Raw genomic sequence first — 72089 nt, forward strand, 5'->3', positions numbered from 1 at the left:
TGATTTTTGTATGTTTATCTTGTATCCCGATACTCTGCTGAACTTTTCTATTAGTTTCAGTAGTTTTCTGGGTGATTCCTTAGGGTTTCCTGTATATAAGATCATGACATCTGCAAATAGAGACACTTTGAATTCTTCCTTGCCAATCGGAATGCCCTTTATTTCTTTATCTAGCCTAATTGCTCTGGCTAGGGCTTCCAGCACAATGTTGAATAAGAGTGGTGATAAAGGGCACCCTTGTCTGGTTCCCGATCTCAATTTGAATGTTTTCAGGCTCTCTCCATTTAAGATGATGTTGGCTGTTGGCTTTGTATAAATGGCGTTTATTATGTTGAGAAATTTTCCTTTTATTCCTATTTTGCTGAGAGTTTTTATCATGAATGAGTGTTCAATTTTGTCAAATGCCTTTTCTGCACCAATTGATAAAATCATGTGATTCTTGTCTTTTGTTTTATTTATGTGGTGGATTAGTTATTTTTCTAATGTTGAACCAGCCCTGCATACCTGGTATGAATCCCACTTGGTCATGATGAATTTTTTTTTTCATATGTTGTTGAATTCTATTGGCCAGAATTTTGTTGAGGATTTTTACATCTACATTCATGAGGGATATAGGTCTATAATTTTCTTTTCTTGTGGTGTCTTTACCTGGTTTTGGTTACAGGGATACACTGGCTTCATAGAATGAGTTTGGTAGTATTCTGTCCTTTTCTATGCTCTGAAATACCTTTAGTAGTAGTGGTGTTAACTCTTCTCTGAAAGTTTGGTAGAACTCTGCAGTGAAGCCATCCGGACCAGGGCTTTTTTTTGTTGGGAGTTTTTTGATTACCTTTTCAATGTCTTCTTTTGTTATGGGTCTATTTAGTTGTTCTACCTCTGTTTGTGTTAGTTTAGGTAGGTAGTGTGTTTCTAGGAATTCATCCATTTCTTCTAGGTTTTCAAATTTGTTTGAGTATAGTTTTTCATAGCAATCCGATATGATTCTTTTAATTTCAGTTGGGTCTGTTGTAATATCGCCCATCTCATTTCTTATTCAGGTTATTTGCTTCCTCTCCTCTTTTTCTTTTGTCAGTTTGGCCAATGGTTTATTAATTTTGTTGATTTTTTCAAAAAAAACAGCTGTTGGTCTTGTTAATTCTTTCAATTGTTTTCCTGTTTTCTATTTCATTCAGTTCAGCTCTAATTTTTATTATTTGTTTTCTTCTGGTGCCTGTGGGTTTCTTTTGTTGCTCTCTTTCTATTTGTTCAAGTTGTAGGGATAGTTATTTGATTTTGGCCCTTTCTTCTTTTTGGGTGTGTGCATTTATTGATATAAATAGGCCTCTGAGCACTGCTTTTGCTGCGTCCCAAAGGTTCTGATAGAAAACGTTTTCGTTCTCATTGGATCCTATGAATTTCTTTATTCCATCCTTAATGTCTTGTATAATCCAGTTTTTTTTAAGCAGGATATTGTTCAGTTTCCAAGTCTTTGATTTCTTTTCCTTGCTTTTCCTGTTAGTGATTTCCACTTCTATGGCCTTATGGTCAGAGAATATGCTTTGTAATATTTCAATGTTTTGGATTCTGCTAAGGCTTGCTTTATGACCTAATATGTGGTCTAGTCTCAAGAATGTTCCATGTGCACTAGAAAAGAAAGTATAGTTGGTTGCTGTTGGGTGGAGTGTTCTGTATATGTCTACGAGGTCAAATTGGTTGGTTGTGGCATTTAGATCTCGCATGTCTTTTTTGAGCTTCTTTCTGGATGTCCTGTCCTTCACCGGAAGTGATGTATTGAAGTCTCCTACTATTATTGTGGGGCTGTCTATCCACTTTTCAATGCTGATAGAGTTTGTTTTATGTATCTTGCAGCCCTGTCATTGGGTGCATAAATATTTAATATGGTTATTTCTCCTTGGTGTAGAAAAACCCTTTAGTCATTATATAGTGTCCTTCCTTATCCTTTCTGATGGATTTAACTTCCAAGTCTACTTTGTCAGAAATCAGTATTGCCACTCCTGCTCTTTTTTGATTGTTGTTTGCTTGATAAATTTTTTTCCATCCTTTGAGTTTTAGTTTGTTTGTGTCTCTAAGTCTAAGGTGTGTCTCTTGTAGGCAGCATATAGATGGATCTTGTTTTTTAATCCATTCTGCCACTCCCTGTCTTTTTATTGGTGCATTTAGGCCATTTACATTCAGGATAATTATGGATAGGTATGACAGGTATTGATGTCTTTTTGTGTGTGTTGACAGCTTCTTTTTCCCACTTGATTTTATGTGCTGAGTAGATTTTCTCTATATATTGTCCTTTCCTCATATTTTTTGTTGTTGATTTTGTTTCTGCTGAGTCTGTATTTTTCCCTTGTATTTTATTTTGATGAGTAGAATAGTTTGTCTCCCTTGTGGTTACCTCATTATTTACCCCTATTTTCTAAATTTATAACTAACTTTTATTTTTTTCTATCGCTGTATATTCCTCTCCATATGGAAGGTATATGATCACATTTTTTAGTCCCTCTTTATTATTTTAATGTAGTCTTCTTTTATATGATAACATCTCTGTTACCCTGTGTTGGGCTTTTTTTTTTTTGGGTTTCCCTGTCTGGGCTGACATCTGGTTGCTCTACCCAGTATTCTAGTCTCGGGTCGATACCTGATACTATTGATTTTCTAACCAAAGAACTCCCTTTAGTATTTCTTGTAGTTTTGGTTTGGTTTTTACAAATTCCTTCAACTTGTGTTTATCTGGAAATGTCTTAATTTCACCTTCATATTTAAGAGACAGTTTTGATGGATATATGATTCTTGGCAGGCAATTTTATTGCTTCAATTTTTTAAATATGTCATCCCATTTCCTTCTTGCCTGCATGGTTTCTGCTGAGTATTCCGAGCTTATTCTTATTGGCTCTCCCTCGTAGGTGACTTTTCTTTTATCCCTCACTGCTCTTATAATTGTTTTTTATCTTTGGTTTTGGCAAGGTTGATTATAATATGTCTTGGTGACTTTCTTTTAAGATCTACCTTATGTGGAGTTCAATGAGCATCTTGGATAGATATCTTCTCATCTTTCACAATATCAAGGAAGTTTTCTGCCAACAAATCCTCAACAATTTTCTCTGTATTTTCTGTTATCCCTCCCCGCTCTGGTACTCCAATCACTTGTAGGTTATTTCTCTTGATAGAGTCCCACATGATTCTTAAGGTTTCTTCATTTTTTTTAATTCTTTTATCTGATTTTTTTTCAAATATAGTAGTGCCAAGTGATTTATCTTGCCAAGTGATTTATCTTTGAGTTCAGAAATTCTAGCTTCTACTTGCTCAATTCTGCTCCTCTGACTTTCTATTGAGTTATCTAATTCTGTAATTTTATTGTTAATCTTCTGAATTTCTGATTGCTGTCTGCCTATGGATTTTTCCAGCTTATTAAACTTTTCATTATGTTCCTGAATAATCTTTCTGATTTCTTCAGTTGCTTTATCTGTGTGTTCCTTGGCTTGTTCTGTGTATTGCCTCATTTCCTTCCTGATGTCTTGAAGAGTTCTATATATTAAACTTTTGTATTCTGCATCTGGTAATTCCAGGAATGCACTTTCACCTAAAAGATCCCTGGATTCTTTGTTTTGAGAGCCTGTTGAGGTGATCATGGCCTGTTTCTTTATGTGACTTGATATTGACTGTTGTCTCCAAGCCATCTATAAGTTATTGTATTAGTTTATGCTTGCTTACTGTGTCATAGCTGCTTGCTTTGTTTTGTTTTGGTATACCCCTATGGGTTGCTTGAGTGAGCTAGCTTGATTATTTTCACCTTTGGAGCTCTGGTGTCCTGTCCCCAGCTGGCTAGAGCTGTTATCAGGTATATCAGTCCAGGAGTCCATTCACTTGTCTTGTATGATTTCAGCTCAGGTTTCCAGGTAGCTGATATCAAGTGTGTGGTACAGGCTCTGTCCTAAGAGGGGCAGGGGTGATTGGCATATACCGGTATCTGATTGCAGCAGGGGGTCATGCTCTGAACAAGGCAGGGGGCTGAGAACCGAACCCAAATGTCTCTGAGGAAAACACGTCTCTGTTCCCTAGAGTGTGCTGGTGGGTGGGCTCTGCAGAGGGACCATAGACACCCAAAGTTTTTGTTGTAAGGACTGGGAGGTACCAGTTATTCCTGGACCCCTGTCATGGGTGGCTGGGCGACCCAAATGGAGCCACCAGTCCTCAGGTCCCTGTTGTGGGTAGGTGAGGACCTTGTTTAACAGGGAAAGCAATGTCAAACATCAAACATCTACCTCTCCTCTGCACAGCTGAAATGGTTAGAGTTTGCCAACAAGGGCCTATTCTCCCGAAATAGGCCCACACAGGTCCATGCAGAAGGGAAAGGTGCTCAGGGTCCACGGACAGTTTATGCCTGGACAGGAGCCGCTTCTGTCCTGAGCTCCTCCTGTTAATGGAGCTAGCAAATTATCTTTTCCCCCCAGCTGCAAATGTTTTCCTTCTCCAAAGCAGGAGATGGCTCCAGGTGCTCGCCAGGGCCTATCTCAGGCCCAGGGATTCAGCTGCTGAAGCCGGCTTGGGGGTGTGGGGGCGGGGGCGCAGTAAAATAGTAAAATATATGCAAGTACTTAGCTTTTGCCGAGAGTGCCGTTCTCCTCAGGTTCCGGAGGTGTGAGAGGGCCGTGTGGCTGCCTGCTCCTCCCTGAGGGAACTGCAGCCCAACGCTAGGACCAACCCGTCGCTGCCGCTGCCACCGCAGCTGCTCCAGGAATGGTGCCTGAGGGCTCCTCGAGATTCAGGTACGGTAACCCCTCTCCGCTTCTGAATGGTCTCTTCCTTCCCTTTCCCCTCAGTTCCTTGTCTAAGCTTGCCTTTGATGCTCAGGGCTCCCAGCTTGTCACAAATATACTCGTTTCACTTGTTTTTTGGGTCTTTGTTGTAAAGAGGGCTCGACAGAAGCATCTGTCTATTCCGCCATCTTGGCTCCGCCTCTGCATCTATGTTTTGATCACTGTGGTTTCTTTTACCAGAAATGCCCTCCTACTACTTGGCAACTGTCCATTTATTCTTCAAGAAAAGATGTGTGTTTCCTCCTATTGTGTAAAACCTCACATAGCACACACACTTCCCTCATTGCCCGTAGCAATCTCCACTCTCACTTAATTCTATCATAACCTACTGCAGTTCTTTACGGAGATTTGTTTTCTCCCAATAAACTACACCCTTAATGTGGCAGGTTCAATGCCTCAGTTTTGCCTCTTGTTCACAGCACCTGGCAGAATATCTAGACCATAGTAAATGCCAGACAAATATTCTGGTTTGGGGAGGAATTAGGAGTATTGGGAGAATTTGTTTTGCATCTTGACTGCCAGCCTCTGCTGTTGTGTGTGACCTCAAACAGTGTATGTGGAACTATTTCTATGCCTCGGCTAACTCACTGGTAATAATAATCTCCTTTCCTTCACAAGATTATTGTGCAGCTTAAAATGAAATGACAATTTTAAAGCCCTTTTTTTTCTGGCAGAGTGCCTGCTGCATACTAAGTTGTCAATAAATATTATTATGATAAATAATGGAGAAACTGGACAAGTTGTTTTGGACACATTAGGCAATATGTCACTTCAAAATTGAGTAATGAGAGTATGAGGATTGTGAGTGAACATGTTTGTTGCAAAATCTGTCTATAGAGATATTCAGGATAGGTGAAGTCCACATCTAAAGAATATAGTTATAGCTCAATGGATACTCAAAGATCATTCTTCTCTGAAGTTTGGTATAGGGGAAAGGCCATGAATTTTAAACATATTGTCGTGGGTTCAAATTTTGACTGCCCTTATTTCTGAGTTACTTAGGCAAGTTAAGTAACTGCTCTAGATCTATTCTCTAGTCTATAATGGAACTGAAATGTATGCTTCATGGAATTATTTGACAATTAAATAAAGTTCCAGGAAGGCATGTGCACAGAGTACATTCTCAATATATCATAATTATGATCATTATTTTTTTAAGTCATTCTCTTCCGTGGAGCAAAATTCTCCTAAATAAAGCCAACACATTCTTTTTTAATTGCATTTTCAGACACTTTCAAAGTTATCAACCCCTGAGGTGCTTAAAGAATCGAATACACTGGGGAGCCAGAGAAGGTATGTTTCCTGCACCACAGTGTTGGGCTTCATTGCTAATGACTGTGAGAGTTGCCAGTTAAGTGTCCCAATCCTGGGTGGAGAAGTTGAATGTTTCTATGCTCATAGTCAGGGTTGGCTATAAATGTAAGAGATACCGGAATCTACCAGCAAATGGTTGGCATTTTAATAAGAACACTCCGGTTGCCCTGTTGAGAACAGGCTCAAGAAGAGTGCTTGGAAACATTTTCCGATTCCACCTGTATGAGGTACCCACCTGTGACAATGCCTACATCTCTTAGCATATCCTGTAGGTTTTAAGTTAAAGTATTATAACCAAAAAGAGAGAGACCCAGGGAGCCCACTAGCATTTACTAACCTAAAATCAAATATGAGTGGGGGTGACTGAGTGGTTAAGTGCCAGGTCTCTGGAGTAAGACAGCACCACTTATTAATTGTACTAATAACTTCTTCTTAAACCTCAATTCGTCTGTGAAATGATTGCTATTAATCTGTAAACCTGTACATGATGTATGTTGTGAGGAATAAATATGATGTTTGTGAAGCACTAAGCACTGTGCTTGACTCAGAATACAGCATTCACAAATTTTATATCTTATTTTTATGAATTATCAAATTCTGAGATCATTGTGAGAATCAGAAAATAGTAACTCAGAAGGGATTAAGACTGAGACTGGCTCCAGGCATTTTTGACTTTTTCCCACAAGAAAACTGAGTTCTTATGGATCCCATATTTTCAAAGACTTTGTCCAACTCTAAAATTGTTCTCATTTTGCCTTAAGTGATTTATTTAAAACAAGCAGTCCACAGAATCTCATAACAAACCTACAAATTAACCTGAGATAAACATCAAACAAGGACCAGCTGGTGGATTCAAACTGTCAACTTTTTGGTTAGCAGCCAAGCTCTTAACCAGTGCACCACCAGGGCTCTGATACATGTACCTAGAATAGGTAAATGTATAGAGACCAGAGTGTAAGAGTGGTTTCCAGGGGTGAGAGCGAGAAGCAAAGGGGAAATCATTGCTTAGGAAGCATTGAGTTTCTGTTTGTGGTGAGGGAAAATTTGACAATGGATGTTGGTGATCATTACATGACATGACTGATATAACTGGTGTCACTAAATCATACACATGAAAATGTTGAATTAGCAAATGTATTGTCTACATTTTTACAACAGTTTTTTTTAAAAAAGTGGAAAAAAGCAGATGGGAAAGAGCATATTTTAGTGAAGAAGAAAGAAAATAGGTTGAATAAATAAATAAATATATATTTTTTTAATAGATGTAATATGGAACAATGAACTGTGCTAGGGAGAATAATAAAATAGGAAAGAGGTCTAAGAAATGTCTGGGAGGTAGACTGCAATATGATAGTCAGGGGACACCTGAAAAATGTGAGGGAGCTAGCTATGAAGATACCTAGGGCAGGGGGAGAAGACTTCCAGCCACAGGAAACAACAACTACAAAGACCCAGAACATGAGCCATTTATTCCAGGAATAAGAAGGAGAGTAGCTGGCTGGACTGGAGGAAAACAGTGAAGGGAAGATTAGTAGGAGCCAGGAACGAAGAAGTAATGAGGGACAGATCACACAGAGCGTGTCCACCTTTGTAAGGACTTTGAATTTTACTCTAAGTTGAGAAGTCACTGGAAAGTTTGAAGCAAAGGAATAAAATGATCTAACTGGCATTTGAATGGAAACACTCTGGCTGCTCTGTTGAGAGCAGAGTCAAGTGGGTTAAGAATGGAAGCAGGAAGAGCATTAGGAGGCTTCTCCAATAATACAAGTTGGAGATAATAATGGCTTAGTCTAGGCGTGGGGCGGGGCGGGGGAAAGGAGCTGAGAAAAACTGCTGAATATATATAGAGAGGGAGAGAGTGGGAGAGAGAAGGGCGGAGAGGGAGAGGGGGAGATGGGGAGACAGGGAGAGGGGGAGAGTGGGAAGAGAAGAGCTAAGAAGTGTTTACTGATTTTTCAGATATGGTGTGAAAAATGGAGTGAAGTCAAGAATGATATTAAATGATTTCCCCTAACTTGGAATAATGCCATTTACTGCGGTGGGGAAGGCTGAGAGAGAAAAGGGTTTGGGAAGGATTGTCCAGATCTGGGTTTTGCTTGAGACGCCCTGTAGACATCCAGTAAGAGACATTAAGTAGGCATTTGGATCTGTGAGTCTGGAATTCGGGAAGAGAAATGGTCAGGAGATATACAGTGGCGTCACTAGGGGGGTGACGGTGACACTGCCAGAGGGTGACCCCAAAATGACTGTCTATAAAATTTTTGTGCAGACTCTGGAGCGGGCCCTTCTCACGCCCTGCCCCAGCCGGCTGTGGGGGCAGCATGCCCGCGCGCGCCACTTGAGGACGCCGCGCCCTCAACCCGCCACGGTCGCCCCTGCATGCGCACTTGCGCTCTTCTTGACCCTGGCTGTCGGCGCTGACACGGGACCGGGCAAGAAGTCGCGCAACGTTCAGAGACCGGCAGGTAAGGACCCTACAGGACAGTGAGCCAGGCCCGGCAGGCAGCGGCGTCGGGGTGGGACCTGCGCCTGGGCGAACCTGGGTGCTGGGCGCTCTCCTCGGGCTGGAACGGGGGACGGCGGAATCGTGGCGGAAGGTGGGACGGCGGTCTGTGGGGCGCCTGATGCTACAGGGCCGCTACCCAAGTGCGAGGACGCCACGGGGAGCCAGTCCCTGTCCCCCGCGGTTCCCCCAGAGGAGTCACCGCGTGCCCCCGGTCGCCGTCGTGAGGGAGCGGGAGCAGAGTTTCCATGAGTCCCGTCGTTGCTCTGTGGTTTCAGTGCCGACAGAAAGTTCCTATTGTTGGCAGCCCTTACCCCACTCTGTCCCCTGCCAAGACCGGGGGCTCGCTGTAGGGCCGGCCCCCATTGGCTGCAGAGCCCCTGGCCGCCTGGACTCCGAGTGCGCGTTGGCGGCGACCAACCGTGCGGTCAGCAGTGGCTGCTCGGTCCTGCCTGGCCCGGCGCAAGGACCCCCGGCTCGGGTCGGGTGGGCAGCGACGGGAGCAGGAGCCACACTGGCCAGATCAGTGCGCGTGGATGGAGGACGCAGAGGGGGGCTGCTGGCGCTGGGTTCCAGCGCTCTACTGGGCTCGGCAGCGATTCCTGTGGCAGGGTCTGGGGCGGGCGGGGCTTCCTGCTCCTGATTGTGTGGCCTGGTACTGCAGAAGGTACATGTGGGCCGGGGGAGAAGGAGAGTGACACCAACCGTAGTGGAGCCACTGAATATAAAATTAAAGTTCATTCACTTATAGGAAAGTATAAGTCATCAGACCAGACAGGATCATTAGGGAGTGATTGTGAATGGAAAAGAAAAGACCTCCAAAGGTTAATTCTGGGGGCACTCAAAAATTCAAAGGTAGGGCAATAACATCAAGAACAAACAACCAGAGAAGTAGAAGGAAAGTAGAAGGAAAACCAGACAGGTATGGGAATCAAGTGAAAAGAGTTGTTGGGGGCTGGCAGGAGTGATAAGCTTACATGCTGCAGGTGAGGACTGAGCATTGGCTGTAGTCATTTGTGTTCCTTGGACCTTGGTAACTGCATCTTGAGAGGAGTGCCAAAATTATATATATATATATATATATATACTGCTGTCCAGTTGATTCCGATTCATAGCCACCCTGTAGGACAGAGTTGAACTGCCCCATGTGGTTTCCAAGGAGCACCTGTTAAACTCGAACTGCTAACCTTTTAGTTAGCAGCCGTAACTCTTAACCACTGTGCCACCAGGGTTTCCTTTAGTGGAGGAGTAGAAACAAAAAAACCTAATTAGAACAATCTTCTATTGTTCTATATTTTACTCCTAAAGACATCAATTTATTAACACTAATATTGAAAGTCTAATGTGGACTGTTTTCCTAGGTTCCAAAAGGATGGTTATGCTTACCATAACAATCATATTGACCGGGATTTTTCTTTATTTAACTACAAGAAGACTTAGGTTGGTAGGAAGTTAGTACTACTGGAATTGTCCCTTCATGAACTATAGAAGTACAGTTGCTACATATATTCCTGTGTTGTTTTTCACCCATTTGTAGCTAAGACACCACTTGATTGAAGTATTTATTGTTCTGTGTGCAGAGAATCCTGAATGGGATGGACAGATTTCTGTATCATCAGATGGATGGCGAGTCTTATAGTCTCATAAAAAAAAAAAATAGTCTAAGATAATTAGTTTTTTTTTTGCTTCATTATTATTAAGAGAAAAATCCTAATAATAAAAAATTTAAATAATGTATGTGATTTTAGTACTAGACAATGAGTTTTATTAAAATTTCTCCCTTAAATTATTGTTTATATTATGTGGGTATCATACCATATGCATAATATGGAGCCCTGGTGGTGCAGTGGATAAGAGTTTGGCTGCTAACCAAAAGGTTGACAGTTTGAATCCACCAGCCACTTTTTGGAAACCCTATGGGGCAGTTCTTTTTTTTTTTTATGGGGCAGTTCTACTCTTTTCTAGAGGGTTGCTATGAATGCAGTTAATCCTATGCCCTTTATCATCCCGTTATTGTATATGATCCTTCTGTATATATATTTTTACTAAAAAATTTGTATGTTACCGTGTGCTCTAACATTTTTTTCCTTGTATTTTCCTACTTTCTTATACCTATAGATATCATTATGAGATATTATATTATGGTCATACAGAGTTCCAATATATGCAAGCACCATATGAAAAATATCTGATTTTTTAAAAAATATATTTTTCAAAAAGGTATTAAGTCTAGTATTTCAGATGCAAACAAGTCACGATTTAAGCCAAGAAACCACACAATTATGAGGATGACAGCACAAGAAGATAGCAATTATAGGTCTGTCTTTCATTTAGTTGAACAGTCATTCCTAATGGGGAAAAATAATTCACTGACTTCAGAAATTTGGAAATTGAATACATAATTGCAAAATCAGTGATTGTTGCAAATTGAAAAAAATCTTTCTAAAATGAGCACCTACAGTCACTGGTTGAATACTAGACTCATAGATTATGTAGTATATTTCCTATGTACTCAGCAAGTAATTCAAGCTGAACCATTATTTTCTTTCTTCTTAGCTGAGATTATAGCCATGGAGAGGGGCAATCACACTGTAACTGAGTTCATCCTGGTGGGCTTCACGACAGACCCTGTGATACAGTTGATCCTATTTGTGGTGTTCCTCGGAGTGTACTCTGTGACTGTGGTGGGAAATACCATACTCATGGCATTGATCTGTAATGACTCCCGGCTCCACACACCCATGTATTTTTTCATTGGTAATCTCTCATTCTTGGATCTCTGGTATTCTACTGTCTACACCCCGAAGATCCTAGTGACCTGCATCTCTGAGGACAAAAGCATCTCTTTTGCTGGCTGCCTAGCTCGGTTCTTCTTCTCTGCTGGGCTGGCATTTAGTGAGTGTTACTTGTTGGCCACCATGGCTTATGACCGCTATGTGGCCATCTCAAAACCACTGCTTTATTCTCAGGCAATGTCCATAACGCTGTGCGCATCTTTAGTAGCGGCCTCATATCTTGGTGGATTTGTTAACTCTTCCATCATCACCAAAAGAACTTTTTCCTTGAACTTCTGTGATGACAATGTCATTGATGACTTTTTCTGTGATTTACTTCCCCTGGTGAAGCTGGCTTGTGGCAGAAAAGATGGCTACCAGACTCTACTGTATTTTCTCCTGGCCTCCAGTGTCATCATCCCCATTGTGCTCATACTTGCCTCCTACCTCTTCATCATTACCACCATTTTGAGGATCCGCTCCACCCAGGGCCGCCTCAAAGCCTTCTCTACCTGCTCCTCCCACTTGATTTCTGTCACCTTATACTACAGCTCCATTCTCTACATCTACTGTCGCTCTGGATCTAGCTATTCCATGGATAGGGACAAAATAGTTTCTACCTTTCACACTGTGGTCTTCCCCACGTTGAATCCTATGATCTACAGCCTGAGGAATAAGGATGTGAAAGAAGCACTGAATAAACTCTTTAAATAAATCCGGATTCTCTTTCTGAGGTGATGCAAAGAAAATTTTTCATCAGGTTATTTGTGTCTCAAGCAGAGCTGCCATTGTGCTCCATCAGGATGAAAAAAAAAAAAAAAAAAACATATTCAAGTTAAAGACTTTTTCCAACCTTTACATGATACAGTTCAAGGGATCTAAGATAAGAAAATTAGGGCAATTTAGGAAATAACATTTGAAGATAAAGCCTAAATTTTGATTGAATTCCATTGGTTAGGAACAACCAAAACCATGGATTAGAAGCAAGCAAAAAACTAAAATTCAAAAACTCTCCTCTTCCTTCATAAAGAAAAGTAACAGAACACCCATTCCCGTTAGCATAGGAAGATTTTTGGGAGACTGATCCATATAGAATAGTATCTACTTAATTATATCCTAGATCTAGGAACAAATAAGCTGATTAATTTTTAATATTTTCCAGTGACTAGTAATTAGATGACTCTCGTCACTTTTTATTTCCTTAACAGAATTACTTAAACATTTTTATATCATTTTTTCCCAGAAGCATTAGGATAAAGACCCAGCAGCACTCATGAATCACCTCAGTGTAAACTAGGCTCTGCAAGCTTGATCTCACCATGACCCTGCTTTTCTCTTTCACGAGGAAAAGTCAGTCAAGACCCCACTGTTATGTTTGTGAATCACCATAGCTCTCAGGGACCCTTTTACTAAGATTTGTACTAATCAAATTGTGACATTATTAACATCAAAATACAATTATTATAATGAAAAATAATTACTATAATGAAGTAAAACAACCTGATAAATGAAAGTCTATGAGTGCACATTACTCAAAAGAAGTCTGTATACAGAATACATAAAATAGTGATAGAAGAAAAGAGTAAATATGATACCTTACATTTAATTTTGATTTTTTTTTTTAAGTAATGCAATGTTAATATATGTTTATAAAGCATGAATATGTCCTTGTTTCTATTGGAGTAAGCAGTAAGAAGAAAATACAAGAAACTGCCGCTTAACCAAATAGTTCCAGAAAAAAGTAGAAGCTCTGTGCAGAACAGGAGAAATGTCAACACTAGCAATCATACATATTAATCACCAATGTAGGTAGAAAAGATATAATTAGTACCAGTTGTCACACACAACCGAAATGAAACAGAATCCAAGAGTGCAATCCCAAAATGCTTTACTTCAACGATGTTCTCAAAAAGATACCTATTTCTGCAAACACAGCCCCATATTTTCTAAGAGATAAGATCTCTGTATTTGCCACTAAAGATAATAAAATTCCTATAAAATACACATTATTTTAAAAGAACATTACAAATCAAACTGTTATGTTACAGTGGAAGAAAATTGGTTATTTAATGCCAACCAATTGAAACTAGTAAATATATCATTCTAGAGGGAAGCACCAGAAAACTAAGTATGTTCATATTATTGTGTGTTTGGAGAGGCTATCTCCACTGCATAATCGTGTTTAAATAGTATTACTAAAATCCAAGGAAGAAAATAATCTAAGGATAGTAATAACCTTAGGAAGACAAAGACATTTAACCTAAAAATTTAATTAAACACATGCACTTGATGTTTTAGAATATGTTTTAGAATGCATTTAAATGTAAATTTAGCAAAAAATTTTTAACCACTATGTTGGGAATGTTTCACCTGTCGTTTGTGTTTTGAAGTGTGCAAAAAATCTGTCAGACTAATTTGTAAATTTAGTATAAATTCCTAAAGGAATTTGATTACTCAAATTATAAGTGATGATGTATAAATTCTCAGCAGCAAATGTTTTCCATGTGTGTCTATTAGATATGCGTTAAGTAAATTAAACTTGAAACACAGTACAACTGTGTGTTGGGAATCCCCAAGACAACAGTCAGCCTTGGTGTTTCACTGGAAGAATTCACAGGGCTCAACATATAGTCAAACTCACAGCAATTATTTATTTCAGCAAAAGGATAACAAGCACGATCAGTAAAGGGAAAAGGCACATGGAATGGGCCCAGGAGAAACCAGTTGCAAGCTTCCAAGAGTCTTCTCCTAGTGGAGTCACACAGGATGCACCAATTCTCTAAGAAATGTCTTGTGCTTGTGAAACATGTGAAATGTTGCCAACACAGCCTCTGCTTAGCATGTCCCAAAAATTCAGACTCTCAGAAAGCAAATGTTCAGCTATGACCACGTTATATGAAAACCTTAGACAAATTGAATGATTCTTATTAGTTCAGTGAATGGTGGGAGCCCTTTCAAAATCCAGTTTCCCAGACACCTATCAAAAGCAACCTTGTAAGCAGACCTTTCAAAGGATAACTGGTATACTATGTTAACTCTTCCCTACACAAATTATTTATGGGTGTTCTCTTTATGCAAAAAAAAAAAAAAAACCTAAACTTAAATGTCCTGTAAAGCAAATGAACAACTCTTAGTGTCTTTCACAGAATAAAACTTGAGCAGAGGCCTTCCTGAATAACAGGCCATGTGGTATTCCCAAAGTCATGTTGTATAAGTTCCTATATTAACAGTCAACTTTGTGTCTAGTAAAAGGCCGTACAGTAGCAAGAATCTATATAGTTGAGATGGTTGAAACTCTAACCACTACTCTACCTATTACTATGATTACAAATAGAAACTACTCTTTCCCTGTCTTCTTCCATGATACTGATCCATTTACTGGCCCAAAATCTCAGCTGAACAGGAATATTTACTGGTAAGGTGTTTCAAATATTCATTGTTGTGAGATCTGAGACTTTAGTCTCCTGTCTTTATTGGCTGGCCACACTTTTTCTTCAAAAGCAAGTGCTAAATGAGCACCAAAAGATAAACAGCTAAATCCACTGCCTTCCAAAGATAGTTCTTTCTTACTCCATTTTGTAGCACAGAAAATTTCCCTCTGGAAATTGGGGTCAATCACCCAGTCCAGTAGAGTGGCCAATGTTATATCACTGAATGAGGAGCCCAAGACATCCAAGGGGAAGACTTCTTTTTCAGTTGATGAGAACAATGAGAATGTTCCTTTGGGGAAGCATTCTTCCTTGGGCACACAGACTTTCAAATCCATTGCATCTCAGGGACAAGAAATAATAGTCTAGTGGGTCATTTTGGCAATAGTAAAACAGACTGTGTTAGTTTGACTCTTCTGAGGAGAAAACATCAAGACGGAACCAAATGTACCGGAATTTTATTAAAGGAAATAAACCTGTACAACAGAAAATAGAGAGGGAGTTAGAAAAGGCAAGGAAATAACATCAGATCATGATACAAATCTGACATCAAGGGAAGAGGAGAGGTAAGGAAGGATGTGTGAAAGAACCTAGACCATGTGCAGTCTAATGGACTCAACTGAAAGTAGGAAGCCCCACAATGAGATGGATCGACATAGTGGCTTCAGCAATGGGCTCAAACATACCTACAATTGTGAGGATGGCACAGGAGGGAGCAACATCTCATTCTGTTATACATTGTTGTCGTTTTTAGGTGCCATCAAGTTGGTTCTGACTCATAGCAACCCTATGTACAACAGAACAAAACACTGCCTGGTCCTGCACTGTCCTCACAATCGTTATGTTTGAACCCGTTGTCGTAAGCATTGTGCCAATCCATCTCATTGAGGGTCTCCCTCTTTTTCACTGACCCTTTACTTTACCAAGCATGATGTCCTTCTCCAGGAACTGATCCTTCCTGATAACATGTCCAAAGTATATGAGACATAGTCTCGCCATCCTTGCTTTTAAGGAGCATTCTGGTTGTACTTCTTCCAAGACAAATTTGTTCATTCACTTGGCAGTCCATGTATGTTCAGTATTCTTTGACAACACCACAATTCAAAGCAGTCATTTCTTCTTCAGTCTTTCTTATTCATTGTCCAATTTTTGCGTGCATATGACTTGATTAAAAACACCATGGCTTGGGTCAAGTGTCTTCTTCAACATTACATCTTTACTTTTTAACACTTTAAAGAGGTTTTTTGCAGCAGATTTGCCCAATGCAATGTCTTTTGATATCTTGATTGCTACTTCCATGGGCATTGATTCTATCATGATGTTTCTTATTGGTCCAGTTGTGAGGATTTTTTTTTTTTTTTTTATGTTGAGGTGTAGTCCATACTGAAGGCTGTGGTCTTTGATTTTCATCAGTAATTGCTTCAAGTCCTCTTCACTTTCAGGAAGCAAGATTGTGTCATCTGCATAATCCAGGTTGTTATTGTGTCTTCCTCCAATGTTGATACACCATTCTTCTTCATAGGGTCCAGTTTCTTGGGTTATTTGTTCAGCATATGGAATGAATAGGTATGGCGAAAGGATACAACCCTGGCACACAACTTTCTTGACTTTAAACCATGCAGTTCCCTGTCATGGGTTGAATGTGTCCCCCCAAAATACGTGTCAACTTGATTCCCAGTATTTTTTGGTTGTCTTCCATTTTGTGATTTTCCTAGGTGTTATAAACCATAATCTCTGCCTATTGTTAAAGAGGATTAGGATGGGTTATAACACCTTTGCTCAGGTCACATCCCTGATACAATGTAAATAGAGTTTCCCTTGGGGGTGGCCTGCACCACCTTTTATCTTACAAGAGATAAATGGAAAGGGAAGCTAGCAGAGATTTGGGGACTTCATACCACAAAAAAAGCAGTGACGAGAACAGAGCATGTCCTTTGAACCAGAGGTTGGTGTGTGGAGAAGTTCTTAGGTCAAGGGAAGATTAAGGACATGGACCCTCCTCCAGAGCTGACAGAGAAAGCCTTCTCCTGGAGCAGACTCCCTGAATTTGCATTTGCATTCTACTAGACTGTGAGATAATACATTTCTCTTTGTTAACACCATTCACTTATGGTATTACTGTTATAGCAGCACTAGAGGACTAGGACAATCCCCCTGTTCTTTCTGAATGACAACCTCTTGATCTGTGTACAGGTTCCTCATGAGCACAACTCAGTATTCTGGAATTCTCATTCTTTGAAATGTTATCCATAATTTGTTATGATTCCCATAGTCGAATTTCTTTGCATAGTCAAAAAACCACAGGTAAACAACTCTTTCGTATTCCCTGCTTTCAACCAGGATCCATCTGACATCAGCTATGATATCCCTGGTTCCGCGTCCTCTTTTGAATCCTGTTTGAATATCTGCAGTTCCCTGTTGATACACTACTGCAGCCACTTTTAAATGATCATAAGCAAAATTTTACCTGTGTGTGATATTAATGATATTGTTCGATAATTTCCACATTTAGATGGATCACCTTCCTTGGGAATAGGTGTAGATATGGATCTCTTCCAGTCAGTTGGCCAGGTACCTGTCTTCCAAATTTCTTGATGTAGATGAGTGAGCACTTCCAGCTTTGCATACATTTGTTGAAACATCTCAATTGATATTCCGTCAATTCCTGGAGCCTCATTTTTCTCCAATGACTTCAGTGCAGCTTAGACTTCTTCTTTCAATGCCATTGGTTCCTGATCATATGCTGCCTCCTGAAATGGTTGTATGTTGACCAATTCTTTTCGGTATGGTGACTCTGGGTGTCCCTTCCTTCTTCTTTTGATGCCTCTGGTGTCATTTAAAATTTCCCCCGTGGAATCCTTCAATATTGCAACTAGAGGCTTGTATTTTTCTTCAGTTCTTTCAGCTTGAGAAATGCCAGGCATGTTCTTCCCTTTAGGTTTTCTACCTCCACGTCTTTGCACATGTCATTGTAATAATTTACTGGCTTCTTGAGCTGCCCTTTGAAATCTCCTGTTCAGTTCTTTTACTTCATCATTTATTCATTTTCTTTAGCTAGTCAAGGTTCAGGAGTAAGTTTTACAGTCTCTTATGACATTCATGTTGATCTTTTTCTTCTTTTCTGTCTTTTTAATGACTTCTTGTTTTCTTCATGTATAATGTTCTTGATACCATCTGCAACTCATCTGGTGTGCAGTATTAGTATTCAACACGTCATATCTATTCTTGAGATGGTCTCTAAATTCAGGTGGAATATACTCATGCTCATGGTTTGGCTCTTGTGGGCTTATTCTAATTTTCTTCAGTTTCGACTTGGACTTGCATAAGAGCAATTGATGGCCTGTTCCACAGAGGGCCCCTGGCCTTGTTCTGACTGACGAATTGAGCATTTCCATTGTCACTTTCCACAAATGTGGTGAATTCTATTCCTGTATATTCTATCTGGCGAGGTCCATGTGTACGTTCACCATTTATGTTGGTGAAAAAAGGTATTTGCAATGAAGAGGTTGTTGATCTTGCAAAATTCTGTCATGCTATCTCCAGCATCCAGCATCAGTTCCATCACCAGAGCCTTATTTTCCAACTACCAAACCTTTTCCTTTGTTTCCAGCTTTCTCATTCCAATCACCAGTAATTATTGATACATCCTGATTGTGCATTCCATCAATTTCACACTGCAGAAATTGGTAAAATTCTTCAATTTCTTCATCTATGGAATTAGTGGTTAGTACATAAATTTGAATAATAGTCATATTAACTGGTCTTTCTTGTAGGTATATGGTTATTATCCTATTACTGACAGCATAGTACTTTGGGATAGATTTTGTAATGTTCTTTTTAATAAGCTGGAAAAATCCATACACAGAGAGCAATCAGAAATTCAGAAGATTAACAATAAAATTACAGAATTAGATAACTCAATAGAAAGTCAGAGGAGTAGCATTGAGCAAGTAGAAGATAGAATTTCTGAACTCAAAGATAAATCACTTGGCACTAATATATTTGAAGAAAAATCAGATAAAAGAATTTTAAAAAATGAAGAAACCTTAAGAGTCATGTGGGACTCTATCAAGAGAAATAACTACGAGTAATTGGAGTACCAGAATAGGGAGGGCTAACAGAAAATACAGAGAAAATTGTTGAAGATTCATTGGCAGAAAACTTCCCTGATATTGTGAAAGATGAGAAGATATTTATCCAAGATGCTCATCAAACTCCACATAAGGTAGATCTTAAAAGAAAGTCACCAAGACATATTAAAATCAAGCTTGCCAAAACCAAAGATAGACAATTATAAGAGCAGCGAGGGATAAAAGAAAAGTCACCTACAAAGGAAAGCTGATAAGAATAAGCTCAGACTACTTGGCAGAAACCATGCAGGCAAGAAGGCAATGGGATGACATATTTAAAAAATTGAAGGAAAAAAATTGCCTGCCAAGAATCATATATCCATCAAAACTGTCTCTTAAATATGAAGGTGAAATTAAGACATTTCCAGATAAATACAAGTTGAGGGAATTCATAAAAAGCAAGCCAAAACTACAAGAAATACTAAAGGGAATTCTTTGGTTAGAAAATCAATAATATCTGGTATCAACCCAAGACTAGAACACTGGGCAGAGCAACCAGAGGTCAACCCAGAGAGGGAAATCCAAATAAACAAAGCAAGACTAAAAAAAAAAAAAAATCCCAACATGGGGTAACAGCAATGTTATTATACAAAAGAAGACAACATTAAAATAATGAAGAGGGACTAAGAAATGTAATCATACACCTTCCATATGGAGAAGAAGATACGGCGATACAAAGAAATAAAAGTTAGTTTTAAATTCAGAAAAATAGGGGTAAATAGTAAGGTAACCACAAAGGAGACAAACTATCCTACTCATCAAAATAAAATACAAGGGAAAAATACAGACTCAGCAGAAAGAAAATCAACAACAAATATGAGGAAAGGACGATATATATGAAGAAAATCTACTCAGCACATAAAATCAAGTGGCAAAAAGAAACTGTCAACACACAAAAAAAGACATCAAAATGATAGCACTAAATCATACCTATCCATAATTACCCTGAATGTAAATGGACTAACTGCACCAATAACGAGACAGAGAGTGGCACAATGGATTAAAAAACAAGATCCATCTATGTGCTGCCTACAAGAGACACACCTTAGACTTAGAGACACAAACAAACTAAAAGTCAAAGGATGGAAAAAAATTCATCAAGCAAACAACAATCAAAAAAGAGCAGGAGTAACAATATTAATTTCTGACAAAGTAGACTTGAAAGTTAAATCCATCAGAAAGGATAAGGAAGGATACTATATAATGACTAAAGGGACAATACACCAAGAAGATATAACCATATTAAATATACACCCAATGGCAGGGCAGCAAGATACATAAAACAAACTCTATCAGCATTGAAAAGTGAGATAGACAGCTCTACAATAATAGTAGGAGTCTTCAACACACCACTTTCGGCGAAGGACAGGACATCCAGAAAGAAGCTCAATAAAGACACGGAAGATCTAAATGCCACAGTCAACCAACTTGACCTAGTACACATATACAGAACACTCCACCAAACAGAACCCAACTATACTTTCTTTTCTAGTGCACATGGAGCATTCTCTAGAATAGAACACATATTAGGTCATAAAGCAAGCCTTACAAGAATCCAAAACATTGAAATACTACAAAGCATCTTCTCTGACCATAAGGGCATAAAAGTGGAAATCACTAACAGGAAAAGCATGGAAAAGAAACCAAACACTTGGAAACTGAACAATACCTGCTCAAAAAACACTGGATTATAGAAGACATTAAGGATGGAATACAGAAAGTCACAGAATCCAATGAGAACGAAAACACTTCCTATCAGAACTTTTGGGACACAGCAAAAACGGTGCTCAGAGGCCAATTTATATCACTAAATGCACACAACCAAAAAGAAGGAAGGGCCAAAATCAAAGAACTATCTCTACAACTTGAACAAATAGAAAGAGAGCAACAAAAGAAACCCACAGGCACCAGAAGAAAACAAATAATAAAAATGTGAGCTGAACTGAATGAAATAGAAAACAGAAAAACAATTGAAAGAATTAACAAGACCAAAAACTGGTTTCTTGAAAAACTCAACAAAATTGATAAACCACTGGCCAAACTGGCAAAAGAAAAAGAGAGGAAAAACAGACCCAACTGGAATTAAAAGAATCATATCAGATTACTATGAAGAACTATACTCAAACAAATTTGAAAACCTAGAAGAAATGGATGAATTCCTAGAAACACACTACCTACCTAAACTAACACAATCAGAAGTAGAACAACTAAATAGACCCATAACAAAAGAAGACATTGAAAAGGTAATCAAAAAACTCCCAACAAAAAAAAAAGCACTGGTCCGGATGGCTTCACTGCAGAGTTCTACCAAACTTTCAGAGAAGAGTTAACCCCACTACTACTAAAGGTATTTCAGAGCATAGAAAAGGATGGAATACTACCAAACTCATTCTATGGAGCCACCATATCCCTGATACCAAAACCAGGTAAAGACACCACAAGAAAAGAAAATTATAGACCTATATCCCTCATGAATGTAGATGCAAAAATCCTCAACAAAATCCTAGCCAATAAGATTCAACACCATATCAAAAACATAAGTCACCATGACCAAGTGGGGTTCATACCAGGTATGCAGGGATGGTTCAACATTAGAAAATTAATGTAATCCACGACATAAATAAAACAAAAGACAAGAATCACATGATTTTATCAATCGATGCAGAAAAGGCATTTGACAAAGTTCAACACTCATTCATGACAAAAACTCTCAGCAAAATAGCAATAGAAGGAAAATGTCTCAACATGATAAAGAGCATTTATACAAAGCCAACAGCCAACATCACCCTAAGTGGAGAGAGCCTGAAAACATTCCCACTGACATCGGGAACCAGACAAGGATGCCTTTTATCACCACTCTTATTCAACATTGTGCTGGAAGTCCTAGCCAGAGCAATTAGGCTAGATAAAGAAATAAAGGGCATCCAGATTGGCAAGGAAGAAGTCAAAGTATCTCTATTTGCAGATGACATGATCTTATACACAGAAAACCATAAGGAATCCTCAAGAAAACTACTGAAACTAATAGAAGAGTTGAGCAGAGTATCGGGATACAAGATAAACATACAAAAATCAGTTGAATTCCTCTACGGCAACAAAAAGGACATCGAAGAGGAAATCACCAAATCAATGCCATTTAGAGGAGCCCCCAAGAAGATAAAATACTTAGGAATAAATCTTACCAGAGATGTAAAAGACTTATACAAAGAAAACTACAGTACATTTCTGCAAGAAACCAAAAGAGACTTATATAAGTGGAAGAACATACCTTGCTCATGGATAGGGAGACTTAACATTATAAAAATGTCTGTTCTACCAGAAGCGGTCTATACATTTAATGCAATTCCAATCCAAATCCCAAGGACATTCTTTAATGAGATGGAGAAAGAAATCACCAATTTCACATGGAAGGGAAAGAGGTCCTGGATAAATAAGACATTACTGAAAAAGAAGAACAAAGTGGGAGGCCTTACTCTACCTGATTTTAGAACCTATTATACCGCCACAGTAGTCAAAACAGCCTGGTACTGGTGCAACGACAGATACATGGACCAATGGAACAGAATTGAGAATCCAGACATAAATCCATCCACATATGAGCAGGTGATATTTGACAAAGACCCCAAAACAGTTAAATGGGGAAAAGATAGTCTTTTTAACAAATGGTGTGGCATACCTGGATATCCATCTGCAAAAAAATGAAACAAGACCCATCCCTCACTCCATGCACAAAAACAAACTCAAAATGGATCAAAGACCTAAATATAAAATCTGAAACGATAAAGATAATGGAAGAAAAAATAGGGACAACGTTAGGAACTCTAATACATGGCATAAAGAGTATATCAAACATTATTAAGGATGCAGAAGAAAAACTAGATAACTGGGAGCTCCTAAAAATCAAACACCTATGCTCATCCAAAGACTTCACCAAAAGAGTCAAAACACTACATACAGACTGGGAAAAAGTTTTTAGCTATGACATGTCTGATCGGTGCCTGATCTCTAAAATCTACATAATACTGCAAAAACTCAACTGCAAAAAGGCAAATAACCCAATTAAAAAATGGGCAAAAGATATGAGTAGACAATTCACTAAAGAAGACACTCAGGTAGCTAACAGATATATGTGGAAATGTTCACGAGCATTAGCCATTAGAGAAATGCAGATCAAAACTACAATGAGATTTCACCTCGCTCCAGTAAGGCTAGCATTAATCCAAAAAACACAAAATAATAAAGTTGGAGAGGCTGTGGAGAGATTGGAACACTTCTACACTGCTGGTCGGAATGTCAAATGGTACAACCACTTTGGAAATCGATTTGGCACTTCCTTAAAAAGCTAGAAATAGAACTACTATACCACCCAGCAATCCCACTCCTTGAAATATATCCTAGAGAAATAAGAGCCTTTACACAAACAGATATATGCACACCCATGTTCACTGCAGCATTGTTTACAATAGCAAAAAGATGGAAACAACCAAGGTGCCCATCAACGGATGAATGGATAAATAAATTATGGTATATTCACACAATGGAATACTACACATCGATAAAGAACAGTGAGGAATCTGTGAAACATTTCATAACATGGAGGAACCTAGAAGACATTAAGCTGAGTGAAATTAGTAGCTAGAGGACAAATATTGTATAAGACCACTATTATAAGAACTTGAGAAATAGTTTAAACTGAGAAGAAAACATTCTTTTGTGGTTACAAGAGGTCGGAGGGAGGGAGGGGGGGAGAGGGGTATTTACTAATTAGATAGTAGATAAGAACTACTTTAGGCAAAGGGAAAGACAGCACACAATAAAGGGGAGGTCGGCACAATTGGACTAAACCAAAAGCAAAGAAGTTTCCTGAATAAACTGAATGCTTTGAAGGCCAGCGTAGCAGGGGCAGGGGTTTGGGGACCATGGTTTCAAGGGACATCTAAGTCAATTGGCATAATAAAATCTATTAAGAAAACATTCTGCATACAACTTTGAAGAGTGGCGTCTGGGGTCTTAATCGCTAGCAAGCAGCTATCTAAGATGCGTCAATGGGTCTCAACCCACCTGGATCAAAAGAGAATGAAGAACACCAAGGACACAAGGTGATTATGAGCCCAAGAGACAGAAAGAGCCACATGAACCAGAGACTACATCATCCTGAGACCGGAAGAACTAGATGGTGCCTGGTTACAAACGATGACTGCTCTGACAGGGAGCACAACAGAGAACCCCTGAGGGAGCAGGAGAACAGTGGGATGCAGACCCAAAATTCTCATAAGACCATACTTAATGGTCTGACTGAGACTAGAAGGACCCCGGTGGTCATGGCCCCCAGACCTTCTGTAGACCCAGGACCGGAATCCTTCCCGAAGCCAACTCTTCAGACAGGGATTGGGCTGGATAGTGGGTTGGAGAGGGATGCTGGTGAGGAGTGAGCTTCTTGGATCAGGTGGATACTTAACACTATGCTGGCATCTCTTACCTGGAGGGAAGGTGAGAGGGTGGAGGGGGTTAGAAGCTGGTGAAATGGGCACGAAAAGAAAGAGTGGAGGGAGAGAGCGGGGTGTCTCACTAGGGGGAGAGTAATTGGGAGTGTATAGCAAGGTGTATACGGTTTTTTGTGTGAGAGACTGACTTGTTTTGTAAACTTTCACTTAAAGCACAATAAAAATTATTTAAAAAAAAGACCCAACCCCCCCCCCCAAAAATATGAATTCCCCTCAACGTAAAGAAAACAAAAAGTCTCACAACTGGACCAATAAACAACATCGTGATAAATGGAGAAAAGACTGAAGTTGTCAAGGATTTCATTTAACTTGGATCCGCAATCAACATCCATGGAAGCAGCAGTGAAGAAATCAAAGGACGCTTTGCATTGGGCAAATCCGCTGCAAAAGATCTCCTTAAACTGTTATACAGCAAAGATACCACCTTGAGGACTAAGGTGCATGGGAAAGCTGGACAATGAATAATGAGGCCAGAAGAAGGATTGATGCCTTTCAGTTATGGTGCTGGTAGAGAATATTGAATATGGCATGAACTATCAGAAGAACAAATAAATATGTCTTGGAAGAATTCCAGCCCGATGCTTCTTAGGAGCAAGGATGGTGAGACTTCTTCTCACATAGTTTGGACATGTTATCAGGTGGGACCAGTCCCTAGAGAAGAAAATCATGCTAGATAAAGTAGAGGGTCAGCAAAATGGAAGTGACGCTCAACGAGATAGACTTACATAGTGGCTGCAACAATGGGGTCAAATATATCAACAGTTTTGTGGATGGCACAGGACCTGGCAGTTTTGTTCTTTGGTACATGTGTTTGCTATGAGTCAGAAACAACTCCACGGCATCTAGCAACAACAATAAGGTTAACTACTTATTTGTGCTGCAGATCTGCAACCTAAACAATCAGGAAGTGCCTTTAGTCCTCAATAACTTCCCTACCTCCCACAAGAGATGAAAGACTGCTTCAAAGCTGCAATTTAGGCATTCCGCTCACCTATTTGTCTCAGTTGGATAATCACAGCTTTCAACTTCAGCGGATGCCAAGTGCTAATACAATATTTATAATCTCTATTTCCAAGCCTCTTTGCTACAAAAAAAAAAAAAAAAAAATTTTTTTTTTGCTACAGCCAGTTTGTCTTTCAGTACATTGTTCTCCACCTGTCCTTCTTACCATGACACCATCATTGATTCTTTATGTAAATTTCATACCAGTAGATAGTATAGATTATCGATGTTCCATTTACCCCAGCAAAGGATTTATGTCTGTTTTTCAAATACTTGAGCAACTTGAAGAACCTAAATCCCTTTTAGATCATTGTTTCCTTGACCTACACTCAGACCAGTAAAAGTTAGGAAACTAGATCCCACTGCCGTCGAGTCGATTCCGACTCATAACGACCCTATAGGACAGAGTAGAACTGCCCATAGAGTTTCCAAGAAGCGCCTGGTGGATTTGAACTGCCGACCCCTTTGGTTGGCAGCTGTAGCACTTAACCACTACGCCACCAGGGTTTCCTTGGCCCACTTAAGTTAGGTAATTTCAGTCGAGTACAGTAAAGGAATTACAACAAAGGAATGTGTTTGGTATGGGAAAACCATGTGAATAGTAAAATAGAGCTAAATAGGTAACTTCTGAGAATTGTTACCACCCCAGCCCTGAAGAGACCAGGAAAGTGAGTGGTTAAAGGCACTGAACACTGGAGGAGCAATGCCTGGCTGGAGACGTGATGCAGCCAGCTTCCAGAAATCATTCACATAAGGACCCTGGGAAAAATTACTCTGAACTCACTCTCCTTGCTGCTAATGACACCATCAACTAAACCCCTAAGAAGACAGAGAGCAATGGATTCCACTGATGCAGCTCATACAGCTTAGCCTCCCAGAGCAAAGAAGAGGTTGGGGTGGAGAATGGATTTGGAGGGATGCATTGAAGGTATGACTGAAATACTGCTATTGTTGAGCAGATATATTTTAATACATAAGTGTGCACATATAAATACATGAAATAAAATAAAACGAAAAACCATTGCCATCAAGTCGAATTTGACTCATAGTGACTCTACACAATAGAGCAGAACTGTCCCATAGGGTTTCTGAGGCTGTAATCTTTAAGGAAGCCAACTGCCACATCTTTCTCCCTCAGAGCAGCTGGTGAGTTCGAACAGCTAACCTTTTAGTAGCAGCCAACTACTTAAGCACTGCATCACCAGGGTTGCTCACACATAAATAGCATATTTAATATATGTGTACACATGTTTATCTTCTTCACAATGCAAAATAGAAAGACAGTGAAAATGATGACTGATTACATTTTCACCAGGATATCACAGACTCCAGAAAATTTTCTCTCCATCTTATTAAATAATACCCAATTTGTCAACATTCAGTTCTGTTTAATTGCCTTGTTACTCATTTCTCAACTCATTAAATCCTGAGAGGGTATAGGAATCTACAACCCTGGGGATCCAGAAACTGATATAAAAGGTTCTGAGAGCGGCAGGTTTAGGCTCTGTCGGGATGGTGGCCTTACTGAGAAATTTGGGTGAGTTGCCTAATTCAGATGTTAGAGGTAGATGGAAGATTTTATTTTTTTCTCACAACCAGTCCAGTCGCCATTTGCACACTATGACATGATAATGACTAAGGAAAGGCGCTCTTAAAAAATCACAATCATCCAATTGTCATCTCTGAAACTGCTGAAAACACAAGAGATGTATTATTTCTTGCTGTTGGTGGCCTAAAAAGGGGAACTAGCATTACAGGGAAGGACAAGGGAGACAAAACTAAATTAACAAACAAGAAACCATTAGGACCCACTTGGTCAATAGCCCTTGTAAATATCTCAAGAGTAACTGGAGTGGCAGAATAAAGGAGGAAAGAGTAGGGGGCTGAGGGTCAAAAGAAAAGTTCAAATTTCCTTCAGTTTAGTGTATCTTTAAATATAGTGTATTTAAGAAGATTTCCAGGTAACACACATTTACTTTTAGAAGGAAAAATTTTGTTTTTACTAATTTGGGGTAGAAAGTGCTGTTTTAGCTTAGAATACAAATATAACCTCATCAGCAGAATAAACATGTAAGCTGGTTAGCACGCACTGTCAAGTTAGGCATAATCTTCTGGTTCTGATAACAGATTAATCAGTTCTTCCAACCAGGCCCTCACATGGTGTACATAGGTGGGTTTCAGGGGAAACACCAAGAAAATTTGGACTCTATTTTGTTTTTGTATGCCATGGTAAGTTATGACAGTTTTTGTTTTGTTGCATGTTGTTTTGTCTTTTCCGTTGTGAGGGCAATTATATGGCTTTCCTAGGAGTCTCAGTAAGGGTCAGAAACACAGTAGAAGAGAATTACCATCTCTGAAGGAATGGAGCTCAGAGCAGAGAACATGAACAGAAGGATGAAGGAAGCAAGGGCAGAGCACCACACTGGGCTCCATGATGGATGGTTCCATCATTGAGAGACTGTTGCTGTTCTTATTCGCCATGGAGCTGACTCCGATGTATGGTAACATTATATACAAGAGAACAAAATGTTACCCAGTCCTGCCTCATCCTCACAATCACCCACATGTTCAAGTCCATTGTGGGAGCTGTTGTACCAATCCATTTCACTGAGGGTCTTCTTCACCTTCATTGGCCTTCAACTTCACCAGACATGAAGTCCTATTGAGATCCATAAAGTTTTCATCAGCTAATTTTGGCCTTTCTTTCTAGTCTGTCTCAGTTGGAAACTCAGTTGATACCTGTCCACCATGGGTGATGCTGACGGTATTGAATTACCAGTAGCATAGTTTCTATCATTGTGGCAAAACTCAAGTCACCACAGTATGACCAACTTACAGAAGGCAAAAAGAGGACTGTGAGGCAAAGGGTGATTGTGAGAGAGTAGAGAATAGAAAGATGCAAGGTTAGACGAGGGAACATATATCAGGGGACATAGTAGAGGTATTGGATATAGATTCTACACGTGCAGTATTTGCCATGAAATACATGCCACTGCTTTACAACTGTGTAACATCATTACTTACATATGATAGATATTTTTTACATGTCAAACCATTTACTAAGCACTCTATATACAATATCCCTTTTCAGTATTCCTACAATCGTGAGAGGAACTTATTATTACTCCCATTAATACATAATAAAAATGTGGATTGGGGAAATTAAATAAGTTTTCCAAAGTCTTTCCAGTCGTCCTCGAGGTGGCTCAGAATCTTGGTGACCCCCATGGTTGTCAGAGTAGAACTGTGCTCAATAGAGTTTTTGTCTTAGTTATCTAGTGCTGCTATAACAGAAATACCACAAGTGCATAGCTTTAAAAAAGAGAAATTTATTCTCTCATTGTCTAGGAGGCTAGAAGTCTGAATTCAGGGTACCAGCACCAGGGGAAGGTTTTCTCTCTCTGTGGTGTCTAGGGGAAGGTCCTTGTCATTAATGTTCCCCTGGTTTAGGAGCTTTTCAGAGCAGAGACCCTGGGTTCAAAGGAAACTTCATCTAAAGAAAGAGCAGGTAGGCTGGATTTGACCCATAGCAGTAGTTTATTGATCCCTGGTATGGACGTCATACCATAACTGATAGCCTCTGGCAAGGCGAACAAGAGATAAATAGGCTGCAGAGGGCAGAGAGATGAAGGTCAAAGGGATGGTGAGCTACCACATGCCCTGCCCCCGTGGGTACCACTCTGTAGATTCCATCATGGGGGTGATCACATATCAAGTTTCAACAGGAAAGGGATCACAACACCGTACATCTGCCAAAACACTGAGAAGCATGGCCAGCCAAGTTGACACACAATCTTAACCATGACAGTGATCAATAGCTTGTTTTTCAGGAGTAGATCACTGGGCCTTTTTTCTAAGGCACTTCATGGTAAACTGAAACCTCAAATCTTTCAGTTAACAGAACATTCACCTTTTGCACAACCCATGGTTAGAGTGATTGAAATCATTGACAAGGATTCACACCTAGATCTAGTCACCACTCTTCTTGTTGAATGTTTAATATGGTGCAAATCTTTACATTTGTTAGATCCTAGATTATTCACAACATTGTAATGTAGGAAAGGCTGCTGAAATAATAAATAATAACAATGGTAATAACGTTAATATTATAACAGATATTCATTTCAGCATTTCTCAGAGGTGATCTACAAAAACCCTGCCTCAGAAACACTTGGGCTGCTTGAGAGAAAGCAGGTTCCTGGGTTTCACCCATAAGTTGCTAAATTGGCACCTCTGGGGTGGAGTCCAAGTGGTCTTATGTGCACTGAATTTGAGAAGCACTGTTTGCTTGAGTGTTTACCACCTTCCAGACACTGTGCTCAGCCCTTACAGGAGTTATCTCCTTTAATCCTGACAAGAACCCTGTTGGTGGTGGTTGCTGTCCAGATGATTACAACAATTGTGTTGTATACATTAATTACAACCCCATGGACAGATATATTATCTCAGCATTATAATATGAAAAAAATTGAGCCTTAACTATGTTGATTAGTATTTTCTCCAAGGTCTCACAGCCTTTAAGTCATGGAGACAGAACTTGAATCCATGTTATTTGCTTAAAAGTCAAATGTATTTTGAGCAGTCAGCTCTGATTTCTGAGACATGCTTCACCTCCATCATGACATATAATGACGATCTGATGCTAAGCTGAGAAACTCCTTCTTCACAAACCCACTCACTTGGGAAAATAAATGATCTGATAATTGGTCAGGCTGACTGTTTTTGTGGGCACATTTCATTGCTTCTTCCTGTATGTGTCCCCAAAGAACACAAATGTCAAGGATTACTGGTGCCAGGAACTGCATGACAGTACCATACAATTCTCTGATGGTTTTAGGGTAAAATGATATCATTATGAGACCACCCAGAAAAGAGATTCTGCTGACTGGATTCTCTTCAGAATGAGGGTGGTCCACTCATTCATTCATTCATTAATTCCTTCAGCAAATATTTACTGTGTATCTTTTATTTGCCAGACACTATTCTAGGCACTAGGGATATAGTAAAGAAGAAAACAAACAAAAATCCCTCGTCTCATGGAGTTTAAACCCTTGTTGTACCTTGGTAGTTGCTGTCGAGGTGATTCCAACTCATGGTTCCTGAGTGTTGCGCAGTAGAACTGCTCCATAGGGTTTTCCAGGCTGTTACCTTTCAGTAGCAGATTGGCAGTCCTGTCTTCTGAGGTGCCTCTGGGTATGTCTGAGCCACCAACCTTTCAGCTAATAATGGAGCACTAAACTATATCTGCCTCCCAGGAACTCCATTTACATCCTAGTGATCTCCTTACCCCAGTGACACAGAGGACCCAAGAAAACCTGGACGGAGCACTATATCACTATAGATAATTTGACCACTCAGTGATTTTCTCCAGTTATCTGCTATTCCTTCACATAATTCCTAGAAGCATGCTATGAAGAGTTACAAAGCGATTTGCAAATCTATGGAGAAGTTCTTAACAAAGTAGTAAAATCCTTATGGAAAATTTTTTAACTTTGCGTTCAGATTTTTGACTTTCATAAAGACTGGTGTCCCTCCAGGCTGTTTAGTATCTAAGAGGCGAAGATGAAAGATGTCCTACACCCATGGGCCCGTTCCATACAAATAAAACTGTCCCACTCCTTATACACAGTCTTGATGTAGTCAGATGAATTTGGTCATTTATCTCCCTCTGAAATTTCACCCTGGTTCCCCATCTAGTCCTAACTCTTGGAATGTACAACAGTTGTACCAAAGGCTCCTATAGATCAGCGAAGGGAAAAAATTTTCTATATTTGCAGAAGAGGAGAAGGTCATAATTTTGTAAACCCTGCAGACCATCCTTCTTCCTCTCATTGTGCATTTCAATCTGGGAAATGAGGGAAAGGAAGCTGTCCCTGGGTATTTAAGTTCAATTAACCCCTTTCCCAGTTTGTTTTCATCTTCTTTATTTTTTTAATAACATTTGACATTATCTGCAAAACATTTATCCTTTTTTTTTTGTAATTATTATCTGCCTCTTCCCATAGAACAAAAGCTCCATAACCATAAGCCACATCATGCCTAGAACAGCACCTGAGACTGAAAAATAATTATTTTAAAAAGAATTAATAGGCCTCTAGGAGCATTATGGCTGTACTGCTACAAATGCATTTTATTGAAATGAATGTATACAGACTCAGAGAACTCCCGTCACTTTCTCAAGTCAGGATTCCTGCTCAGATCTCCTCAGTCTAATAGCTAAAGTCCTACCACATCATATGTACCTGGTACACAGAATGTCTTCATGTAATATGAGCTGAGGGAATTAAACCCACATATATGTGAGGTGTCCTTTAGCCATGGAGACAGACAATCACACCGTGACTGAGTTCATCCTTGTGGGCTTCACAACAGTTCCTGTGCTGCAGTTGATCTTATTTGTGGTGTTCCTTTGTGTGTGCTCTGTGACCCTGGTGGGAAATACCATGTTAATAACACTGATCTCTAACGACTCCCAGCTCCACACACCCATGTATTTTTTCATTGGAAATCTGTTGTTCCTGGATCTCTGGTGTTCCTCTGTCTATACCCCAAAGATCCTAAAGACCTGCATCTCTGAGGACAAAAGCATCTCCTTTGCTGGCTGTGTAGCTCAGTTCTTCTTCTCTGCTGGGCTGGGATATAGTGAGTGTTACTTGTTGGCCGCCATGGCTTATGACCGCTATGTGGCTATCTCAAAACCACTGCTTTATTCTCAGGCAATGTTCATAAGGCTGTGCGCATTTTTAGTAGTAGCCTCATATCTTGGTGGATTTATTAACTCTTCTGTCATCACCAAAAGAACTTTTGCCTTGAACTTCTGTGGTGACAATGTCATTGATGACTTTTTCTGTGATTTACTTTCTCTGGTGAAGCTGGCTTGTGGCAGAAAAGATGGCTTCCAGACTCTACTGTATTTTCTCCTGGCCTCCAATGTCACCATCCCCATTGTGCTCATCCTCGCCTCCTACCTCTTCATCATTACCATCATTTTGAGGATCCGTTCCACCCAGGGCCGCCTCAAAGCCTTCTCTACCTGCTCCTCCCACTTGATTTCTGTCACCTTATGCTATGGCTCCATTCTCTACATCTACTGTCGCCCCCGATCTAGCTATTCCATGGATAGGGGCAAAATAGTTTCTACCTTTTACACTGTGGTCTTCCCCACATTGAATCCTATGATCTACAGCCTGAGGAATAAGGATGTGAAAGAAGCTCTGAGTAAACTTTTTAAATAAATCCAGATTCTGTCCTTCTAAGGTAGTGCAAAGAAAATTTTTGATCAGGTATTTTGTATCTCCAGCAGAGCTGCCATTGTGCTCCATCAGGATGAAAAAAAAACTTATATTCAAGTTAAAGAGTTTTTTCAACCTTGACACAACACAGTCCAATGGATCTAAGATAAGAAAATTAGGGCAATTTAGGAAATAACAGTTGAATATAAAGCCTAAGGATTTTGATTGAATTCCATTGGTTAGAAACAACCAAAACCATGGATTAGAAGCAACAAGAAAATAAAATTCAAAAACTGTTCTCTATCCTCATAAAGGAAAGTAACAGAATGCCCCATTCCTATTAGCATAGGAAGATTTTTGGGAGACTTATTCATATAGGATAATATCTACATAGTTATTTCCTAGATAGAGGAACAAATATGCTGATTAATTTTTAATATTTTCCTATGACTAGAAATTAGATGACACCCATCACTTTCTATTTCCTTAACAGAGTTACTTAAACATTTTTATATATATTTTTTTTTCCAAAACCATTAGCACAAAGACTGAGGAGCAAATATGAGTCAACTCAGTGTAAACTGGGTGATGGAGGCATGATCTCACCAATCTCCTTGTCTCCTGATTAAGGAAAAATCAGTCAAGACCCCATCGATACGATGTTTGTGAATCACCGTAATTCCCTAAGATCTTTTTGCTAAGATTTCTACAAATCAAATTGTGACATTATTAACATCAAAATACAATTATTATAATAAAAAATAATAACTATAATGAAGTAAAACAACCTGATAAATGAAAGTCTGTAAGTGCACACTACTCAAAGGAATAAAGTCTGTATGCAGAACACATGAAATAGTGATACAAGAAGAGAAAATATAATAACTTACATTTAATTTTGTTTTATTTTTTTTTTAAGTAAGACAATGTTAATATATGCGTATAAAGCCTAATTATGTCCTTGCTTCTGTTGGAGTAAGCAGTAAAGAAGAAAATACAAGGAACTGCCAGTTAATCAAATAGTTGAAGAAAAACCTAGAGGCTCCACGCAGAATAGGAGGGACTTGTCAACAGTGGCAATCATACACATTATTCAGGAATGTAGGTAGAAAGGATATAATTAGTACCAGTTGTCACACACAACCCAATTGGAACAGAATCTAACGGTGCAATGCTTTACTTAGACAGTGTTCTAAAAACGGTAGCTACTTCTGCCAACTCAGCCCCATATTTTCTAAGAGACAAGATTTTTGTGTTTTTGGCTAAAGATAATAAAATCCCTATAAAACACACAATATTTTAAAATAACATCGCAGATCAAATTGTTATGTTATAGTGGAAGAAAATTGGTTATTTAATGTCAACCAAATGAAGCTAGAAAATATATCATTCCAGAAGGAAACACCAGAAACACTATGTTCACATTATTGTGTGTTTGGAGAAGTTATCTCCACTGCATAATCGTGTTTAAATAATATTTCTACAACCCAAGGGAGAGAATAATGTAAGGATAGTAATAATCTGAGGAAAGCAAAGAATTCAACCTAAAAATTTAATTCAACAGATGCCCTTGATATTTTAGAATATGTTTAAATGTAAGTTTAGCAATAAATTTTTAATCACTGTGTTGGGAATGTTTCATCTGCTGTTTGTGTTTTGACATGTGCAGAAGAATTTGTCAGACTAACTTTAATTAATATAAATTCCTGAAGGAATTTGATTATTCAAATTATAAGTGATAATGTTTAAATTCTCAGCAGCAAATGTTTTCCATGTGTGTCTTTTAGATACATGAGTTAAGTAAATTAAGCAAGAAACGGTGCAACTGTGCACTGGGAATTCCCAAGACCACACTCAGGCTTGATGTTTCATTGGAAGAATTCACACGGCTCAACATAGAGTCAAACTCACAGCGATTATTTATTTCAGCAAAAGGAAAACAAGCACAATCAGCAAAGGGTAAAGGCACATGGGGTGGGCCCAGGGGAAAGCAGTTGCAAGCTTCTAAGAGCCTTCTCCTGTGGAGTCACACAGAATGCACCAATTCCCTGAATAATTCCTTGTGCTTGTGAAACACTTGAAATGTTGCCAAACACAGCCTTGGCTTAACATGTTCCAAAAATTCAGACTCTCAGACAGCAAGTGTTCAGCAATGACCACATTATATGAAGAGCTTAGAGAAATTAAAGGATTTTTATTAGCTAAGTGAATGGTGAGAGCTCTCTCAAAATCCAGATTCCCAGACACCTCCCAAAAGCCAACCTCATAAGCAGATCTTTCAAAGGATAACTGGTATACTATGTTAACTTCCCTGAGCAAATTATTTATGGATGTTCTTATGGAAAAAATTCTTTAAATGTTCTATACAGACAATGAACAAGTCTTAGTGTCTTTCACAAAATAAAACTGGAGGAGGGGCCTTCCTGGATAGCAGGCCGTGTGGTATTTCCAAAGTCATATTTGGAAAGTCATATTTGGCTCCTGTATTAACCATCAACTTTGTGTCTAGTAGAAGTCAGTAAAGTAGTAAGAATCTAAATAGTTGAGGTCGTTGAAACTCTAACCACTACTATAACTACCTATTACTATGATTACAAATACAAACAGCCCTCTCCCTGTCTTCTTACATAATTCTGATCCATTTAATCTCCCAAAATCTCAGTTCAACGGGAATATTTACTGGTAAACCCAAGAAAAAAAATTAAAAAACCACTGCTGTCGATTCGATCCCCACTCATAGCAACCCTTTAGGACAGAGTAGAACTGCACCATAGAGCTTCCAAGGAGCGCCTGGTGTATTCAAACTGCTGACCACATGGTTAGTAGACAAAAGCGCTTAACTAATATGCCACCAGGGTTTCCTATTTACTGGTAAGGTATCTCAAATTTTCACTGTAGTCAGATCTGAGACTTTAGTCTCTTGTCTTTATTAGCTGGCCACATTTTTTCTTCAAATGGAAGTGCTAAAGGAGCACTAAGAGAAAAACAGCTAAATCTCCTGCTTTCCAAAGATAATTCTTCCTTCCTCCGTTTTGTAGCACAGATAATTTTCCTCTGGAAATTGGGGTCTGTCTTCTTCCCGTTCAGTAGAGTGGCCAACGTTGTATCACTGAATGAGGAGCCCAAAACATCCCAGGGGAAGACTCCTATTTCCATTGATCAGAACAATGAGAATGTTCCTTTGGGGAAGCATTCCTCCTTGGGCACACAGACATACAAATCCATCTCGTCCCAAGGATAGGAAATAAATGTCTAGTGGGTCGTTTTGGGCAATAGTGAAACAGACGGTGTTAGTTTGACTCTTCTGAGGGAAAATATCAAGATGGAATCAAATATGCTAGGGTTTTATTAGGGGAAACACCTATAGATCACAAAATAGAGAGGGAGTCAGAAAAGGCAAGGAAATGACATCAGATCATGATACAAGTCTGACTTCAAGGGAAGAGGGGAAGTAAGGAAAGATGTGTAAAAGAATCCCAGACCCTGTGCAGTCTAATGGAAGTAGAGCAAGTTCAATAGGAAGTTCTTGAGCCAACCAAAGTCGTCTAGTTGTCTAACAAGGCCAGGCCTGCCTTAGTAGCCCTGCCATGTTAAGCTATTGTTTGGGAGTGGCCTTGGAGCATAGGTAGGAAATGGATTTCAGAGTTCAACAGCTAGGGCCCTCGATCGATTATACTCTGTACTCAAAGGACTGCAAGGTTTATTTCTTGGACACCAAAAGGGCCATAGCTGCTGCATTGCCTTAGTCCCTGTGTATATACATACTTGATAAAAGAAGGGTGATATGACATAATGGCTGCTGTTTTAAAGCATATCACATATCTTAGAGAACACTTTCTTAGATGAGAGGATGGTGAGACTTTGTCTCGTTTACTTTGGATGTTTTATCAGGAGGGACCAATCCTAGAGAAGGTAGAGTGTCAGCCGGAAATAGGAACCCCTGCAAGGAGATGGATTGGCATAGCATCTGCAACAATGAGTTCAAACATACCTATGATTGTGAGGATGGTACAGGAGGGAGCTACATTTCATTCTGTTATACACCTGTTGTTTTTAGGTGCCATCAGGTTGGTCCTGAGTCATATCAATCCTATGTACAGAGAACAAAACACCATCTGGTCCTGCACCGTCCTCACAATTGTTGTTATGTTTGAGCCCATTGTCATCGGTGCTGTGCCAATCCATCTTGTTGAGAGTCTCCCTCTTTTTTCACTGACCCTCTGCTTTACCAAGCTTGATGGCCTTCTCCAGGAACTGATCCCTCCTGAAAACATGTCTAAAGTATGAGAAACATAGTCTTGCAATCCTCGCTTCTAAGGAGAATTCTGGTTGTACTTCTTCCAAGATAGATTTGTTTGTTCTTTTGGCAGTCCTTGGTATATTCAGTATTCTTCACCAACACCACAATTCAAAGCCATCAATTCTTCTTCAGTCTTTCTTATTCATTGTCCAGCTTTTACATGCATATAAGTTGATTGAAAACACCACAGCTTGGGTCAGATGTCTTCACAGTGACATCTTTACTTTTCAATGCTTTAAAGAGGTCTTCTGCAGTAGATTTGCCCAATGCAATGTGTCTTTTGATGTCTTGGCTGCTGCTTTCAAGGGCGTTGATTCTATCATGTTTCTTGTTGTTCCAGTTGTGAGGGTTTTTGTTTTCCTTTTTTTTTTTTTATGTTGAAGTGTAATCCATACTGAAGGCTGTGGTCTTTGATTTTCATCAGTAAGCACTTAAAGTCCTCTTCACTTTCAGCTAGCAATGTGTCATCTGCATAATGCAGGTTGTTAATGCATCTTCCACCAATCTTGATACCTCAGTCTTCTTCACAGAGTCCAGTTTCTTCACTTTAAATCATGCAGTATCCCTGTCATGGACTGAATGTGCCCCCCCAAAATATGTGTCAACTTGGTTAGGCCATGATTCCCAGTACTGTATGGTTGTCCTCCATTTTGTGATTTTGTTGTATGCTACAAATCATAATCTCTGCCTGTGGTCGAAGAGCATTAGGGTGGGATGTAACACCCTTGTTCAGGTCACATCCCTGATACAATGTAAATGAAGTTCCCTGGGGGGTGGCCTCCACCACCTTTTATCTTACAAGAGATAAAAGGAAAGGGAAGCTAGCAGAGATTTGGGGACCTCATACCACCAAACAAGCAGTGAGAGGAGCAGAGCATATCCTTTGAACCTCAGGTTGCTCTGTGGAGAAGCTCTTAGGCCAAGGGAAGATTGACGACACCGAACTTCCTACAGAGCAGAGAGAAAGCCTTCCCCTGGAGCAGATGCCCTGAATTTGTACTTGTAGTCTCCTAGGCTGTGAGAGAATACATTTGTCTTTGTTAAAACCATTCACTTGTGGTTCTACTGTTATAGCAGTACCAGATGACTAAGACAGTCCCCTTGTGCATTTCAAATGACTGCCTCTTGACCTGTGTACAGGTTCCTCTTGAGCACAATTCAGTATTCTGGAATTTCCATTCTTCAAAATGTTGTCCGTAATTTGTAATGATCCACACAGTCGAATGCCTTTGCATAGTCAATAAAGCACAGGTAAACATCTTTCTGGTATTCTCTGCTTCCAGGCAAGATCCATCTGACATCAGCAATGATATCGCTGGTTCCACCTCCTCTTTTGAATCCCACTTGAAATTCCAGCAGCTCCCTGTCGATATACTGCTTCAGCCACTTTTGAATGATCTTCAGCAAAATTTTACTTGTGTATGATGGTAATGATAGTGTTCGATAATTTCCATGTTCAGATGGATCACCTTTCTTGGGAATAGGCATAGATATGGATTTCTTCCAGTCAGTTGGCCTGGTAGCTGTCTTTCAAATTTCTTGACGGAGATGGGTGAGCACTTCCAGCTCCATCCATTTGTTGAAACATCTCAATTGATATTCTGTCAATTTCTGGAGCCTTGTTTTTCTCCAATGCCTTCAGTGCAGCTTGGACTTCTTCCTTCAGTACCACTGGTTCCTGATCATATGCTACCTCCTGGAACAGTTGAATGTCTGCCAGTTCTTCTTGGTGTAATGACTCTGTGTTCTTTCCATCTGCTTTTGATGAGTCTTGTGTCATTTAGTATTTTCCCCATAGAATCCTTCAGTATTGCAACTACAGGCTTGAATTTTTCCTTCAGTTCTCTTGAAAATTTTCTTCAGTTCTGCTTGAGAAATGCCGAGCATGATCTTCCCTCTTGGTTTTCTACCTCCAGGTCTTTGCACATGTCATTATAATAATTTACTGTCTTCTCGAGCCACCCTTTGAAGTCTCCTGTTCATTTCTCTGACGTCATCATTTCTTCCTTTAGGTTTAGCTACTCAAGGTTCAAGAGCAAGTTTAGAATCTTTTCTAACATCCATTTTGATGTTTTCCTTCTTTCCTGTCTTTTAAATGACCTCTTGTTTTCTTCATGTACAATGTTTTGGTATCGTTCCGTAATTTGATCTTTAGTGTTAGTGTTCAGCACGTCAAATATATTCTTGAGATGGTCTCTAAATTCAGGTGGGGTACACTCACGGTCATGTTTTGGCACTTGTGGGCTTGTTCTAATTTTCTTTTCCAGCAAACTTGCATGTGAGCAATTGATGGTCTGTTCCACAGTGGGCTCCTGGCCTTGTTCTGAAAGATGATATTGAACTTTTCCATTATCACTTTCCACAGATGTAGTCAACTTGATTCTTGTATATTCTAACCGGCAAGGTACATGTGTAGAGTTGCCATTTATGTTGGTGAAAAAAGGTATTTGCAACGAAGAGGTTCTTGGTCTTGCACAATTCTGTCATGCTTTCTCCAGCATCGGTTCCATCACCAAGGCCATATATTCCAACTACCAATCCTTTTTCTTTGTTTCCAACTTTTGCATTCCAGTCACCAGTAATTATCAATGCATCCTGATTGTGTGCTCCATCAATTTTACACTGCAGGTGTTAGTAAAACTCTTCAGTTTCTTCATCTATGACCTTAGTGGTTGGTGCATAAATTTGAATAGTAGTCGTATTAACTGGTCTTCCTTGTAGGCCTATGGCAATTATCCTATTACTAACAGCATTTTTTTTTAACAGCATAGTATTTCAGGATAGATATTGAACTGTTCTTTTTATGATGAATGCAAGGCCATTCCTCTTCAAATTGTCATTCCCAGCATAGTAGACCATATGACTGTCCAATTCAACATTGCCAGTACCAGTCCGTTTCAGCTCACTAACGCCTAGGATATCGGTGTTTATGTATTCTATTTCTTTTTCTACAATTTCCAATTTTTGTAGATTCGTACTTCCTATATTCCAAGTTTGAATTATTAATGGATGATTGCAGCTTTTTCTTCTCATTTTGAGTCGCACCTTGTCCCCAAATGAAGGTCCCAAAGGCTTGACTCTATCCACAACATTAAGGTCAACTCTACTTTAAGGAGGCAGTTCTTTCCCAGTCATCTTTTTAGTGCCTTCCAACTTGGCAACGGGGGGGGGGGGGCAGGGGGGAGGAGGCTAATCATCCAGCTCTATATCATACAATACTCTGCTGCTATTCATAAGGTTTTCACTGCCTATTTCTTTTCAGAAGTGGATCGCCTGGTTCTTTTTCTTAACCTGTCTTAGCCTGGAAGCTCAGCTGAAGCCTGTCCACCATAGGTGACTCCACTGGCATCTGAATACCAGTGACATACCTTCTGGTATCATTGCAACACGCAAGCCCCCACAATATGAAAAACTGACAGAAACATGTTGACTGTTATATATACGGGGTCACTATAAGTTAGAGTTCTTGATGGCACCTAACAACAACAAGAACAATAATTTCTGTGGATAAGATATAATTGTTGCTCTTCTTTTGCTATTTAATGAATCCTTTGGCCATAAATAATGTTTGGTAGTATACCATGTTCATGAATAAGGCATTCTATAAAGATGCATCTAGAGATGCTGGCAGTGAATAGTTGGCAGGGAAATGAGTGTGTAAAGGAAAGTCATCCTAAAAACTGTAACTATTCCTAGGAGGTAAATCATCCCCCTGCCATTTTGGATTAGTAGGAATAGTCTAACCTAACTTACCTGCCACTCAGGTGACTCACTGATTCTACCCAAAAATGATATTATGTTAGAGGCCCTATGGTAGCCTATGTTGATAGTATTTTTGACACATAATAGAGTAGATAGCCAAATCAGACTTATCCTTCTCTGTCCAAATGCCATCCTACTTCTCAGGATCTCACTTCTTTCCAGTTAAGTTCAATTGCCTTTCCATTTAATGCCTACCAAGGTTAACTCAACCATTCATCTGTCTGATAGGCATATTGTGTTGCCTTGCTTGTTGCTACGATGCTGGAAACTATGTCAGTGGTATTTCAAATACCAGCAGGGTTACCCATGATGGATAGGTTTCAGGGGAGCTTCCAGGTTAAGAAATACTAGGAAAAAGAACCAGGCACTTTCTTCATAAAAAAAAAAAATGACCAATGAAAACCTCAGGAATAGCAGCAAAACATTGTCTGATACAGAACTGGAGGATGAGCCCCCTCCAGCTGAAGCGCACTCAAAAAAATTCCACTGGGGAAGACTTCATAGTAGAATTGACCTTAATAACATGGATGGAGTAACCTTTTGGGACTTTCATTTGCTGTTGTGGCATGACTCAAAATGAGAAGAAAGAACTGAAAAAATCCATTAAAAATAGGAACATGGACAATACAAAGTATGAATATAGGAAAAATGGGAGTCATCAAAAATCAAATGTCACACATGAGTATTGATATCCTAGGCATTACCGAGCTGAAATGGATTGGTGTTGGCCATTTTTTATCAGACAATCATAAGGTCTACTATGCCAGGAATGACAAATTGAAGAATAGTATCACATTCATCATCAAAGAGAACATTTCAAGAGATATCCTGAAGTATACTGCTGTCAGTGATAGGATAACATCCATAAGCCTACAATGAAGACCTGTTAATACCACCATTATTCAAATTTACCCACTAACCACAAATGCCAAAGATGAAGAAACTGAAGATTGTTACCAACTTTTGCTGTCTGAAATTGATCAAATATGCAATCAAGATGCATTGATATTTACTGGTGATTTGAAAGTGAAAACTGAAAAAAAAAGAAGGATCCATAGTTGGAAAATATGGCCTTCGTGATAGAAACAATGCTGGAGTTCACACGTCAGAATTTTGCAAGATGAAAAACCTATTTTTTGCAAATGCTTTTTTTCAACAACATTAATGGCAACTACACATGCCTCCCCAGATGAAAGACACAGGAATCAAAACAACTTCACCTGTGAAATGAGACTATGGAGGAGCTGAATGTCATCAGTCAGAAAAAGGCAAGGGGCCTTCTGTGGAACAGACCATCAATTGCTCATAAGCAAGATCAAGTTAAAGCTGAAGTAAACTAAAACAAGTCCATGAGAGCCAAAGCACAACTTTTAGTGTATACCACCTGCATTTAAAGACCATATCAAGAATAGATTTGACACACTGAATGCTAATGACTGAAGTTGGGCTGACATCAAGGACATCATTCATAAAGTATGAAAAAAGGTCTTTAAAAAGACAGGACAGAAAGAAAAGACTAAAATGGATGTCAGAAAAGACTCTGAACCTTGTTCTTGAACAGACAGAAGATAAAGCAAAGGGAAGAAATGATGTAGTAAAAGAGCTAAACAGATGATTTCAACGAGTGGCTCCAAAAGACAAAGTGAAGAATTATAACAAAACTTGCACAGACTCAGAGTAAGAAAATCAAAAAAGGGAAGAACACACTCAGCATTTCTCAAGCTGAAAGAACTGAAGAAAAAATTCAAGCCTCAAATTACAAAATTGAACAATTATATGGGCAAAATATGGAATGATGCAGGAAGAATCAGAAGATGGAAGGAAAACACAGAGTCACTGTACCAAAAAGAATTGGTCTATGTTTAGCCCATTTCAGGAAGCAGCATGTGATCAAGAACCAATACTATCGAAGGAAGAAGTTCAAGCTTCACTAAAGGCATTGGCCAAAACAAGGCTCCAAGTAATGACAGAATACCAATTGAGATGCTGCAACAGCTGAAGCACTGGATGCTCTCACTCATCTATGCTAAGAAATGTGAAAGAGAGCTACCTGGCCAACCAACAGGAATGGGTCCATATTTCTGTCCATTTCAAAGAAAGGTGATGCAACAGAATGTGAAAATTATCTAACAATATCATTAACATCACATGCAAGTGAAATTTTTCTGAAGATCATTTAAAAGCAGTTGCAACAGTAGATTGACAGGGAACTACTGCTAATTCAAGCCAGATTCAGATGATGATGTGATATTAGGGATATCATTGCTGATGTCAGATGGGTCTTGGTTGCAAGCAGAGAGTACCAGAAAGATGTTTACCAGTGTTTTTTTTTTTTTTTTTTACTATGTGTAGGCATTCAACTGTATGAATTATAACAAATTATGGATAACATTGCAAAGAATGGGAATCCCAGAACACTTAATTGTGCTAATGAAAGAATGTGTACATAGGAAAAAAGGCAGTTGTTCGAACAGAACAAGGGCATACCGGGTGGTTTAAAGTCAGGAAAGGTGTACATCAGTGTTCTTTCCTTTCATTATACTTGTTCAGTCTGTATGCTGAGCAAAGAAGCTGAGAAGGTGGACTACATGAAGAAGAACCCAGTATCAGGATTGGAGGAAGACTCAGAAACAGCCTGCAATATGCAGATGACAGAACCTTGCTTGCTGAAAATGAAGAAGACTTGAAATACTTACTAATGAAGATCAAAGACTACAGCTTCCAGTACAAATTCCCCTCAACATAAAGAAAACAAAAATTCTCACAACTGGACCAGTAAACAACATTGTGATAATTGGGGAAAAGATTGAAGTTGTCAAGGATTTCATTTAACTCGGATCCACAATCAACACCCATGGAAGCAGCGGTGAAGAAATCAAAGGATGTATTGCTTTGGGCAAGTCTGCTGCATAAGATCTCCTTAAAGTGTTAAAAAGAAAAATACCACCTTGAAGACTAAGGTGCATGTAAAAGCTGGACAATCAATAACGAGGCCAGAAGAAGAATTGGTGCCTTTAAATTATGGTGCTGGTGAAGAATACTGAATATATCATGAAGTATCAGAAGAAAGAATAAACCTATCTTGGAAGAATTCCAGCCAGATGCTTCTTAGGAGCAAGGATGGTGAGACTTCTTCTCACATACATTGTACATGTTATCAGGCGGGACCAGTCCCTGCAGAAGAAAATCATGCTAGGTAAAGTAGAGCATCAGCGAAACAGAAGCAGTGCTCCACAAGATGGACTGACACAGTGGCTGCAACAATGGGCTCAAACATAACACTTTCGGGGATGGCACAGGGCCCTGCAGTTTCTTTCTTTTGTACATGGATTTGCTATGGGTTGGAAACAACTCCATGGCATCTAACAACAGCAAGGCTAACTACTTATTTGTTCTGCAAATCTGCAGCTCAGACAATCAGGAAGTGCCTTTAGTCCTCAACAATAACTTCCCTACCTCCACAAGAGATGACAGTCTGCTTCAAAGGTGCAATTCAGGCATTCTGGCCACCTATTTGTTTATCTCAATTGGATAATCACAGCTTTCAACTTCAGCAGATGCCTGGTGCTAATACAATATTTATAATCTCTATTTCCAAGCCTCTTTGCCATAGCCAGTTTGTCTGTCAATACTTTGTTCTCCACCTATTCTTCTTACCAGGACATCATCATTGATTATTTACGTAAATTAGATGCTAGTAGATAGTGTAGATTACCAATGTTCCATTTACCCCAGCAAGGGATTTATCTGTCTGTTCTTCAAATACTTGAGCAACTTGAAGAACTTAAATTCCTTTTAAATGGTTGTTTCCTTGACCTATTCTCAGAGCAGTAAAACTTAGGAAACTAGATGGCCCGCTTAAATTAGGTAATTTGAGTCGAGTATAATAAAGGAATTACAACAAAGGAATGTGTTCGATGTGGGAAATCCCTAGGAATAGGGTAATAGCACTAAATAGGTAACTTCTGAGACTTGTTACCACTCCAGCCCTAAAGAGACCAGAAAAGTGAGTGGTTAAAAGCACTGAACTTTGGAGGAGCAATGCCTGGCTGGAGATACAATGCAGCCAGACTCTAGGAATTATTCACATAAGGAGCATGGGGAAAATTACCCTGAACTCACTCTCCTTGCTGCTAATGACACCATTGACTAGGCCCCTAAGAAGACAGAGAGCAAAGGATTCCATCGAAGCAATTCATACAGCTTAGCCACCTACATCAAAGAGGAGGCTGGGGTGGAGAATGGATTTGGAGGGATGCTTTGAAGGTATGACTGAAATACTGCTATTGATGAGCAGATATATTTTAATAGTAGATGTGTCCATATGAATACATGGAATAAAATAAAATGAAAAACCATTGTCATCAAGTTGATTCTGACTCTATACAACAGAGTAGAACTATCCCATAGGGTTTCTAAGGCTGTAATCTTCAAGGAAGCCAACTGCCACATCTTTCTCCCTCAGAGCAGCTGGTGAGTTCGAACAGCTAACCTTTTTAGTAGCAGCCAAGTACTTAAGCACTGCATCAGCAGGGTTGCTCACACATAAATAGTGTATTTAGTATATGTGTACACATATGTTTAGTTTGTCTTCTCCAGAATGCAAAATGGAACGACAATGAAAATGATGACTGATTACTTTTTCACCAGGATATCATGGCCTCCAAAAAATTTTCTCTCCATCTTATTAAATAATACCCAATTTGTCAACGTTCAGTTCTGTTTAATTGCCGTGTTACTCATTTCTCAATTCATTAAATCCTAAGGGGCTACAGGAATCTAAACCCTGGGGATCCAGAAACTGATATAAAAAATTCTGGGAGGAGCAGGTTTGAGCTATGTCGGGATGGTGGCCTTACTGAGAAATTTGGGTGAGTTGCCTAATTCAGATGTTAGAGGTAGCTGGAAGATTTTATTTTTTTCTCACAACCAGTCCAGTCGCCATTTGTACACTATGACATGATAATGGTTAAGGAAAGGCCCTCTTAAAAAGTCACAATTATCCAGTTGTCATCTCTGAAACTGCTGAAAGCACAAGAGATGTATTATTTCTTGCTGTTAGTGGCATAAAAAGGGGAACTAGCGTTACAGGGAAGGACAAGGGAGACAAAACTAAATTAAGAAACCATTAGGATCCACTTGGCCAATAGCGCTTATAAATATCTCAAGAGTAACTACAAAAAAACCAACTCACTGCCCTCCAGTCGAAACTAGAGTGGCACAATAAAGAAGGAGAGATTATGGGGCTGAGGGTCAAAAGAAAAGTTTAAATTTCTTTCACTTTGGTATTTCTTTAAATATAGCGTATTTAAGAAGACTTCCAGGTGACACAGGTTTACTTCCAGAAGGAAAAAAAAATTTAATACTTTTGGGTAGAAAATGCTGTTTTAGGTTTTATGAGCTGTGTTATAAGCTGTTTTAGCTTATAATACCAATATAACATTATTAGTAGAATAAACATGATAGCTGGTTAGCACACACTGTCCAGTAGGCATAATCTTCTGGTTCTGATAACAGATTACTCAGTTCTTCCAACCAGGCCCTCACACGGTGTACATAGGTGGGTTTCAGGGCAAACACCAAGAAAATTTGGACTCTATTTTGTTTTTGTATGCCATGGTAAGTTATGACAGTTTTTGTGTTTGTTGCGTGTTTTGTCTTTTCTGTTGTGAGGGCAATTATATGGCTTTCCTAGGAGTCTCAGGAAGGGTCTTTAAACACAGTAGAAGAGAATTACCATCTCTGAAGGAATGGAGCTCAAAGTAGAGAACACGAATTGAAGGACAAGGGAAGCAAAGGACAGAGCACCACACTGGGCTCCATGATAGATGGTTTGGTGATTGAGAGACTGTTGCTGCTCTCAGTCGCCATGGAGTCAACTCTGACTTATGGTAACATTATACACAACAGAACAAAATGTTACCCAGTCCTGCCTCATCCTCACAATCACCCACATGTTCGAGGCCATCATAACAGCTATTGTTCCAATCCATTTCACTGAGGGTCTTCCTCACCTTCACTGGCCTTTTACTTCAACCAAACATAAAGTTTTTACTGGCTAATTTTGGCCTTCTTCCAGTCTGTCTTAGTCTGGAAGCTCCACTGAAACCTGTCCACCATGGATAACCCTGATGGTACTGAATTACCAGTGGCATAGTTTCTAGCATCATGGCTACACTCAAGTCACCATAGTGTGACAAACTGACAGAAGGCACAAAGAGGACTGTGGGGCAATGGGTAATTGTGAGAGAGTAGAGAATAGAAAGATGCAAGGTTAGAAGAGAGAACATATATCAGGGGATATAGCAGAGGTGTTGGATACAGATTCTACCCCCGCAGTATTTGACATGAAAAACATGCCACTGCTTTACAACTGTGTGACATCATTACTTACGTATGATAGATATTTTTTACATGTCAAACCTTTTACTAAGCACTCTATTTACAGTATCCCTTTTGAGTTTTCCTACAATCGTAAGAGGAACTTATTATGACTCCCATTAATAGATAATAAAAATGAGGATTGGGGAAACTAGTTTTCCAAAGTTTCTGCCAGTAGCCCTTGAGTTGGCTCTGAATCTTGGCAACCCCTATGGTTGTCGGAGTAGAACTGTGCTCAATAGAGTTTTTGTCTTAGATTTCTAGTGCTGCTTTAACAGAAATACCACAAGTGGATGGCTTAAAAAAAGAGAGATTTATTCCCTCATTGTCTAGGAGGCTAGAAGTCCGAATTCAGGGTACCAGCACCAGGGGAAGGCTTTCTCTCTCTGTGGTTTCTAGGGGAAGGTCCTTGTCGTCAGTGTTTCCCTGGTTTAGGAGCTTTTCAGAGCAGGGACCCTGGGTTCAAAGGAAACTTTATCTAAAGAAAGAGGTGGTGGGCTGGATTTGGTCCAAAGCACTGGTTTCCTGATCCCTGGTATGGACGTCATACCATAACTGATAGCCTCTGGCAAGGCGAGCAGGAAAGAAGTAGGCAGCAGAGGGCAGAGAGATGAAGACTGAGGGTACGATGAGCTGCCCAGGCCCTGCCCCACAGGTGCCTCTCAGTAGATTCCATCACGGGAGTGAGCACATATCATATTTCAACAGGTAAGGGGTCACAACACTACACAGCTGCCAGAACACTGAGAATTATGGACCAGCAAAGAGACACACAATCTTAACCATCACGGTTTTCAATAGCTTATTTTTCAGAAGTAGATCACCAGGACTTTCTTCCGAGGCACCTCAGGGTAAACTGAAACCTCCAACCTTTCAGTTAACAGGACATTCACCGTTTGCACAATCCACGGTTACAGTGATTGAAATCATTGACATCAGGATTGGCACCTAGATCTGTTCATCACTCTTCTCGTTGAATACTTTATACACTGCAAATCTTTACATTTTTTAGATCCTTGATTATTCACAACATAGTAATGTAGGGAGGACTGCTGAAATAGTAAATAATAACAATAGTAATAACATTAATATTATAACAGATATTCATTTCAGTGTTTCTCAGATGTGATCTACAAAAAACCTGCATCAGAAACACTTGGGCTGCTTGAGAGAAAGCAGGTTCCTGGGTTTCACCTATAAGTTGCTGAATTGGAATCTCTGGGGTGGAGTCCAAGTGGTTCTTACGTGCACTGAATTTGAGAAGCACTGTTTGCTTGAGTGTTTACCACCTGCCAGGCTCTGTGCTCAGCCCTTACAGGAGCTATCTCCTTTAATCTTGACAACAACCCTATTGGTGGTAGTTGCTGTCCAGTCAATTCTAACAACAACCACGCTGTTGTGTATATTTATTACAACCCTAGGGAGAGAGAAGTTAACTCTGCATTATAATATGAAAAAAAAAGAGGCTTAAGAATATTGATTAGTAATTTCTCCAAGGTCCCACAGCCTTTATGTCATGGAGACAAAACTTTAATCCATGTTATTTGCTTAAAAGTCAAGTGTATTTTCTGATACCCCAGCCATCTCCAGTTTGAGCAGTCAGCTCTGATTTCTGAGACATGTTTCACTTCCATCATGGCATGTAATGACAATCTGTTGCTAAGCTGAAAAACTCCTTCTTCACAAACCCACTCACTTGGGAAAACAAATGATCTGATAATTGGTCAGGCTGACTGTTTTTGTGGGCAGATTTCTTTGCTTCTTCCTATAAGTGTCTGCAAAGACCACAAATATCAGGGGTTACTGGTGCCAGGAACTGCATGAGAGTACCATACAATTCTCTGATGGTTTTAGGGTAAAATGATATCATTATGAGACCACCCAGAAAAGAGATTCTGCTGATTTCTCTTCAGAATCAGGGTGGTCCACTCATTCATTCAGCAAATAGTCATTATGTATCTGTTATATGCCAGACACTATTCTAGGCACTAGGGATATAGTAATGAAGAAAACAAACAAAAATCCATCTTCTCATGGAGCTTGTACCCTTCTTGTTGTTGGTAGTTGCCATCAAGGTGATTCCAACTCATGGTGCCTGAGTGTTGCACAATAGAACTGTTCCATAGTGTTTTCAGTAGCAGATTTCCAGACCTGTCTTCTGAGTTGGCTCTGGGTATATCTGAGCCACCAACATTTCAGCTAATAGTGGGGCACTTAACTGTATCTGCCTCCCAGGAACTCCATTTATACCCTCGTGATCTCCTGACCCCAATGACATGGAGGACCCAAGAAAACGTGGATGGAGCACTATATCACTACAGATAACTTGACCACTCAGTGATTTTCTCCAGTTATCTGCTATTCCTTCATATAATTCCTAGAAGGATGCTATGAAGAGGTACAAAGCAATTTGCAAATTTCCAGAGAAGTTCTTAACAAAGTAGGAAAATCCCTTATGGAACATTTTTTAAATTTACGTTCAAATTTTTGACTATCACAAAGACTGGGGTCCCTTCAGGCTGTTTAGTGTCTAAGAGACAAAGATGAAAGACGTCTTGAACCCATGGGGCAGCTCCATACAAAGAAAAGTGCCCCACTCCTTATACACAGTCTTGACATAATCAGATGGATTTGGTAGTTTATCTCCACTCTGAAATTTCACCCTGGTTCCCAATCTAGTCCTAACTCTTGGGATTTACAACAGTTGTACCAAAGGATCCTACAGATCAGTGAAGGGGAAAATATTCTCTATATTTGCAGAAGAGGAGAATGTCGTCCTTTTGTAAACTCTGGGGACCGTCCTACCCCTCAAGGGATCTCATCAACTTGTCCATTTCAATCTGGGAAATGAGGGAAAGGAAGCTGTCCCCGGGTATTTAAATTCAACTAACTTCTTTCCCAGTTTGTGTTCATCTACTTTACTTTTTTAACATTTGACATTATCTACAAAACATTCTATACTTTTTTTTTTTGTAATTATTTTCTGTGTCTTCCTGTAGAACGAAAGCTCCATAACAATAAGACACAAAATTGTGCCTAGAACAGCGCCTGGGACTCAAAAAAGAAATATATATATATGGAAAAAAGAATGAATAGGCCCCTAGCAGCATTATGGCTGTACTTGTACAAATGCATTTTACCGAAATGAATATATTGAGACTCAGAGAACTCCCGTCACTTTCTCAAGTCAGGATTCCTGCTCAGATCTCTTCATTCTAATACCTTTGGTCTTACCACATCACATGTACCTGGTTCATAGAATGCCTTTATTTAATATGAGCTGAGGAAATTAAACACCATGTATATGTGAGGTGTCTTTTAGTCATGGAGATGGACAATCACACCGTGACTGAGTTCATCCTAGTGGGCTTCACAACAGACCCTGTGATGCAGTTGATCCTATTTGTGGTGTTCCTTGCTGTGTACTCTGCGGCCCTGGTAGGAAATACCATGCTTATAACATTAATCTGTAATGACTCCCAGCTCCACACACCCATGTATTTTTTCATTGGCCACCTGTCATTCCTGGATTTCTGGTATTCCTCTGTCAACACCCCAAAGATCCTAAAGACTTGCATCTCTGAGGACAAAAGCATTTCCTTTGCTGGTTGTGTAGCTCAGTTCTTCTTCTCTGCTGGGCTGGGATTTAGTGAGTGTTACTTGTTGGCCACCATGGCTTATGACCGCTATGTGGCTATCTCAAAACCACTGCTTTATTCTCAGGCAATGTCCATACGGCTGTGCACATTTTTGGTAGCAGCCTCATATCTTGGTGGATTTATTAACTCTTACATCATCAGCAAAAGAACTTTTGCATTGAACTTCTGTGGTGACAATGTCATTGATGACTTTTTCTGTGACTTACTTCCCCTGATGAAGCTGGCTTGTGGCAGAAAAGATGGTTACCAGGCTCTACTGTATTTTCTCCTGGCCTCCAATGTCATCATCCCCCTTGTGCTCATCCTCGCCTCCTATCTCTTTATCATTACCACCGTCTTGAGGATCCGCTCCACCCAGGGTCGCCTCAAAGCCTTCTCTACCTGCTTCTCCCACTTGATTTCTGTCACCTTATACTACGGCTCCATTCTCTATATCTACCGTCACCCCCGATCTAGCTATTCCATGGAAAGGGACAAAATAGTTTCCACCTTTTACACTGTGGTCTTTCCCACATTGAATCCTATGATCTACAGCCTGAGGAATAAAGATGTGAAACATGCTCTGAATAAACTCTTTAAATAAATCCAGGTTCTCTTCTTCTAAGGTGATGCAAAGAAAATTTTTCTTCTGGTTATTTGTATCTCCAGCAGAGCTGCCATTGTGCTCCATAAGGATGAAAAAAAAAAACTTATGTTCAAGTTAAAGAGTTTTTCCAAACTTGAGACAATACAATTCAAGAGATCTAAGATGGGAAAATTAGGGCAATTTAGGAAACAACATTTGAAGATAAAGCCTCAGAATTTTGATTGAATCCCATTAGTTAGAAACAACCAAAACCATGGATAAAAGCAAAAAAAAAAAAAACTAAAATTCAAAAACTCTCCTCTACCTTTATAAAGAGAAATGACAGAATACTAATCCCATTAGCATAGGAAGACTTTTGGGAGACTTACCTGTATGGGATAGTATCTACATAGTTATTTCCTAGATAGAGGAACAAATATCCTGAATTAATTTTTATTATTTTCCTGTGACTGGTAATTAGATGACACTTGTCATTTTCTATTTCTTTAACAGAATTACTTAAACACTTTTATATCATTTTTTTTTTTGAAACATTCACACAAAAACCCAACAACACACATGAATCACCTCAGTATTAACTAGGCTCTGCAGCCACAATCTCACCAATCTCCTTGTCTCTAACATGAGGAAAAGTCAGTCAAAACCCCAGTGGTATGATGTCTGTGAATCACCACAGCTGCTAGGGATCCGCTTACTAAGATTTCTACCAATTTGTGATATTATTAATATCAAAATATAATTATTATAATAAAAATAACTATAATAAAGTAAAACTACCTGATACATAAGTCTATAGGTGCATATTACTCAAAAGAAAAAAGTTTGTATACAGAATACATAAAATAGAGGTACAAGAAAAGAGTAAATATGATAACTTACATTTAATTCGATTGATTTTTTTAAAGCAAGGCAATGTTAATATATGTGTATAAAGCATAAATATGGCTTTGTCTCTGTTAGAGTAAGCAGTAAATAAGAAAACACAAGGAACTGCCAGTTAACCAAATAGTTGCAGAAAAACGTAGAGGCTCCATGCAGAGTAGGAGGGACCTGTCAACAGTGGCAATCAGACACATCAATCAGGAATGTAGGTAGAAAGGATATAATTAGTACCAGTTGTCACACACAACCCAAACTGAGACAGAATCCAACTGTGCAATTCCAAGATGCTTTACCTAAACAGAGTTCTAAAAAGGACAGCTATTTCTGCCAATTCAGCTCCATATTTTCTAATAGATAACTGTACTTCTGGCTAAAGATAATAAATTCCTATAAAATACACATTACTGTAAAATAACAGTACAGATCAAACTGTTATGTTACAGTGGAAGAAAATTGGTTATTTAATGCCAACCAATTGAAACTAGAAAATATACCATTCCAGAAGGAAACACCAGAAACACTATGTTCATATCATTGTGTGTTTGAGGAGGTTACCTTCACAGCATAGTCATGTTGAAGTAATATTACTAAAACCCAAGGAAGAAAATAATGTAAGGATAGCAATAACCTTAGGAAGACAAAGAAATTTAACCTAAATTTTAATTAACCACATGCCCTTGATGTGCTAGAATATACTTAAATGTAAGATTAGCAATAAATTTTTAATCACTGTTCATAATATTTCATCTTTTTTTTGTGTTTTGAAGTGTGTAAAAGAATCCGTCAGACTAACTTGTAATTATAGTACAAATTCCTAAAGGAATTTGATCACTCAAATTTTAAGTGATGATGTTTAAATTCTCAGCAGCAAGTGTTTTCCATGTGTGCCTTTTAGATATGAGTTAAGTTAATTAAACATGAAACACAGTACAACTGTGTGTTGGGAATCCCCAAGACCACACTCAGGCATGATGATTCACTGGAAGAATTCACACAGCTGAACATATAGTCAAGCTCACAGCTATTATTTATTTCTGCAAAAGGATAACAAGCACAATTAGCAAAGCGAAAAGGCACATGGGGTGGACCCAGGGGAAACCAGTTGCAAGCTTCCAAGAGTTTTCCTCTAGTGGAGTCACACGGGATGCACCAATTCCCTGAAAAATACGTTGCACTTGTGAAACAAGTGAAATGTTGCCAACACAGCCTCTGTTTAGCATGTACCAAAAATTCAGACTCTCAGGAAGCAAGTGTTCAGCAATGACCACATTACACGAAGACCGAAAAAAAAACCAAACCCAGTGTCGTCGAGTCAATTCCGACTCATAGCAACCCTATAGGGCAGAGTAGAACTGCCTCATAGAATTTCCAAGGAGCACCTGGAAGATTCAAACTGCCGACCCTTTGGTTAGTAGCTGTAGCACTTAACCACTACGCCATCAGGGTTTCCCATTATATGAAGACCTTAAACAAATTGAACCATTTTTATTACTTCAGTGAATGGTGGGAGCCCTCTCAAAACCTAGATTCCAAGACACCTGCCAAAAGACTACCTTGTAAGCAGATCTTTCAAAGGATATCTGGTATACTATGTAAACTCTTCCCTACACAAATTATTTATAGGTGTTCTCCTTATGCAAAGAAAAAAAAATCTTGAACTTAAACGTTCTATAAAGAAAATGAATAAGTCTTAGTGTCGTTCACTAAACGAAACTGGAGGAGGGGGCTTCCTGGATAGCAGGCCTGTGGTATTCCCAAATTCATGTTGTATAAGTTCCTATATTAACAGTCAACTTTGTGTCTAGTAAAAGGCAGTAAAGTAGCAAGAATCTATATAGATGACATGTTTGAAACTCTAACCACTACTCTATCTATTACTATGATTACAAATATAAACTACTTTTTCCCTGTCTTCTTCCATGATTCTGATCCATTTACTATCCCAAAAATCTCAGCTGAACAGGAATATTTACTGGTAAGGTGTTTCAGATGTTCACTGTAGTGAAATCTGAGGCTTTGGTCTCCTGTCTTTATTGGCTGGCCACACTTTTTCTTAAAAGCAAGTGCTAAGGGAGCACTAAGAGATAAACAGCTAAATCCCCTGGCTTCCAAAGATAGTTCTTTCTTACTCCGTTTTGAAGCACAGAAAATTTCCCACTGGAAATTGGGGTCAATCACCCAGTCCAGTAGAGTGGCCAATGTTATATCACCAAAGGAGGAACCCAAGACAACCAAGGGGAAGACTTCCATCTCAGTTGATCAGAACAATGAGAATGTTCCTTTGGGGAAGCATTCCTCCTTGGGCACACAGACTTACAAATCCATTGCATCTCAGGGACAGAAAAGAAAACTTTAGTGGGTCAGACTGTGTTAGTCTGACTCTTTGGAGGAGAAAACATCAAGACAGAACCAAATGTGCTAGAAATTTATTAAGAGAAATACCTGTACAACAGAAAATAGAGAGGATGTTAGAAAAGGCAAGGAGATGACATCAGATCATGATAAAAATCTGACTAAAAGGGAAGAGGAAAGGTAAGGAAGGATGTGTGAAAGAATCCTAGACCACGTGCCATCTAACGGAAGTAGAGCAAGTTCAGTAGTAAGTTCTTGAACCAACCAAAGTCAACCAGTGTCTAACAGGCCAGGCCTGCCTTAGTAGCCCTGCCATGCTTATTGTTTGGGAGTAGCTTTGGAGCATATGTAGGAAATGGATTTCAGAGTTCAAGAGTTAGGACCCTTGATCGATTATACTCTGTACTTGAAGGACTACAAGGTTTATTTCTTTGTCACCACAGGGGCCGTGGCTACTGCATTCCCTTAGTCCCTATAGAAGTACATAGTTGATAAAAGAAGAGTGACATGACATAGTGGCTGCTGTTTTAAAGCATATCACATTTCTTAGAGGACACCTCCTTAGAAGTGAGGATGGTGAGACTGTCTCATTTACTTTGGATGTGTGATCAGGAGGGAACAATCCTAGAGAAGGGCATCATGCTTGGTAGAGGGTCAGCTGAAAAAAGGAAGCCCCACAATGGGAAGGAATGACATAGTGGTTGCAACAATGGTCTGAAACGTACCTATAATTGTGAGGATGGCACAGGAGTGAACAACATTTCATTCTGTTATACATTGTTGTTGTTTTTAGGTGCCATCAAGTGGGCTCTGAGTCATAGCAACCCTATGTACAAGAGAACAGAACACTGCCCGGTCCTGCACCATCCTCACAATCGTTATGTTTGAACCCTTTGTTGTAAGCACTGTGCCAGTCCATCTCATTGAGGGTCTCCCTCTTTTTCACTGACCCTCTAGTTTACCAAGCATGATGTCCTTCTCCAGGAACTGATCCCTCCTGATAACATGTCCAAAGAATATGAGACATAGTCTCTCCATCCTTCCTTCTAAGGAGCATTCTAGCTGTAGTTCTTCCAAGAGAGGTTTGTTTGTTCTTTTGGCAGTCCATGGTATGTTCAGTATTCTTCGCCAACACCAGTTCAAAGCTGTCAATTCTTCTTCAGGCCTTCTTATTCATTGTCCACCTTTTGCATGCATATGAGTTGATTAAAAACACCATGGCTTGGGTCAGCTGTCTTCAAGGTAACATCTTTACTTTTCAATGCTTTAAAGAAGTCTTTTGCAGGAGATTTGTCCAATGCAATGAGTCTTTTGATGTCTTGACTGCTGCTTCCATGGGCGTTGATTCTATCATGATGTTTCTTATTGGTCTAGTTGTGAGGACTTTTATTTTTTTTTTATGTTGAGGTGTAATCCATACTGAAGGCTGTGCTCTTTGATCTTCATCAGTAAGTGCTTCAAGTCCTCTTCACTTTCAGCAAGCAAGGTTGTGTCATCTGCATAAGCCAGGTTGTTAATGCATCTTCCTCCAATCTTGATACCCCATTCTTCATACAATCCAGTTTCTTAGATTACTTGTTCAGCACACGGATTGAATAACCAAAAAAAAAAACACCAAACCCGGTGCTGTCAAGTCAATTCTGACTCACAGCGATGCTACAGGACAGAGTAGAACTGCCCCATAGAGTTTCCAAGAAGCACCTGCCAGATTTGAACTGCCGACCTTTTGGTTAGCAGCCGTAGTACTTAAGCACCTTGCCACCAGGTTTCTGAAGGATTGAATAGGTATGGTGAAAGGATACAACCCTGGCACACAACTTTCCTAACTTTAAACCATGCAGCATCACTATCATGGATTAAATGTGTCCCCCAAAAATATGTGTCAACTTGGTTAAGCCATGATTCCCAGTAATGTGTGGTTGTCCTCCATTTTGTGATTTTCCTATGTGTCATAAATCAAAGTCTCTGCCTGTTGTTAAAGAGGATTAGGGTGGGTTGCAACACCCTTGCTCAGGTCACCTCCCTGATAAAATGTAAATGGAGTTTCCCTGGGGGGTGGCCTGCAACACCTTTTATCTTACAAGAGGTAAATGGAAAGGGAAACTAGCAGAGATTTGGGGACCTCACACCACCAAAAAAGCAGTGACGGGAACAGAGCATGTTCTTTGAACCTGAGGCCGCTGCGTAGAGAAGCTCTTAGGTCAAGGGAAGATTAATGACATGAACCCTCCTCCAGAGCTGACAGAGAAAGCCTTCCTCTGGATCAGATGCCCTGAATTTATACTTGTAGTCTACTAGACTGTGAGAGAATACATTTCTCTTTGTTAACACCATTCACTTACGGTATTACTGTTATAGCAGCACCGGATGACTAAGACAATTGCCCTGTTCTTTTGGAAAGACTACCTCTTGATCTGTGTACAGGTTCCTCACGTGCACAGCTAAGTGTTGTGGAATTGCCATTTTTTGAAATGTTATCCATACTTTGTTATGGTCCACACAGTCCAATGCCTTTGCATAGTCAAAAAAGCACAGATAAACAACTCTTTGGTATTCTCTGCTTTCAGCCTGGATCTATCTGACATTAGCTATGATATCCCTGGTTCCACGTCCTGTTTTGAATCCCACTTGAATATCTGGCAGTTCCCTGTCGATATACTGCTGCAGCCACTTCTGAATGATCTTCAGCAAAATTTTACCTGTGTGTGATATTAATGATATTGTTCGATAATTTCCACATTTAGATGGATCACCTTTCTTGGGAATAGGCGTAGATATGGATCTCTTCCAGTCAGTTGTCCAGGATAGCTGTCTTCCAAATTTCTTGATGTAGATGAGTGAGCACTTCCAGCTTTGCATCCGTTTGTTGAAACATCTTAATTGTTATTCCATCAATTCCTGGAGCCTTTTTTTTCCTTCAATGCCTTCAGTGCAGCTTGGACTTCTTCTTTCAATGCCATTGGTTCCTGATCATATGCTGCCTCCTGAAATGGTTGAATGATGACCAATTCTTTTTTGGTATAGTGACCATGTATGTCCTTTCCATCTTCTTTTGATGTGTCTTGTGTCATTTAATATTTTCCCAGTAGAATCCTTAAATATTGCAATTAGAAGCTTGAATTTTTTCTTAAGTTCCTTCAGCTTCAGAAATGCTGAACATCTTCTTCACTTTTGGTTTTCTACCTCCAAGTCTTTGCACATGCCATTGTAATAATTTTTTTTTTTAATTTTTATTGTGCTTTAAGTGAAAGTTTAATAATCAAGTCAGTCTCTCTCACACACACAAAAAAACTTATATACGCCTTGCTACATACTCCCAATTGCTCTCCCCCTAATGAGACAGTCTGCTCCCTCTCTCCACTCTCTTTGCATGTCCATTTCTCCAGCTTCTAACCCCCTCTACCCTCTCATCTCCCCTCCAGGCATAGATGCCAACATAGCCTCAAGTCTCCACCTGATCCAAGAAGCGCACTCCTCACCAGCATCCCTCTCCAACCCACTCTCCAGTCCAATCCCTGTCTGAAGAGTTCGCTTTGGGAATGGCTCCTGTCCTGAGCCAACAAGAGGTCTTGGGGTCATGAACACCGGGGTCCTTCTGGTCTCAGTCAGACCATTAAATGTGGTCTTTTTATGAGAATTTATGGTATGCATCCCACTTTTTTTTTTTTTTTTATCCCACTGCTCTCCTGCTCCCTCAGGGGTTCTCTGTTGTGTTCCCTGTTAGGGCAGTCATCCGTTGTAGCCGGGCACCATCTAGTTCTTCTGGTCTCAGGATGATGTAGTCTCTGGTTTACGTGGCCCTTTCTGTCTCTTGGGCTCGTAATTACCTTGTGTCCTTGATATTCTTCATTCCCCTTTGATCCAGGTGGTTTGAGACCAATTGATGCATCTTAGATGGCTGCTTGCTAGCATTTAAGACCCCAGATGCCACTCTTCAAAGTGGGATGCAGAATGTTTTCTTAATAGATTTTATTATGCCAATTGACTTAGATGTTCCCTGAAACCATGGTCCCCAGACCCCTGCTCCTGCTCACTGGCCTTCGAAGCATTGAGTTTATTCAGGAAACTTCTTTGCTTTTAGTTTAGTCCAGTTGTGCTGACCTCACCTGTATTTGTTGTCTTTCCCTTCACCTAAAGTAGTTCTTATCTACTATCTAATTAGTGAATACCCCTCTCCCACCTTCCCTCCCTCCCCCCTTCATAACCATCAAAGAATATTTTCTTCTCTGTTTAAACTATTTCTCAAGTTCTTATAATAGTGGTCTTCTACAATATTTGTCCTTTTGCAACTGACTAATTTCACTCAGCATAATGCCTTCCAGATTTTTCCATGTTACAAAATGTTTCACAGATTCATCACCGTTCTTCATCGATGCATAGTATTCCATTGTGTGAATATACCATTGTGTGAATTTATTTATCCATTCGTCCACTGATGGACACCTTGGTTGCTTCCATCTTTTTGCTATTGGAAACACTGCTGCAATGAACACAGGTGTGCATTTATCTGTTTGCGTAAAGGCTGTTATTTCTCTAAGATACGTTCAAAGGAGTGGGATTGCTGAATCATGTGGTACTTCTGTTACTAGCTTTTTAAGGCAGCGCCAAATCGATTCCCAAAGTGGTTGTATCATTTTACATTCCTACCAGCAGTGTATAAGTACTCCAATCTATCCACAGCCTCTCCAACATTTATTATTTTGTGTTTTTTGGGTTAATGCCAGCCTTGTTGGAGTGAGATGAAATCTCATTGTAGTTTGGATTTGCATTTCTCTAATGGCTAATGATCATGAGAATTTCCTCATGTATCTGTTAGCTACCTGAATGTCTTCTTTACTGACATATCTGTTATATCTTTTGCCCATTTTTTAATTGGGTTATTTGTCTTTTTGCAGTTGAGTTTTTGCAGTATCGTGTAAATTTTAGAGATCAGGAGCTGATCGGAAATGTCATAGCTAAAAACTTTTTCCCAGTCTGCAGGTAGTCTTTTGATGAAGTATTTCAATGAGCATAGGTGTTTGATTTTTTGGAGCTCCCAGTTATCTAGTTTTCTTCTACATGCTTAATAATGTTTCATATACTGTTTATGCCATGTATTAGGGCTCCTAACGTTGACCCTATTTTTTCTTCCATGATCTTTATTGTTTTAGGTTTTGTATTTAGGTCTTTCATCATTTTGAGCTCGTTTTTGTGCATGGAGTGAGGTATGGGTCTTGTTTCATTTTTTTGCAGATGGATATCTATTTATGCCAGCACCATTTGCTAAAAAGACTGTCTTTTCCCCATTTAACTGTTTTGGGGCCTTTGTCAAATATCAACTGCTCATATGTGGATGGATTTATGTCTGGATTCTCAATTCTGTTCCATTGGTCTATGTATCTGTTGTTGTACTAGTAGCAGGCTGTTTTGGCTACTGTGGTGGTATAATAGTTTCTAAAATCGGGTAAAGTAAGGCCTCCCACTTCGTTCTTTTTCATATGAAGTTGATGATTTGTTTCTCCATCTCAGTAAAAAATGTCATTGGGATTTGGATCAGAATTGCATTAAATGTATAGATTGCTTTTGGTAGAATAGACATTTTTATAATGTTAAGGCTTTCTATCCATGAGCAAGGTATGTTTTTCCACTTATGTAGGTCTCTTTTGGTTTCCTGCATATGTGCTTTGCAGTTTTCTTTGTATAAGTTTTTCCATCTCTGGTAAGGTTTAATCCTAAGTATTTTTTCTTCTGGGTGCTACTGTAAACGGTGTTGATTTGGTGATTTCCTCTTCGATTTTCTTTTTGTTGGTATAGAGGAATCCAACTGATTTTTGCATGTTTATTTTGTATCCTGATACTCTGCTGAGCTCTTCTATTACTTTCAGTAGTTTTTTTGAGGATTCCTTAGAGTCTGTGTATAATATCATGTCATCTGCAAATAGAGATACTTTTACCTCTTCCTTGCCAATCTGGATGCCCTTTCTTTCTTTATCTTGCCTAATTGGTCTGGCTAGGACCTCCAACACAATGTCGAATAAGAGTGGTGATAAAGGGCATCCTTGTCTGGTTCCCAATCTCAAGGGGAATGGTTTCAGGCTCTCTCCATTTAGGACGATGTTGGCTATTGGCTTTGTATAAATGCCCATAATTATGTGGAGGAATTTTCCTTCTATTCCTATTTAGCTGAGAGTTTTTATCATGAATGGGTATTGAACTTTTTCAAATGCCTTTTCTGCATCTGTTGATAAAATCATGTGATTCTTGTCTTTTGTTGTATTTGTGTGCTGGATTACATTAATTGTTTTTCTAATGTTGAACCATCCCTACATACCTCGTATGAATCCCACTTGGTCATGGTGGATTATTTTTTTCATATGTTGTTGAATTCTATTGGCTAGAGCTTTGTTAAGGATTTTTGCATCTAAGTTCATGAGGGATGTAGGTCTGTAATTTTATTTTGTTGTGGTGTCTTTACCTGGTTTTGGTATCAGGGATATTCTGGCTTCATAGAATGAGTTTGAGAGTATTCTATCATTTTCTATCCTCTGAAATACCTTTAGTAGTAGTGGTGTTAACTCTTCTCTGAAAGTTTGGTAGAACTCTGCAGTGAAACTGTCCAGGCCAGGGCCTTTTTTTGTTGTTGTTGTTGGGTTTTTTGATTACCTTTTCAATCTCTTTTTTTGTTATGGGTCTATTTAGTTGTTCTAGCTCTGTTTGTGTTAGTTTAGGTAGGCAGTGTGTTTGTAGGAATTCATCCGTTTCTTCTAGGTTTTCAAATTTGTTAGAGTATAATTTTTCATAGTCATCTGATATGATTCTTTTAATTTCAGTTAGGTCTGTTGTAATATCGCCCATCTCATTTCTTATGCGGGCTATTTGCTTCCTCTCCTGTTTTTCTTTTGTCAGTTTGGCCAATGGTTTATCAATTTTGTTGATTTTTTCCAAGAACCAGCTTTTGGTCTTGTTAATTCTTTCAGGTGTTTTTCTGTTTTCTATTTCATTTAGTTCTGCTCTAATTTTTTTTCATTTGTGTTCTTCTGGTTCCTGAGGGTTTCTTTTGTTGTTCTCTTTCTATTTGTTCAAGTTCTATGGGTAATTCTTTGATTTTGACACTTTCTTCATTTTGGATGTGTACATTTAGTGATTTAAATTGACCTCTGAGGACTGCTTTCACTCTGTCCCAAAGGTTTTGATAGGAAGTGTTTTCATTCTCATTGGATTCTATGAATTTCTTTATTCCATCGTTAATGTCTTCTATAATCCTGTCTTTTTTGAGCAGGATGTTGTTCAATTTCCAAGTTTTTTCTTTCTTTTCCCTGCTTTTCCTGTAATTGATTTCCACTTTTATGGCCTTATGGTCAGAGAAGATGCTTTGTAATATTTTAATGTTTTAGATTCTGCTAAGGCTTGTTTTATAACCTAATATTTGGTCTATTCTAGAGAATGTTCCACTAGAAAAGAATGTATACTTGATTTCTGTTGGGTGGAGTGTTCTGTATATGTCTATGAGGTCAGGATGGTTTATTGTGGCATTTAGATCTTCCATGTCTTTACTGAGCTTCTTTCTGGATGTCCTATCCTTCACCAAAAGTGGCGTGTTGAAGTCTTCTGCTATTATAGTGGAGCTGTCTATCTCGCTTCTCAGTTCTGATAGAGTTTGTTTTATGTATCTTGCAGCCCTGTCATTGGGTGCATAAATATTTACTATGGTTATATCTTCTTGGTGTCCCTTTAATCATTATATAGTGTCCTTCCTTATCCTTTGTGATGGATTTAACTTTAAAGTCTATTTTGTCAGAAATTAATATTGCCACTCCTGCTCTTTTTGGATTGTTGTTTGCTGGGTATATTTTTTTCTATCCTTTGATTTATAGTTTGTGTCTCTAAGTCTAAGGTGTGTCTCTTGTAGGCAGCATATAGACAGATCTTTTGTTTTAATCCATTCTGCCACTCCCTGTCTCTTTATTGGTGCATTTAGTCCATTTACATTCAGTATAATTATAGACAGGTATGAATTTAGTGCTATCATTTTCATGTCTTTTTGTGTGTGTTGTTGACAGTTTCTTTTTCCCACTTAATTTTATATGCTGAGTAGATTATCTTTATATATTGTCCTTTCCTCATATTTGTTATTGTCGATTATGTTTCTGCTGAGTCCCTATTTTTTTCTTGCATTTTATTTTGATTTGTAGGATAGTTTGCCTCCTTTGTGTTTACCTTATTATTTACCCCTATTTTTCTAAATTTAAACGTAACTTTTATTTCTATGTATCACCTTGTCTTCCTCTCCATATGGAATATCTGTGACTACATTTCTTAGTCCCTCTTTATTGTTTTAATGTTGTCATCTTTTACATAACAACATTGTGTTTTCCCTGTTTTGAGTGTTTTATTTTTATGTTGATTTATTTTTTTGATTTCCCTGTCTGCGTTGACTTCTGATTGCTCTACCCAGTGTTCTAGTCTTGGGTTGATATCTGATATTTTTTTTTTCTAACCAAAGAACTCCCTTTAGTATTTCTTGTAGTTTTGGTTTGGTTTTTATGAATTCCCTTTGTAATTTCACCTTTATAATTGAGAGACAGTTTTGCTGGATATATGATTTTGGGCTGGCAATTTTTTCCTTCAATTTTTTATATAAGTCATCCCATTGCCTTCTTGCCTGCATGGTTTCTGCCGAGTAGTCCAAGGTTATCCTTATTGACTCTCCTTCATAGGTAACTTTTCATTTATCCCTAGCTGCTCTTAGATTTTGGCAAGTTTGATTATAATATGTCTTGGTGGTTTTTTTTTTAACATCTGCCTTATGTGGAGTTCACTGAGCATCTTGGATAGATATCTTCTCATCTTTCACGATATCAGGAAAGTTTTCTGCCAATAAATTTTCAACAATTCTCTCTTTATTTGCTGTTATCCCTCCATGTTCTGCTACTCCAATCACTCAAAGTTTATTTCTCTTGATAGAGTCCCACATGATTCTTAAGGTTTCTTCAATTTTTTAAAATTTTTTAATCTGATTTTTCTACAAATATATTAGTCCCAAGTGCTTTATCTTTAAGTTCAGAAATTCTGCCTTCCACTTGCTGAATTCTGCTTCTCTGACTTTCTGGTCAGCTGTCTACTTCTGTAATTTTATTGTTAATCTTCTGAATTTCTGATTGCTGTCTCTCTTTGGATTTTTCCAGCCTATTAAATTTTTCATTTCGTTCCTGAATAATCTCTTTAATTTCTTCAATTGCTTTATCTGTGTGTTCCCTGGCTTGTTCAGCATATTGCCTCATTTCCTTCCTGATGTCTTAAAAAAAGAAGGGTTCTGTATATTAAACATTTTTGTTCTGCCTCTGGTAATTCCAGGAAGGCACTTTCGTCTAGAAGATCCCTAGATTCTTTGTTTTGAGAGCTTGTTTAGGTCATCATGGTCTGTTTCTTTATGTAACTTGATATTGACTGTTGTCTCCAATCCATCTATAACTTATGGTGTTAGTTTATTTTATGTTTCTTACTGTGTCATACCTTCTTGCTTTGTTTTGTTTTGACTTGCCCAAATATCTTGTTTGAGCGAGCCAGCTTGATTATTTTCACGCTTAGAGCTCTGATGTCCTGTCCCCAGATGGGTAGAGCTGTTATCAGGTATATCAGTCTAGGAGTCCATTCATTTTTCCAGTATGAATTCAGCTCAGGTGTCCAGATAGCTGATCATCAAGTATGTGGTACAAGCTCTGTCCTACAGTCTTAGAGGGGCAGGGGTGATTGGTGTAGGTACCAGTATCTGGTTGCAACAGGGGGGTCACACTCTGAACAAGGCAGGGGGCTGAGAATCATCCCCCACCTGTCTCTGAGGAAAGCTTGTCCCCATTGCCTAGAGCGTACAAGTGGATGAGTTCTGCAGATGGACCACAGGCACCCAGTGTTTTTGGTTTTAAGGACTGGGAGGCACCAGTTATCCTTGGACCCCTGTCGTGGGTGGCTGGGTGACCTGAGTGGAGCCACCAGTCCTTAGGCTCCTGATGTGGGTAGGTGAGGACCCTGTTTAATAGTAAAAGCAATGTCAAACAGCAAACACCCACCTCTCCACCACACAGCTAAAATGGTTGGAGTCTGCCAACAAGGGCCTATTCTGAAATAGGCCCACACAGGTCCATGCAGAGGGGAAGTGTACTCAAAGTCCACAGACCATTTATGCCCAGATAGAAGCCACTTCTGTCCTGAGCTCCCCTGGTTATTGGAGTTGGCAAATTATCTTTTCCTCCAATTTTAAATTTATTCCTTCTCCAAGGCTGGGAGGATGGCTCTAGGTGCCCAACAGGGCCTATCTCAGGCCCAGGGAAGTCAGTGGCTGAAGTCAGCTTGGGAGCGGGGTTGAGGGGGAGAGCTGTGGTAAAATATACACTAGTACTTAGCTTTTCCCTAGAGAGCCATTCTTCTCTGGTTCTGGAGGCTTGAGTAGACTCTGTGGTTGGATGCTTCTCCCTGATTAAACTGGGGCCCAACGCTAGTATCAGCCTACCACCGCCACCCCCAGAAATGGTGCCTGAGGGCTTCCAGTAACTTCTCTCCACTTCTGAACCATCTCTTCCTCTCCCTGCCCCTCAGTTTAATTTCTAAGCTTGCCTTTGATGTTCAGAGCTCCTAGGTTTTCATAAATATACTCATTTCACTTTCTTTTTGGGTCTTGTAAAGAGGGCTTGCCAGAAATGTCTGCCTGTTCTGTTGTCTTGGATCCGCCTCTTCTCCCTCCATGTTCTTTTGATGCTTCATGTGTCATTTATTATTTTCCCTATAGAATCCTCGGTGTTGAAACTCGAGGCTTGAATTTTTTTATCAATCTTTTTGCTTGAGAAATGCCGAGCATGTTCTTCCACTTTGGTTTTCTACCTCCAGCTCTTTGCATATATCATTATAATGCTTTGGTGTCTTCCCGAGCCACCCTTTGAAATCTTCTCTTCAGTCCTTTTACTTCATCATTTCTTCCTTTTGCGTTAGCTACTTGACATTCAAAAGCAAATTTCAGAGTCTTTTCTGACATCCATTTTGGTCTTTTATTTCTCTCCTGTCTTTTTAATGATCTCTTGCTTTCCTCATGTATGATGTCCTTGATGTCATTCCATAACTCGTCTGGTCTTTGGTCATTAGTGTTCAACTCATCAAATCTAGTCTTGAGATGGTCTCTAAATTCAGGTGGAATATACTCAAGGTCTAATTCTGCTCTCGAGGACTTGTTCTAATTTTCTTCAGTTTCAGGACTTGAACTTTCATAGGAGAAACTGACGGTCTGTTCTGCATTCAGCCCCGGCCTTGTTCTGACTGATGATATTGAGCTTTTCCATCATCTCTTTCCACAGATGTAGCTGATTTGATTCCTGTGTATTCTATCTGGCAAGGTTCGTGTGTATAGTTGCCATTTAAGTTGGTGTGATAAAAGGTACTTGCAATGAAAAGGTTGTTGGTCTTGCTAAATTCTATCATGCAATCTCCAGCATCATTTCAATCACCAATAGCATATATTACAGCTACCAATCCTTCTTTGTTGTTTCCAACTTTCACATTCCAATCACCAGTAATTATCAGTGCATCCTGATTCCTTGTTCGGTCAATTTCAAACCGCAAAAGGTGGTAAAAATCTTCAGTTTCTTCATCTTTGGCCTTAGAGTTTTTGTGTAATTTTGAATAACAGTCACATTAACTGGTCTTTCTTGTAGGTGTATGGTTATTATCCTACCACTGACAGTGTTGTACTTCAGGGTAGTTCTTGAAATGTTCTTTTTGATGATGAATGCAACTCCATTTGTCTTCAAGTTGTCATTCCTGGCATGGTAGACCATATGATTGTCAGATTCAAAATGGCCAATACTAGTCATTTCAGCTCACTGATGCCTAGGATAGTGATGTTTATGTGTTCCATTTCATTTCCGATGATTTCTCATTTTTCTAGATTCATATATTATACATTCCATATTCCAATTATTAATGGATGTTTGAAGCTATTTCTTCTCATTTTGGGTTGTGCCACATCAGGAAACAAAGGTCCCAAAAGCTTGACTCCATTCACATCATCATCATTAAGGTCAATTCTACTTCGAGGTCGCAATTGTTCCCCAGTCATCTTTTGAGTACCTACTTGAGGGGCTCATCTTTCAGCTCTATATCATACAGTGCTCCACTGTTATTCATAAGGCTCTCACTGGCTTATTCTCTTCAGAAGTAGATAGCCTGGTCCTTCCTCTTAACCTGTCTTAGCCTGGAAACTCAGCTGAAAACTCTTCACTAGGGGTGGCCCTGCTGGCATTTGAATACTGATGGCATAGCTTCCAGCATCACAGCAACGTGCAAACCCCCACAGTATGACAAACTGACAGACATGTGGGTTCTTTTATACATACACAGTCACCATGAGTAAGTACCTACTCAATAGCACCTAAAACAATCATTTCTGTGGATAGGAGGCCATTATTGCTCTTCTTTTGCTATTTAATGAATCTCTTGGTCATAAATAATATTTGGTGGTATACCATTTTCATGAATAATGCATTTTATAAAGATATGGTTAGAGATGCTGGCTATGAAAAGCTGGCAGGGAAATGAGCATGTAAAGCAAAGTCATCCTAAAAACTGCAACTATTTCTAAGAGGAAATCATCCGACTGCCATTTTGGATTAGTAGAAATACTCTGATCTAATTAACTTGCCACCCAGGTGACTGACTAGTTTTCTTCGAAAATGATGTTATGTCAGAAGTACAATGGTAGTCTCTGTTGTTTGCATTTTTGACACATAATAGAGGAGATACCCCAATCAGACTTGTCCTTCTCTGCACATATGCCCCCATCCTACATCTTAGGATCTCACTTCTCTCTAGTAAGTTCTCTTATCTTTCCATTTAATGCCTACCAAGGTTAACTCAACCGTTCATGTGTCTGTTAGTCATATTGTGGTGGCTTGCATGTCGGTATGATGCCGGAACCTATGTCACTGGCATTCCAAACACCAGCAGAGTAACCATGATAGATAGGTTTCAAGGGATCTTCCAGATTAAGACGGGCTAGGAAGAAGGACAAGGAGCCTACTTCTTAAAAAAAAAAAAAAAAAAAAAGACCAATGAATAGCAACTGAATATTAACTGACCTAGTGCCAGAAGATGAGCCCCTCTGGTTGGAAAGCACTCAAAATGCAACTGGGGAAGAGCTGCCTGCTCATAGTAGAGTTGACCTTAATGACATGGATGGAGTAAAGCTTTTGGGACCTTCATTTGCCATTGTAGCACAACTTAAAATGAGAAGAAACAGCTAAAAACATCCATTAATAATCTGAACATAGAATGTACAAAGTATGAATCTAGTAAATTACAACTCATCAAAAATGAAATGGAACACATAAAGATCCATATGGTAGGCATTAGTGGGCTGAAATGGACTGGTATTGTCCATTTTGCATCAGACAATCACATGGTCTACTATGGCAGGTGACAAATCCATGAGGAATAGTGTTGTATTCATCCTCAAAAAGAACATTTCAAGATTTATCCTGAAGTATACTGCTGTCAGTGTTAAGATAATATCCATAAGCCTGCAATGAAAACTAGTTAATACACCATTATTCAAATTTATCCACTAACCACTAATGCCCAAGATGAAGAAATTGAAGATTGTTACCAACTTCTAGAGTCTGAAATTTATCAAATATGCAATCAGATGCATTGATAATTACTGATGATTGGAATGTGAAAGTTGGAAAAAAGAAGAAGCATCAGTAGTTATAAAACATGGCCTTGGTGATGGAAACAATGCTAGAGTTCACATGGCAGAATTTTGCAAGATCAACAACTTATTCTTTGCAAATACATTTTTTTTACAACATTAATGGTGACTATACACATGGACCTCTCCAGATGAAAGATACAGGAATCAAATTTCATCTGTGGAAAGAAATGATAGAGAAGTACAATATCATCAGTCAGAAAAAGGCAAGAGGCCTGCTGTATAACAGACCATCAATTTTTCACATGGAAGTTCAAGAAAATTAGAACAAACCCACAAGAGCCAAAGCATGACTTTTAGTGTATACCACCTGAACTTAAAGATCACATCCAGAAAGATTTGACACTCTGAACACTAATGATTGAAGATCAGGCAAGTTGTGGGCTATCAAAGACACATACACAAAGAAAACAAAAGGTCATTTAAAAGATAGGAAAGAAAGAAAAGACCAAAATGGATGCCAGAAGAGACTCTGAATCTTGCTCTTGAACACAGAGAAGCTAAAGCAAAGGGAAGAAATGGTATAATAAAAGAGCCGAACAGAAGATTTCAATGAGTGGCTCCAGAAGACAAAGTAACATATTTTAAGAAAACTTGCAAGCATCCTGAGTAAGAAAACCAAAAGGAAAGAACATGCCCAGCATGTCTCAAGCTGAAAAAAACTGAAGAATAAATTCAAGCCTTGATTTGCAAAATTGAAGGGTTCTATGGGCAAAATATTGAACAATGCAAAAAGCATCAAAAGAAGATGGAAGGAATACACAGAGTCACTGTACCAAAAAGAATTGGCCGACATTCGACCATTTCAGGAAGTAGCATATGATCAAGAGCCAATAGTATTGAAGGAAGAAGTTCAAGCTTCACTAAAGGCATTGTGGAATAACAAGGCTCTAGGAAATGATGGAATACCAATTGAGATGTTTCAACAAACAGATGCAGTGCTGGATGTGCTCACTCATCTATGCTAAGAAATTTGAAAGACAGCTACCTGGCCAACCAACTTCAATGGATCCATATTTGTACCCATTCCAAAGAAAGCTGATCCAACAGAATGCAAAAATTATCTAACAATATCATTAATACTCCATGCAAGTAAAATTTTGCTGAATATCTTTCAAAAGTGGTTATACCAGTATGTTCACAGGGAACTACCAGAAATTCAAGCTAGAATCAGAAGAGGATGTGGAATGAGGAATATCATTGCTGTCAAATGGATCTTGGTTGCAAGCAGAAAATACCAGAAAATTGTTTACCCCTGTTTTGTTGACTATGAATAGACATTCCACTGTATGGATCATAACAAATGGTGGATAACATTGGAAAGAATGGCAATCCCAAAACATGTCATTGTGCTAATGAGGAATCTGACATAGACCAGAAGGCAGTTGTTGTAACAGAACAAGGGGATACTGCATGGTTTAGAGTCAGGAAAGCTGTGCATCAGTGTTTATCTTTTCAACATACTTATTCAGTCTCTATGCTGAGCAAGTAATCTGAGAAGGTGGACTATATGAAGAAGAACCCAGTATCAGGATTAGAGGAGGACTCATTAACAACCTGCAATAAGCAGATGATACAACCTTGCTTGCTGAAAATGAAGAGAACTTGAAGCACTTACTGAAGAAGATCAAAGACTACAGCCTTCAGTGTAGATTCCACCTCAACCTAAAGAAAACAAAAATTCTCACAACTAGAGCATTAAGCAACATCATGATAAATGGAGAAAAGTTTGAAGTTGTCAAGGATTTCATTTAACTTGGATCTACAATTAATACCCATGGAAGCAGCAGTCAAGAAATCAAAGGACGTATTGCGTTGGGCAAATCTGCTAGAAAACATTTCCTGAAAGTTTGAAAAAGCAAAGATACCACTTTGAGGACTAAGGTGCCTGTGAAAGCTGGACAATGAATAATGAGGCCCGAAGAAGAATTGATGCCTTTGAATTAGGTGTTGGCAAAGAATATTGAATATATTATGAACTGTCAGAAGAAAGAATAAATCTGTCTTGGAAGAATTATAACTAGATGCTTCTTAGAAGCAGGGATAGTGAGACATCTCACATACTTTGGACATGTTATCAGGTGGGACCAGTCCCTGGAGAAGAAAATCATGCTTGGTAAGGTAGAGGGCCAGCAAAAAAGAAGCGACGATCAAGGAGATGGACTGACACAGTGGCTGCAACAATGGGCTCAAACATACCAACAGTTTTGGAGATGACACAGGCTCTCCAGTCTTTCATTCTTTTGTACGTGGGTATGCTGTGAGTCGGAAACAACTCCATGGCATCTAACAACAACAACAACAACAAGGTTAACTACATATTTGTGCTGCAAATCTTCAACCCGAACAATCAGGAAGTGCCTTCAGTCCTCGACAATAACTTACCTAGCACCACAAGAGATGACAGACTGCTTCAAAGATGCAGTTTAGGCATTCTGGCCATCTGTTTGTTTATCTCAGTTGGATAATCACTGTTTTCAACTTCAGCAGATGCCAAGTGCTAATACAGTATTTATAATCTCTATTTCCATGCTTCTTTACCACAGCCAGTTTGTCTTTCAGTGTGTTGCTCTCCACCTGTCCAACCTCATCATCATCATTTAAGTAAGTTTGATGCCAGTAGATAGCACAGATTGCCAATGTTCCATTTACCCCAGCAGTGAATTTACTTGTCTGCTCTTCAAATACTTGAGCAACTTGAGCAACACAAATTGCTTTAAATGCTTGTCACCTTGACCTACTCTCAGACCAGTAGAAGTTAGGAAACTAGATGGCCCACTTAAATAAGGTAATGAGTACAGTACAATAAAGGAATTACAGCAAAGGAATATGTTTGGTGTGGGAAATATCTAAGAACAGAGTAATAGCACTAAATAGGTAACTTCTGAGAATTGTTACCACCCCAGCCCTGAAGAGACCAGAAAAGTGAGTGGTACTGAACTTTAGAGAAGCAATGCCTGGCTGCAGCCAGGTTCCACAAATCATGCAGGTAAAGAGGCTGGGGAAAATTACTCTCAACTCACTCTCCTTGCTGCTAACGACACCATTGACTAAACCCCTAAGAAGAAAGAGAGCAAAGGATTCCACTGAGGTAGTTCATACAGCTTAGCCACCTAGAGCAAAGAGGAGGTTGGGGTGGAGAATGGACTTGGAGGAACGCACTGAAGGTATGACAGAAACATTGCTATTGATGAGCAGTTGTATTTTAATAGGTAGATGTGCACATGTAAATACCTGAAATAAAATAAAAACCATTGCCATCAAGTCGATTTTGACTCATAGTGACTCTACAGAGTAGAAATGCCCCATAGGTTTCTAAGGCTGTAATCTTTAAGGAAACCAACTACGCATCTTCCTCCCTTGGAGCAGCTGGTGAGTTAGAACAGAGCTGGTGAGTTAGAACCTTTTGGTTAGCAACCAAGTGCTTAAGGACTGCATCACCAGGGCTGCTCACACAGAAATAGTATATTTAATATATGTGTACACATATGTTTAGTTTATCTTATTCACATTGCAAAATGGAATGACAACGAAAATGATGACTGATTGCATTTTCACCAGGATATCACGGACTCCAAAAAATTTTCTCTCCATCTTATTAAATAATACCCAATTTGTCAACATTCAGTGCTGTTTAATTGCCTTGTTAGCCATTTCCCAATTCATCAAATCCTGAGTGGCTGTAGGAATCTACAACCCTAGGGATCCGGAAACTGATATAAAAGATCCTGGAAGTATTA

The 72089-nt window shown here is 39.3% G+C and overlaps 3 protein-coding genes across 3 annotated transcripts; all 3 read left to right on the forward strand.

Annotated features, from left to right (window-relative positions):
* The first annotated feature begins 10575 nt into the window (after positions 1-10575).
* Positions 10576-12224, forward strand: LOC135231920 (olfactory receptor 9G1-like). The gene has a single exon (XM_064289137.1). The coding sequence runs from the start codon at positions 11073-11075 to the stop codon at positions 12111-12113; it is 1041 nt and encodes a 346-aa protein (XP_064145207.1). The 5' UTR covers positions 10576-11072; the 3' UTR covers positions 12114-12224.
* Positions 12225-31780: 19556 nt separating this feature from the next.
* Positions 31781-32698, forward strand: LOC135231921 (olfactory receptor 9G19-like). The gene has a single exon (XM_064289138.1). The coding sequence runs from the start codon at positions 31781-31783 to the stop codon at positions 32696-32698; it is 918 nt and encodes a 305-aa protein (XP_064145208.1).
* A 16887-nt stretch (positions 32699-49585) lies between these two features.
* LOC100663839 (olfactory receptor 9G19-like) lies at positions 49586-51946 on the forward strand. Its single transcript, XM_003421354.3, has one exon. The coding sequence runs from the start codon at positions 50463-50465 to the stop codon at positions 51378-51380; it is 918 nt and encodes a 305-aa protein (XP_003421402.2). The 5' UTR covers positions 49586-50462; the 3' UTR covers positions 51381-51946.
* Positions 51947-72089: the final 20143 nt, after the last annotated feature.

The sequence above is a fragment of the Loxodonta africana genome, chromosome 7 (genome assembly GCF_030014295.1).
Source record: "Loxodonta africana isolate mLoxAfr1 chromosome 7, mLoxAfr1.hap2, whole genome shotgun sequence".
In the NCBI taxonomy this organism is placed as follows: domain Eukaryota; kingdom Metazoa; phylum Chordata; class Mammalia; order Proboscidea; family Elephantidae; genus Loxodonta; species Loxodonta africana.

Bases quoted from the DNA above. Each gene is read 5' to 3' on its own strand.
- LOC135231920 (XM_064289137.1), top strand. From the start codon at position 11,073: ATGAGCACCTACAGTCACTGGTTGAATACTAGACTCATAGATTATGTA.
- LOC135231921 (XM_064289138.1), top strand. From the start codon at position 31,781: ATGGAGACAGACAATCACACCGTGACTGAGTTCATCCTTGTGGGCTTC.
- LOC100663839 (XM_003421354.3), top strand. From the start codon at position 50,463: ATGGAGATGGACAATCACACCGTGACTGAGTTCATCCTAGTGGGCTTC.